Consider the following 72,089-nt stretch of genomic DNA (forward strand, 5'->3'; position numbering starts at 1 on the left):
TACTACTTCAAATTCTTGAGGTCCAGTATCTGCTAGGAATCCTGATATGTTCAATGTCACCTTACACAAGGGTTTAACTTTCAGCTGGTTAGCTGCTTGTTGAGTGATGAACGTTTTCTGGGATCCCTGGTCAAATAGACCTCTTGTAGTGATTCTAGAATTCTTACTATTTAATTGTAGTTGTGCAGTAGGTAATACGGCATTATTACGAGACTTGGTGTTAAGCACCTTAACCTCCTGTCGCACCTTACAACACTGCACAATGGTGGAAGTATCCTGTTCCACCTGGAGTTTTGGTGATTTAGGCCTATCAACTCCACACAATGCTGAATGATGTTGATCCTGGTGGCACCTGTTACATATGTGTAATGGGGTGGTGCATGTATTAGGATCGTGTTGCAACAAGCACCTGGTGCACTTGTGCAATTCCTTGAGGCGCTTTATCACCGAAGCCTTCTTCGAATCTTACTTTTGAATTCCATGGCAGCATACTTGCCACACATATAGAATTATGGCAGAAAAATATCTGCCACATATATATAATCCTTTGTAGTAGTAGAATAGTTGTCATACATATATAATCACTTGTATATACTCCATATAACTCAAAAATTATAAAAACACAAAAACATAACACTATCCTGAATCTGCACATCAGTAGTATTATAGCATTTTATGCCAATCCATGTAGAATAGAATGCTTAGACTGGAATTGTACTTTGTAGTGTACAACTCTAGCCTAACTCATTATTACTAGCCAACCTAGATAGGTAGGATTATTAGTAGACTAGGATTGTACAAGGCAGTACAACCTAGTCAACATTTATTATTGTGCAAACCCAAGTCAGGGTAGGACTTATCATTATTTTACACAAATTGTGTTTTCTATATTTTATTATATATGTTTACTGTGTACATTTTGAGTGTTATTGAAGTGCCACTACCCATCCAAAGCTGATTATGAGGAGCTAAGCAGAGGAATTCCTGTAGACACTGAAATACCACTCAAATATTAGCTGTTTCCTATTAGGTAGGTAAGCTAACCTCTACGTGAGGTAGGATTCACATAGCCTAACTGAAGAATCAGATATTAGGCTATTAATAACCGTACTGGTTCCACGTATATATGAATCAGTACCCCAGTTATTTACATTACCAAGCCATGGCACCAACTAAGCCAAAATCCACAGGCAGTGCATCAGAAGAAATGTCCAGCAATTGCTTATTATATTTTAGATCATACACGAGTCACAAAGGCCATGTGACTAGACAGTTGAATAAGTGTGATCAGCTGGTACAATCAGGTGCCACAGCCAAAGTATTAGAAAACCTCATAGAGACGGCCAAGCAAAAGTTGCAAAGAACAACTGAGGCTGCAGATAACTATCTCAGAGTTCTCATGCAACAGAATGCTGAGCCAGATCAACTAGATACCTTCCATGCCGAGATGGAGATGTTTGAGGAGGGTACCCAAGATCATCTAAATAGATTAACACAAGCTCTAGAAAAATTGCAGAGCGACTCAGTTTCTCAAAATACTCTAACCACTAGTGAAACTAATACACGAGAAACACTCCAGGAAGTTCGTCTTCCTACCATTAATCTTCTTCACTTCCATGGTAGAGATGATGAGAATTTTGAATGCTAATGGAAAACATTCGACTCCTTAGTAAACTCCAAGAAATCTATTAGCAAACCTAATAAATTCCTCTATTTGCAAAGTACCCTAGAAGATGAAGCAAAAGCAGTTGTTGAACACCTAGTCCCTAGTGATGAGGACTACGATACTGCTATTCAGTTACTAGAAGTTAATTACAGCAATAAAGAAATTGCTATTGCTAATCTTTATTATAAGTTAAGAGCGATACCTACACCAGCTTTCCCCACATAATTTATGGTCCTTCGAACCGGATAGAAGGATTCAAGTGATAATTATACTATTGTATTTTGTTTAGTATTGTTTAGTATTGTAGAATTTACTGTATTAGGTTGTGGAACATCATGTAATTTCTACAATACTAAACTACGTATTAGTAGTGTTAATGAATTATTACTCTTAATACAGGAAATACATCCTGGTGTATTAAGGATTATTAAATGAACATTAGATGTGTATGAAGCCTAATACAGGAAATACATCCTGTTGTATTAGGGATGAAATTAACTGTTGGAAATTTCCAACAAACACAGAGACCTTGAGCACCACTACAATTTTGTCCCCATTGTCTCTGAGACACTTGGTGCCTGGGGTAAAAGTGCTGTTAGGTTTTTTGAAGGAGTTGGGGTCCAAGCTAATTGAAACTACTAGAGACCCTAGAGCTGCCAGTTTTCTCTTTCAGCGCCTAAATGTGGCGATCCAGAGAGGAAATGCTCACTGCGTTCATGGATCCTGCCCGCCATCTGAGGAGCTGGAAGAGCTCTACAACTTGTGACAAGTAGCCTTGTACCCTGCATGTAACCAATGTTGTATCCCTTTTTGTGTAATGAAATTTTCAAATAAAGTTAGATATATATACATACATACCAAAAGAATAGGGGTGGTAAGAGAAAAAAATATCAAAGTGTTCAGTGAAGATCCACAAGGTCTTCTTTGAGTACTCTTTATTTTCATCTCCGAGGCTATGGGTTCCTACACTTGCACCAGAGGTGGTACGCCTTCTAGGTAAAAAAATATATATATATACATATATATACATACATATACATACATATACATACATATATATATACATACATACATATACATACATATATACATACATACATATACATATATATATATATATATATATATATATATATATATATATATATATATATATATATATATATATATATATATATATATTATTAAATATGACCGAAAAAGTAAGATTAATAATTCTAACACAAATTTTCTCGATCTTTCTTACGTTTCTTTTCACTCTTGATGGTAATTCAGAGACCAATTCTCCAAAATTCATTTTTATTTCTAGTCTGACGCGACACTTGAGCGCGTTTCGTAAAACTTATTGCATTTTCAAAGACTTTAGTTTACAAACACACAACTGAAACAACAATATCTCTTTCCAGGCGTTTAACGATACATAAGCAACAGGGCTCCATTAAGGAACATATAGCCTCTTCCCACAACCAAACCATCACCAGAGAAATCTTAGCAAACAACACAGAAATCATCGATAGATACAGCGATAGCAGGCGGCTCGACGTCTGCGAGGCACTTCACATCAAGAAGTCAACACCAGCAATCAACAGTCAATTAATGCACAACTATATTCTACCCACTTCAAGACTCCGTTCCAATATAGAAGCATCAAGAAATATAGACCAATAGGCTTTCTACAATTACTTCCATTCAATACCCATTGTTTCGTGTTCTGTCTTGTGTTGAATTTAATACCCATTCAATACCCATTGTTGAAAGTTTGTTTTCACCTCATCCACCTCACCCAAATGTAGATATAAAATCGAAGATGTGTAAGCTGTATTCAGTTTCAGTTGTGTGTTTGTAAACTAAAGTCTTTGAAAATGTAATAAGTTTTACGAAACGCGCTCAAGTGTCGCGTCAGACTAGAAATAAAAATGAATTTTGGAGAATTGGTCTTTGAATTACCATCAAGAGTGACGCGTCAGAGGCACGCAAACCCAGCATGCACAACCGCGCATTCGTCGCCAACGACAAATGCAAGAACCGAAACAACAATTCCCGCTATTGCGGTGCCAGAAACCGAGCCCCCAACGCCACTCCCTAATCCCAACACGGGAACAAACCCTCCACCCGCGGCGGAACACGACGAAATAAAACCCTATACACTGCCTTAAACGACAAGGACATGAAACCCGGACAACGGCAGACCTCCCGAAAAATGGCCACTGCCCAAGAGTAAACAGGAGGGGTGCAGAAGGCCGCCTCCTGACAAACACCAAAATTCACCAAAAAGCTAAACACCCACCCGTGAACCAACCACAAAACTCGCTCGGAAACGCGCGCTGCACCCACCACCACGTGAAACACAAACGGCCTCTCAAAAATCCTGAAAGCCTAAAAACCCCATAACCCTCCCTCCGACCCACCCACACATAATACACATAGTCAGCAACGAGTCTTCTCGTTGCTGACTATGTGTATTATGTGTGGGTGGGTCGGAGGGAGGGTTATGGGGTTTTTAGGCTTTCAGGATTTTTGAGAGGCCGTTTGTGTTTCACGTGGTGGTGGGTGCAGCGCGCGTTTCCGAGCGAGTTTTGTGGTTGGTTCACGGGTGGGTGTTTAGCTTTTTGGTGAATTTTGGTGTTTGTCAGGAGGCGGCCTTCTGCACCCCTCCTGTTTACTCTTGGGCAGTGGCCATTTTTCGGGAGGTCTGCCGTTGTCCGGGTTTCATGTCCTTGTCGTTTAAGGCAGTGTATAGGGTTTTATTTCGTCGTGTTCCGCCGCGGGTGGAGGGTTTGTTCCCGTGTTGGGATTAGGGAGTGGCGTTGGGGGCTCGGTTTCTGGCACCGCAATAGCGGGAATTGTTGTTTCGGTTCTTGCATTTGTCGTTGGCGACGAATGCGCGGTTGTGCATGCTGGGTTTGCGTGCCTCTGACGCGTGTGTGCACTGTGGCCTCCCTGAGACTCAGTTGCATGTCTTTTCTTTTTGTGAGCGGTTAAGGGGCTTGCTTGATTGGTTTCGGGACGTGTTGGTTGGGGTTTGTGGGCCGGGGTGTCGGGGTGGCATTTTGAGGTTTTTGTTTTTGTTCTTTCTGCGACGGTTGTGCCGGGTGCGCAATACGTTATGTCTTCTCGTTGCTGACTATGTGTATTATGTGTAGGTGGGTCGGAGGGAGGGTTATGGGGTTTTTATGCTTTCAGGATTTTTGAGAGGCCGTTTGTGTTTCACGTGGTGGTGGGTGCAGCGCGCGTTTCCGAGCGAGTTTTGTGGTTGGTTCACGGGTGGGTGTTTGCGTGGGGTGGTTTTTGGGTGTGGTCGTGGGTCGGGCTTTTGGTTGTGGGTTGGAGGGTGGGGCTTTTTCGTTTTTGTCTTCGGTCCCCGGCCCTCCGGTTGGCCTCCTTGGAGGGGGTTGGGATGGGTGTGTGAGTGGTTGCTCCTGTGGTTGTGTGTTCGGTTTGTTGTGTGGAGGTGTGTGGGGGTGTGGGTATGCTTCTTTGCTGGCTCCTGCGTGGGCCGTTGTTTGTGCCCTGTGTGGGTTGGTGCAGCTGTTTTGTTGCTAAATACATGTTCTTCCTAGTGTGAGTGTTTTTGTGGTGCGTGTGTCTCAGTGTTTTGCTGTTCGCCCCTGGTTCTTTCTTGGGGTTGTCAAGTTGTTGTACCTGGGCCTTGGCCGTAATTTGTTTTATGTTACTTATATGTTTTGTGTGCAGTGTGACTCTGCTTTCTGTTATTTATGTGATTGTGTGCGTCTTGTGTGAGTGCGTGTGTGTTGGTTTATTATGTGAACGTTATTTTGTGTCTTTCTATGTACATGTGTTTGTTGTGTGTCCATTTTTTTTTGTTTAACTTTGTATTCAGCCTCATGTACCAGGAGTTTCTAGGTTCTCGTGATGTTTTGTTTTCTTCTGTACCTGTGATTATTGTTCTTATTATTATGTTTTTGTTATTATGTTCTTGTCTTGTGTCTTGTGCTATACTTTGTATATTTCTTTTATAAAAGTACAAAAAATAAAAACTACCAGCAGAATACTCTTCAGGGCTCAAATTGCTAGACCTGCTCCAACACTATCCTGTGTGCTAGTAGATTTACGCAGCCAGTACTCAGTATTTTCAGCACTATTTAATTTATGTACTTTAACGTAAGGTTAACTTGCCTGATTGATTGTTTTTTGTTTTGATTCTTGATCGATGGCTTATTTTGATTAATTTTGTCAGTTTGTTAAGATGATTTTTTTCATAACTAAAGAATTAAAAATTTTCCAGTTTCCTGTATTTTATTCTACATTTATCATACAATGAAGAAGTCACCATAGCTGTTTTTTGTTAATTTGTTTTTACTTTTTGTTTGTTTATATGTTCGTGGCATTCCATCTGCCCAAATCCACTGCACTTAGTCATTTTACCGTAACATATATTTGGGGACCTGTCCTAGGAGCCTCACTCAGGTATGCTCCTAGACGCTTCATATAAAGTTGTGTAAGTGTACTTGGCTTTATTACAAGTTTGCCTGTGTCTTTTCAGAACTACTATTTTGAGTGATTTTGATGGTGCTTAATACTGTTTACATTCCAGATGTAGCATTATATGACTGTTGGATGACTTTGGATTACGTGGTGTCTTATGGCACGAGTCATACTCGTAATTGGTTGTTTAATAATCTTTGCTATATCCTGTGATTTCCACCATATTCTTCTCCCTACAGGAGAACTTCTCATTACGGCAGATCACCCACTTTGGTACCCCTGGTACTTTGGTCTGTCTCCGGGCTAATACGCCCACGTCTTTACAACCCGAACATAGGAGGACACAGGGGGCCATAGTTCCTCTAGCATTACGGACTACGTTGTACGGTTAGGACCCATACAGCAGTTCTCGTCATAAATTAACACTTTCCGCACCCCTACGCGTTGGTCAAATATATGGTATTTACACAGGTAGGGAGTTAGCATTTTTTTCCAGAGCACAATGAGTGATAACTCTGTAAGTACTATTTAGTTTTAGTAGGAAGCCTCTTACCTTTGTTCTCGTCAATTAGAGACCAGGTAAGAAATCCCTAAATTTTTTGGACTACATTCGAGACAATTATGTTTCACAATTCCAGTAGGATCCCTCTTGCCCCTGTTCTCATCATATAGAGTACCGGGTACAAGATTCCCTACGTATTCGTTTCACTTTCGATCTAAGTAATCAATTCAATTATTAAAGTTAACTGTTGTAAACTTGACTATAAAGTTTAAATAGGATAGTTTACAGTTGCCATGTCATCCGGTCAGTCTGACATCTCATATTTTGGTACATCAACTGAGGTATTTTCTTTGCACATTATTTTCTATCATTCTATTCACCATGTTTCGTCTAACAGCGTTCAGGCAGAATCCAAACGATGAAGTGGGGCACACTAATTCGTGCCACCAAGGCGGAGTTGCTAACTCTTGTAAATGCGTACCACATTACTGCCCCCCATGGAGCCACTAAAACTTATCTCCATAACCTTATACTTGACCACTTATTAGACAATGATAATATTACATCCGAATCTCATGAAGAGCGCCTTAGCAGCCATGAAATTGAAGATAGAGCTTTCCACTCTAGAACGCGAACGTCAGAAGAAAACTCTCAAGATACAGAAGGAACAACTTGCACTACAAAAAAAACAAAACAAGCTGAACTGCAACGTGAACGTGAGAAGGAACAACTAGAGTTCCAACGTGAACGTGAGAGGGAACAGCTTGAACTCCAACGTGAGCGTGAACAGGAAGCCCTTAAAGTAAGAGAAAGAGAACGTAAACATGCTGAAAAACAAGCCGCCATTGCTCTAGAAAACGGTAGAAAAGAGCTTGACTTGGAAACTACACACCACACTCAGCGCAAGGAAGCGGAAGCTAACCTCCAGGTACGTTTCGATCTTTCTTATGCAATTAAGTTGATGCCATCTTTTGTCGAGACAGAAAATTATATATTATTTACTTCATTTGAGGCTCTAGCTAACCAACTCAGCTGGCCTCAGGATCAGTGGTCTGTACTTCTCAGGTGTCATTTGACATGTAGGGGCTGCCGTGACTCTCAGTACTATGGCGTCTGAAACCGACTACAAGGTATTGAAACAGGCAGTGCTAGATGCCTACCTCCTATTTATCGAGAACTACAGACGTAAGTTTAGGAATTACCTTAAAGCGAGTGCTACTACTTACCTAGAGTTTGCAAATAACAAAAAGAGATATTTCATGAAGTGGCTGGAAGCAGCACAAGTCTCCACCTTTACAGATCTCATCAACCTCATCCTGATGGAAGAATTCCTTAGGCGTGTACCTAATTCCATACGTCCTACCTAGCAGACAAGGAAGAAACCGACCCTACTAGATGTGCACAGTTGGCTGACTCCTACAGTCTCATTCATAGAGTACCATCCGACACACCTTCCAGTAAGACGTCTTGGTTTACTCCAGCCAAAGTGAGTACCAGTAATGAAAACTCTGCGTTGTATTGTCATTATTGCAGAACCTATAGACATACAATAGAAGAGTGTACCAGTCCTCACTGTAAAGTCAGCAGTAAGACAAAGCCCAATTCACCTCCTCCTAAAATTCCAACCCGTTCTCGCAAATTCATATAGTCAATATTGACATATTAACTACGTGCATAGGTGATATACTAAACATAATAGATACCCTTAAAAAGCTTCATAGAAAACACCGACCTTACCAAACCTTGTTAGTATCTTAAGATAAGCATCTTATTGCTTCGTAATTACAATTATTACTTAACCTATACCTATAATAGGTTAAATAACAATTGTAATTACGAAGCTATAAGATGCTTATCTTAAGATACTAACAAGGTTAGGTAAGGTCGGTGTTTTCTATGAAGCTTTTTAAGGGTATCTATTATGTTTAGTATGTCACCTATGCACTTATTTAATAAGTCAATATTGACTTTACGAATTTGCGAGAACGGGTTGCAAATTCATAGAAGTCCTAAGTCTTTGGTGAATATTTTTGTTTCATCCACTGATCTTTCTCTCTTCAACAGACACCTTGTTGCGAATCTGTGTTTCATTCTAACATTCATCATGATAAATATGTATGTCCATTATTTCTTTTCCCCGTTAAGTAAATATAACATGATATCCAGTTGTGTTCCAGTATAATTATGTTTGATGTAATTGTAGCATGCTGTAGTGTGTGTGAGATTTTTATTTCTTGACAGGTTATCAAAGAATTAAGTCTTATTGATGTTACGTTAATCGCAACTACCTCGCAAGAGAGGCAGACCTTAAACAGCAAGAGCTGCCAGTGGCAGATATTTAATCTTAAAGCCTAAGATCATAGGACCGCGGGAGCAAACCGCCAGGCGAAACCACACGGGTAACACCTGTCACTTAGGTCGCTGGCTCCTCCTAGTTGACAAACTAATAAAGGTTAGCCGACGGATTCTCACCTCTTATTTATAGAAGTGTGGTGCTCTGCAATGGACTCGAGCTTTAGATACAGACTTAATATGAACATAAGCAGGCAAAGCGTTGCAGAACATGAAATGTGGCGCAGTAATATTGGAAGGTTTGAAGTAAACGACCGTTTTCTATAACAAAACAATTTATTCACAAAACAAAACTAAAACTACTACAGTGAATTTACGTTACTTTACTGTCACTCCAGTGGCACATTAAAGAACAGCTAATCAACAGCCTGATGGACCCACGGTCTCCTTATCCCGTCGTCGCTGACTGAACAATGACACTAACTGAACAAAGTGGTGCCCACTGGTGACGCAAGCTTGCAATCAATATTGTCACGGCTTCACGGTGACCAATACTATAATCACAAAAACTTGACTGGCGCTCGCTGCCCACAACAAGATACCAAGTAACAAGGCGGTTAATCCAAGAATGATAACCCCTTATAAAAAATCTTACGTTAACACTTGTCTCTCAGGACAAACAAAGTTACTCTAATTGAATTTAAACAATTACGTTAATACACACGTGTCACAACGACACTTAAATGGCATCAATAACTCGTAAGTCAATTAATTACATCAACTTGAAAGTCAAGCATTCGGTGAGTAATTCCCAATTAATTACTGAATACAACAGCCTATTAATTCAGACGAGTATTGACAAAGCCTACTGTCACTCAACTGACAGTTCACTTCCGGTCTTACGACAAGATTACCTTAACGAGGGTAGACTACTGTACCACACACAATGTTCCAATACTCCGTGTAAACAACAACATCAACACCTGGTGAATTCACTAAGTGGCGATTACTAATTATCTTTAATTAGCTACGAGTGCTTAATCACCCTGTCCGCCGACAGAGCTGATCAGTCCAACGAATTACAACAGCTTAATTACAGCGCAATTGACTCCGATCATAGCAGACCGTCAACCCCTTACGTTAATTACTCAATTAACGACAGCTCGTTAAATCGTTAACACTACGTTAGTCTTCACTTGACAATTCCTCCACTGCGTGAACCTAACTGGGACTGTTGCCTTTACACGTCCCTACGTTATCACAACAATGTTCAACGAACAAGTGACCTCGTTAAGTAAATCGTGACCCCCGGTGACGTTAACTGACTTTAATTCTAACGGAATCCTTCACAGTACACAACGCCTTCCACCAAGGTCAAACCTGTCTACGGTTTACACACGGTACAACACAGTACATCACAGTACAACACAGTACCCCCTTGCCACTCACGGCAAAACTTGTAAATGACTTCCCCCAGTAAATTATACACCAGTAATTCACACTTTACCACAACACAACAGTAAAATATATAACCAAGGGAAATCTCCCTGTTACCACTTTTCACTGCTGAAAAAGGGAATCAAATTACAGCGAATACATACACGACACATAGAAAATTAACATAGAAGTAAATAACTCACTTTACCTCTGAATGTGTCACTAGGTGTCTTCACACACGTCAAAAATCACAGTTGGGCCCAATTCTCAACTTGATGACAAACAGGGTAGACTCACACGTCTCCAATTCCCATTCACCTCACCAGGTGGTCCCAGGGACAGAGGACAGACGGACACTGGGGGCGAACCCAGCTTCAGAGTTTTATTACCCAAACGGAAACAGTGTACTTACATTAATGATGTGGGGCCCCTCTTTCACTCACACATACACGTCAATCACACTCCCACTGCTGCTGCTGGATGATGACGTAGGCGTCCTCACTTCCTACACGTGGTCAGGTGGAGCACAGGGTCCCAGACCACGGGGTTTAGCTCTACACACACACAGAGACCAGGATGGCGCAGACACACCGGCTTAGGCAAGCCAGGGTTGCGCACAACAGCAGTACCACGCCCTTCCACTTGACACGGTACCCCAGGATACGACGGTACACGGTGTTACGATGGTATACGAGATGGAGTCCTTCACTGTTCCTCAGAATTATAACATTTAAGGTTTCTCTCATAACACTGAAACCCTTTCTAGCACGTCTCACAGCAGTATCTTCAAGCACAGATACGATCGACTGCGGATGTCGTTTTTGTAGCCCGATAATTAACGCCTCACTCAGTCCAGCTCCTCTAAGATGGCGTCCCACAATTACGCGGCTAGATGACAAGTTCACACGGCTCGATACAGGCCCCTCTCCGTTTACCGGATTCTTACGCACGGCACACGGAAAGATAGCAAGATATTGGCGTGACTTTAGCAACGTTGCAGGCGGATATTTCCCGATGCGTGGCCTAGCATGGGAAATGTCCTGTCCACAGGCAGCAACGTCGTAGGTAAGAATGTCGTTTCCCGCCAATACCATGCCTGGACATGCGGTACCCCTCAGTGTCTTGGCCAATCACGGTTCAGCATTTCTGAGGCCCCAGACCCTCAACAAAACGCGCACCTGCCCCCTGACGCTACCCCCACTCACACACGAGGTGGACACGTGATAGGGGGGGGGTCTACGGCCGTTAACCCCCCATACCTCCCTCTCTACACTTGACTTGTATAAAAATTTCTCTGAAATCAACTCCCTCCTGTAATTTCTTTCACAGACCTGATACAGCGATCAGAATGACATCAATGGCTAGCAAATGTCACGGGCTGTCCAACGACACCCAACACGACTGTGGAAAAGTTATATTCAGAAAGTTGAATCACCGTGCACATCACCGGTGCACTATGCAATTTCGAACTCAATTCAGTGCACGAGAGAGCAGGGAAAATATGTCTCCTGACAATGTGGTCAACTACTATAGCGTTGACAGGCCAGACAAAACCGCCTAGGCGTACTAGTGGTTGTACTACTTCATATTCTTGAGGTCCAGTATCTGTTAGGAATCCAGCTATGTTCAATGTCACATTACACAAGGGTTTAAGTTTCAGCTTGCTAGCTGCTTGTTGAGTGATGAACGTTCTCTGTGATCCTTGGTCGAATAGACCTCTTGTAGTGATTCTAGAATTCTTGTTATTCAATTGTAGTTGTGCAGTAAGAAATGTGACATTATTATGAGACTTGGTGTTAAGCACCTTAACCTCTTGTTATACCTTACAGCACTGCACAGTGGTGAAAGTATCCTGTTCTACCTGGAGTTTAGGCAATTTGGGCTCATCAACTCACACAATGTGAATTGATCTTGATCCTGGTGGCACCTGTTACACATGACTAATGGGGTGGTGCAGGTATTAGGATCATGTTGCGTCAAGCACCTGGTGCACTTGTGCAATTTCTTGAGGCGCTTTATCCCAGTAACGCAATCAGGAAAGGCTTAACACTGATAAATGGTATGATTCTCTTGACAGAATAGACAGCACCTCCCTCCTGTAGTAGATGCAGGAATCACAGCTTTGGATGACTAAAGCTTACTAAAGAGTAGTAAACACTGGTATAACATTCCATACAATAATACGGCAACCAAATATGGGAATAAATCAAGGTAAAACTATAAACACTCGATTAACAACAATGTTCCCACACTGGCCATATCCAAATATGGTCAACCGCCCACACGGAGAAACTACATGTGAAATCTAACACAAAAGCTTCATACAATATAATGCAACTCAGGCACACTACAGCATGCTATAATATATATATATATAACATACAAAATCTTATATCATACAACTGGATGCTATATTAAAGAACAAAACAATAAAGTAATATGAGAATCAAGAGTAATGGCAGAATCTTAGTAAGATTCGTAACATCCCTCCCGTCCCCTAAGAAAAAAAATGAAATTAACTGAAGGTTGATTTCATTTTTTTGACTGCGTGAAATATAACATGTAATATAAGATGAAAATAAAACATGAAAATACTTCAACTAAAATCAAAGTACAAAGCAATGAAATCTCACACAGTAAAAAAAAAAAATACAAAATTTACATACATCTTATGAATAAAGAACACTACATATTATGGCACTGCAACAGGAAATCCCCTGGATAAGGCATCAGCAATAACATTTTGCGTCCCAGGAATATGACGAATTACAATATTGAATTCTTGCAGAATCAATGACCATCTAAGTATTCTCTGGTTTTTACACTTCATAGAGTTGATAAATGTCAATGGATTATGATCTGTATATACTACCACTTGATTTCCTGACAAATATGTCTCAAATTTCTTCACTGCCAGTATTAAACAAAGTGCTTCTTTCTCAACTACAGAGTAATTAAGTTGTGTCTTGTCAAACTTACGTGAGAAATAATAAACAGGATGTTCTAACTCATCTGGTCCTACTTGGAACAAAACAGCACCTGCTCCTACATCAGAAGCGTCTATGTGAAGAATAAAAGGTTTATCATACTGTGGACTAGCTAACACAGGTGAAGTAGAGAGAATTCTTTTCAACTTCTGAAAAGAGTTCTGACACTCCTGCGTCCACTTAAATTTTACCTGTTTCCTTAAAAGATTTGTTATGGGTGCAGCAACATTGGAAAAGTTTTTACAATACCTCCTATAATACGCACACATTCCAATAAATCTTTGCACAGACTTCTTATTTGTTAGGACGGGGTACTCCACAATTGCCTGAATCTTGTCGTGCAATGGGACTATCCTTCCTTGCCCAACCTCATGTCCTAAATACACTATAGTTCCTTTAGCCCAACTACATTTCTTCATATTGACAGTCAAGTAAGTAAGTAATTATCAAAAGAAGGCACCAAACCGGGAAGGCTATGTAGCACCATCAAATACGCAAAATAATCAGAGGGCGCTAAATATCACCAAGGATGCCAATACGAGAACAAAAACGCATAAGGCGAACGATATCAAAAGTATCCGAGTCACCAAGAATTCTATCGAGGGACAGGTGACCACGAGGGGCGGTCGGAAAGCAAGACACACGCTCGTCCTGGAAGTCAGGACATTCAAGAAGGACATGCACGACCGTAAGAGGGACAATGCAACTAGGACAATAAGGAGCAGGGCGGCGCTCCATCAAGTGACCATGGGTTAAGCGAGTATGGCCAATACGCAACCTCGCCAGAGCTGTTTCCCACCGCCGGTTACGGTGGAAGGAGGACGGCCACGAGGAAACACAACATTTAAGAGTACGTAGCTTGTTACCAGTAACAGACAACCAAGAAGCCTGCCAACGGGTAAGGACTGAGGAATGGATAACTGGGTAAAAGTCGGAATACGGAATGCCTTTACGAGAGATGGGACAAGAGCGGACAGCTTCCTTAGCGGCAGCATCCACACGCTCATTTAAAGACACACCAATATGGCTGGGAACCCAACAAAACTCAACCGACTTATATTTACTGTGAACGAGAAACAGCCAATGCTGGATCTCGACAACTACTGGATGAACCGGATTAAAGGACCCGAGAGCCATGAGGGCACTACGAGAGTCAACAACAACCACAAAGGAAGACTGACAACGAGAAAGCAGGAGACGAAGAGCATAGAGAATAGCATAAAGTTCCGCTGTAAAGATGCTAGTCTCCGGAGGCAAGCGACACATATAAGTGCGATCAGGAAAAACAACAGAGTAGCCAACACCGTCCGCTGACTTAGACCCATCGGTGAAGACAGAAACGGAGCGGGAGTGAGAAGAAAAGTGCTCGAGGAAAAGGCGTTTTAGAACCGTAGGAGGGGTAAAAGCTTTAGTGATACGGGTCAAGGAAGTACAAAACCGCGGAAGAGGGACCCTCCACGGGGGCAAAGAAGGAACAACACGAGGAGAAACATCAGAAATACGAACGGAGAGAGAATCCTGTAGGCGAGATAACCGGACAGAAAGAGGGAGGTGGTGAAGAGGAACAGGAACCGCAGGAGGGGTAAAAGTTAAAGCACGACAGAGGCGAGAGGAAGGATGTTGCAAGGACCGCGCAAGATAGCGAAGACAGTAGCGATCACGGCGGTCCTGGAGAGACAGGAAGCCAGTGTCAACATATAAGCTAAGGATGGGAGTCGAACGAAAGGCACCAGAACTGAGGCGCAACCCAGTATGGTGCAAAGCATCAAGACGGCGAAGAGTAGAAGGAGAAGCAGACGAGTAAGCAGGGCAACCATAATCGAGCTTAGACAGGACGAGAGAGGAATGTAAAGCAAGGAGAGTGCGCCTATCTGCCCCCCAAGAAGTATGGGACAAGACCCGAAGGAAGGTAAGGGCCTTAGAGCACTCAACACGGAGGTAAGAGATATAGGGAGACCAAGACAAACGAGTGTCAAGGAATAACCCCAAAAGCTTCGCGGAATCTTTGTATTCAAGGGGATGACCATAAAGTGACAAAGAGGGACGAAGAACAACCCGTTTCCGCGTAAAAGTCATGGCACAAGTCTTAGAAGTAGAGAACTTGAAGCCATGACCTGTGGCCCAAGACGACACGACATCAATTGCAAGTTGAAGCCGGCGTTGAAGGAGAGGCGAATCATCACCCTGACAACAAAGGGTAAGATCATCGACATAGAGAGCGGAGAAGACACCAGAAGGAAGAGAGGAAAGAAGACCATTGAGGGCAACAAGAAAAAGAGTAGTGCTCAGAACACTACCCTGGGCCACACCTTTGTATTGCTGAAAAGAGGGAGAGAGAGCGGTACCAAGGCGCACCCGAAAGGAACAACGAGAGAGGAAGCTGCGGAGAAAGAGAGGGAGATGACCACGAAGGCCAAAAGAATGAAGTTGAGATAGGATATGATAACGCCACTTGCGGAAACCAAATTGAGAAGGGGAGAGGAGGTGATGGTGTTCCAGGAACCACATCAGACGAACGTTAACCATACGTTCAAAGAGTTTGCAGACACAACTTGTGAGAGCAATAGGGCGAAAGTCCTTAGGGGAAGTACCCAGAGACCCCGGTTTGCGAACAGGGAGGACAACGGCATCGAGCCAGTCCTCAGGGACTGACGACGACTCCCAGATCCGATTATACAGACTCAGTAAATACTGAGACGTGCTCGGAGGGAGATGGCGAAGCATCTCATAATGAATACCATCGGAGCCCGCCGCCGTAGAACCGCAGAGGGCCAGGGCAGAACGAAGTTCAGAGAGAGAGAAGGGATCATTATAGGGAAGCTGAAGATGAGTACAGAAATCTAAAGGACGAGACTCAAGGACAGGTTTACGAAGAAGGAAAGATTGGGGAAGATGAAGACCAGAGCTAACAGAAGAAAAGTGGGAACCCAGTTCGGAAGCGACCTGCAACGGGTCCGCCACAAGAGTATCATGGAGGTGAAGGACCGGTGAAACATCGGGAACGAACTTACCCGCTATCTTGCGGATACGCTTCCAGATCTGGGCCAGAGGGGTCTCGGACGTAATTGTTGAGACATAAGATGCCCAACATTCACGTTTAGCCGTACGGATGGCCCTACGGGCCACCGCACTCGCTTTCCGAAAGAAAAGAAAAGAATCGGTCGTCTGCCTACGGCGGTGCCTCTTCCAGGCTGCACGCTTACAGCGGACAGCCCGAGCACAGTCCGCATTCCACCAGGGAACGCACTTCCGTGGACCCCGAGAGGAAGAGCGAGGAATAGAGCGGAGGGCAGCATTGAAGACAGTGTCATGAAAAAGGAGGAGAGCGCGAGAGAGAGGCAGAAGGGAGAGGTCAGGGAGAGCAGCACTGAGGGTAAATAGGGTCCAGTCTGCCTTAGCAAACTGCCACCTAGGGAAAGAGAGGGAAGGGCGAAAAGAGAAAAAGGAAACAAGGATGGGGAAATGATCACTTCCATGGAGGTCATCAAGAACCTGCCACGTGAAATCTAAGTAAAGAGAAGAAGAGCAGAGAGAAAGATCAAGACAAGAAAGGGTGCGAGTCCGAGAGTCCAAATGAGTGGGCTCACCAGAATTCAGAAGAGACAGGGAAGAAGAGAGGAGAAACGGCTCAAGGAGGCGACCCCGGGTATTCGTCAGAACGTCACCCCAAAGAGAATGACGACAATTGAAGTCACCCAGCAGGAGCACAGGCTCCGGCAAGGAGTCCAGGAGGTGTTTCAAATCAGGAAGAGAGAGCGGGACACTCGGGGGGAGATAAATGGAACAAACTGTGTACCATTTCCCCACAAAGATACGAGCAGCAGAACAATGGAGAGGCGAAGGAAAAAGTAAAGGAACAAAGGGAACATCAGCCCGAATCAAGAGAGCAGAAGAATTAGAAGTTCCAGCAATGGCTGGGGGGGGGGGAGAGAAAGGAATAGCCACGAAAACGACCAGGACGAGCACCAAGCATTGGCTCCTGGAGACAGACACAAAGGGGCGAAAACCGCGAAATCAGAAGTTGGAGTTCGAGGAAATTGGCGTAATAACCTCGAACGTTCCATTGAAGAATGGACAACGACGAGAAGAGAAAGGACAAAAACAGAGAACAAGGAAGAAACAAAGGCGAAAGAGCAACAGAGCACGTTAAAGAATATCAGGGTCGGGATCAGGGTCAGCAAAGTCAGGGTTAGGGGGCATGGGTAAACTGAGCAAAGACGGAGGGAAGGAAACGGGAGAACAGATCAGAGGTGGGCGGGCAGGGTCTGGAGGAGGAGGAGGAGGAGGAAGAGGAGGAGACAACGGAGAGGAGCCGTCAAGGACAGCAGCAGGAGGAAGGGGAGTAGAAAGAGGGGAGCGCACCCCAGCAAGAGCAGCAACCGAAAGGGAAGCAGGGGCCAAAGAAACCTCCATAGCAGGAACAGGGGGCGCAAGCACTGAAACGGGAGGGGAAGGAGCAACAGAGCCAGAAGGAGGAGCTGAGGAAGAAAGCGAAGCCTTCTTACCCGCCGGGGAAGAGGAAGGAGAGGAGCCAGGCTTACGCTTCTGACTTAAAGAGACCGGTGTCCCAGCAACTATGTACCGGGCAACGGATTCCAGTGTCTCAACAGGAGAAGCCGAACGAGAGCACACACGACGGCCGTTAGGAGAGCGATGGACATCCGCCCGCACCGACAGGCGGTGGGGAGAGCCGATAGATGGAGGAAGAGGATGGGAAGGAGGATCGGAGGGGGACGAGGAAGAAGACACAGAAGACACGACAGACCGGGTAGAAGGAAGGGGAACCCCAGACAGAGGACCAGGAGGAGGATCCTTCGGGAGAGAACCCAAAGGAACAGAGGAGGGGGCAGTGGGCGCATCAGGGTCCAAGGCCCGGAAACAGTTGTGAGTCTGAGGAAGGCGGGAAGGACGAGGAGAGGAAGAGCGCAACACGCGAGCATAAGAGATATTAGCATAAGGCGGGAGCCGGCGAACCTGGCGCCTCGCCTCAGGAAAAGATAAACGCTCCCGGTGCTTCAGGTTGAGGACGGCTGCCTCAAGCTTGTAATGGACACACGCACGGGAGAAGGTAGGATGGGCCTCACCGCAGTTGAGGCAACGAGCCTGGGGAGAAGTGCACTCCGACTTAGAGTGACCTTCGCCACCACACAAAGGACAGAGAGAGACAGTCCCGGAGCAGCGGAGGGCACCATGCCCAAACCTCCAGCACTTGTTGCAGAGCCGAGGAGAAGGAATGTACTCCTGGACAGAGCACCTGGCACCAGCAAGAATGACAGAGGGTGGAAGGGTCCTACCATCAAAGGTAATCTTCACAACCCGGAGGGGTTGACGGCGACTACCACGAGGGGGACGAGTAAACGTGTCCACCTGGAGAATAGAATGGCCCTGGGCAGCGAGGATATGTCGAATATCGTCGTGGCAGTCGCGCAGGTCCCGAACACCGGTTGCAACATGGGGCGGGAGCAAAATAGTGCCAACACTGGCATTCAACTGAGCGTTCTTCGAGACCCGAACGGGGGTCTCGCCAAGGCAGGATAAGGCAGCCAAGCGGGAAGCAGCATCCTGAGAAGGAGCAGCAACGACACGTGTACCGAGACGAGTGGGGTTGAAAGTAATGGAGGCATCCACGGAATCAATGAGATGTCGATGAAGGGAGAAATCGTCAGGAGGCGCAGAATCAAGAGGGAGGAGATCAAAATATTTGGCCCACGAAGCGGGACCAAACAAGGCTTGATAGGTAGCAGAACTGGAAGGAATCGAGCGAGGGCGGCCGTGACGAGGACGGCGGTGAGAACCCCCAGTGAGAGAGGGGTTAAAAGGCGCAGTAGTTACAACTAGAGAAGGAGCCGCGCCAGGGGACGAGGTAGTCATCACTGGGGGCTTGGGGCTCGACCCAACCACAGAGGAGGGAGGGGAGCCAGGGGAAGGAGTCAGAGAGGCCAAAGGAGGAGCAAGGTCGGGGCCCAATGCAGCGGAGGCTACAGAGCCCGGTCTTCCAATACGGACCGACTCGGGGGCTTGGTCGCCCACCCCACGAGCCTGAGAAGGTAAGCCAGAAGCAGCCGAAACAGGGGTTATCATCTTGACGAAAAGAAGAATTCACTCACGAATGTGCCCCCACACCCACCATGGAGCCACAATTAGAGGCAGGACACCCAACAAGAAGCTATCGCCGATCTTGTCGGGGCCTCCTAGGGGGTGCGTCGTGAGTATACGCCCCACAAACGCTCTTTTTAAACTTCTGAATTTTATTCTATGTGCCTCTGGGATCTGCTGGTAAGCATTCAAAATACTTTGCTGAACAAATTTAAAATCGAAAGAGTTCTCGGCAGGCAAAGATACAAATACCTCTTGAGCTTTACCCTTAAATTGCCCTTGTAATATGCTAACCCATTGATCGACAGGCCAGTTCATGCTGACTGCCAATTTCTTAAAATGCAAGAAAAATATTTCTGGATCTTCTTCATAAAACTTAGGTAATTCTACATGTTTACTGTACTTAGAAGAACTATTTGTACTCTCTGGATTATTACTAGTGTTACCCAAACCTGCCGCAATCCTCTGCTGTTCAAACCTGTCATTATTTTCAGCCATACTCTGCTGAATTTCTAATTGTTTAGTTTGTTGCTCTGCTAGTCTTAACTGAGCCTCCAACTCAAGGTGTTTTGTCTGGTTCTGCAACTCCAACCTCTGCTTGTCTGCTGCCAGCCTAGCCATTTCTAATCGAGTCTCCAACTCCAACTTTAAGATTGCCACCTTGTCACTTGACTCTTCTTCTAACTCTCCTAAACACTCTTCTTCAAGTCTCTCCTCCTCCACCAAGTGTGTGACAATCACTCTTAACACTTGAGCTTTCAACATTTTACTGGAAATAGCTAGGTTCAATTTATCAGCCAGCAATAACAAACCAGACTTCTTTAAGTCTTTAATTTTACCAAAATTTGTCTGATCTACCAGCGCAGCAACCTGATCCTCCATGGTTGGCTCAATAATCACAACTTACACTTGAAACAACACTGAAAATTATGCTTGGCCCCTGGCACAAGCAGAACACTTACCTCAAATCGTGAAGCGTTGAGAAGTTTTCACAGCAGCTCAAATTGAACAGATAATTTCACAGGCTTGATTAGGTGTCACTAGATAATCACAGAGTACCTAGAAAGGCAATTGCTATTAATTATTAGCACTGTCAATTGTACAAACATTACTGGGAATTAAGGTTTAAGCTCCCGGACAGTGGCCCTCATTTGTTACCACCCTTGAGACTAAATAAGTTCTTCTCCCCGCAGTGCAATAAAAATGATAATAAATCGGCCTTGCCAACAATTGTCTTGGGGTAAAGATACATCACTGCATAAAATGGAGAACAATATATTTATGCTAAGGGGGACAAACTTAATAACACTTAAATGTATAAAAAATAACCAGAAATATTCTTCAGCATCAACTAAACCAAAAAATCAACTAAACGTCCACATAAACATTGTGGAAATTCTAACAACAAAATGCAGCACTAATATTCAAAACATTATCAAACTAAAGAGCAGTAAACACTGGTACAACATTCCATACAATAATACGGCAACCAAATATGGGAATAAATCAAGGTAAAACTATAAACACTCGATTGACAACAATGTTCCCACACTGGCCATATCCAAATATGGTCAACCGCCCACACGGAGAAACTACATGTGAAATCTAACACAAAAGCTTCATACAATATAATGCAACTCAGGCACACTACAGCATGCTATAATATATATATATATATATATATATATATATATATATATATATATATATATATATATATATATATATATATATATATATATATATATATATATATATATATATATATATATATATAACATACAAAATCTTATATCATACAACTGGATGCTATATTAAAGAACAAGACAATAAAGTAATATGAGAATCAAGAGTAATGGCAGAATCCTAGTAAGATTCGTAACAAAGAGTACAATCATTGTGATGGGATCCCTGGATTTGAAAGTTCTCGTAATCCATCCTATCATTTTTCTGGCTGTCGCAATATTTGCTTGGGTATGTTCCTTAAACGTTAGGTCGTCAGACATTATTATTCCCAAATCCTTTACATGCTGTTATCCTACTATGGGTACATTTGATTGTGTTTTGTACTCTGTATTATGTTTAAGGTCCTTATTTTTACTGTACCTGAGTACCTGGAATTTATCACTGTTAAACATCATGTTATTTTCTGATGCCCAGTCGAAAACTTTATTAATATCAGCTTGAAGGTTTTCATATTCATCATATACATGTCTTTATATAGTATACTACTCATCAATAAATATTCACACACATAAATTTGGAAATGCAAGAAAATATTATCAATTAAATAAATTGGTTAGTAAAATGCAACATTAATCTACTAAAAACGTGAAATACTGCTTAGCTGATAAAGTAGGTATCACAGCTAGTATATCACAAATCGTATACTCATAGACATAAACTTTTTGCACAAGCTACTGGAGAAAATACGTGCTCCTGGTAGATTCTACAGTCTCGCATATGCTGGTACTCTAGCTGAAATACAAATGTTATGAAATACCACTCCAAACCCAAGAATCATTCATTTAATTATTAATTCAAAATGGATTTGGGGACCTCACTTACACTTATAATGTGACGCCAAACATCGTAACGAACAGGGATGTAACCTAATTAAATTTTAAAGGCCTCTAAAACCATTAAAAGGATACTTTTCTTCCCTGCCGAACGTGGTGTCCAAAATATAGAAGTTGCAGGATAAGTCTGGATTCTGTAGATAGCCAGAAGTTCCAAATTAAGACCGATGTTGATAAGCAAACTTCAGAACACTTATGTAATGGTGGTTGTCGTGTCTCTCCTTCCTGCTCGAAAGTGGCGCATGCGGATAACTCCCAGTTGGGGTTCCGATTATATGGAAGGAAATACGTTATGACGAATATTTGCGTCATAATATAGGTATTATGTGGCGACAATTATTTTTTCTCGCAATGCAGTCAACTAATTTAGACGATACTAAATGAATGAGAAAAGATCTGGACCTAGATTCAGGAAGCTCTGTGTATTTCTTCGTAAGTGGGTTTGCTACGAAGGTTCCTAAGTGCGCCCTAAGAAGATGCTTAGGTGCGATTCAATAAGGGCCACTTACGAAGAAATTTGTTGGTTCACCTGCGTGCAGATAGAGGTCACCACTGTGTTTCGTTTGGCAAATCAGAGAGATGCAACATTCTTCATATTGAAGATTTAGCGCTGGCTTATCGGAGCTCTACTGCCTCCTATTTACGTCGAATTTTCTTATAAAATTAGCATATTTCGAAGTAAAACAATGTTTTTTAACTTCTACACCCAGCACCGACATTGTAGTAAACAAATATGTTACATTTGTTGTTTACCTACGTAATTCTAAGAGATACTGTGTAGCTGTCCTTGTTGCTCGGAAGATGCGCTGACAATTATTGTATATGTTTACTGAATTTACCCAAGGGCCACTAACTTTCTAGTGGCCTCGAAGAGGACAGAAAGCCGGCGGCTTGTTAAAGGGCCCGCCAATTATCTTAATGATATTTTTTAGCTGGAATTTGGCATTTACGGCTTCAGCGGGTAGGCCGTTCCATGGGTTTATAGCCCTCTTCGTGGAAAAAAAAAACTGTTTTCAGTCCTACTTGAGAGAACATACTCTCAAACACTATATCTGTGATTGCCCTGTTATCAGTGACTTCATACCAAATGGTATGAGGTATTTTGAGCTCTGTAATTACTTCATACACTCAGGGATATTGGAAGATATTCTTGTGCTGCACCCAGATTTTGCCAGTGGAGGCTAATAGATCAGCATTAAGTATTTTGTTGTCTCCTAATTCCATGTATGACTGGCCATCCTGTGAGGTGAGGATGTTGGATGAGCTTGTAGCTGGTTTTTGATCTACACTGTGTGGTCCTTTATACAGAATAGGGAAGCAGCACATTGCTGTGTATATCTAAACATGTTTAAAAATACATTGTTTGAGAGGAGTCTTGTAGAAACTGGTAAGAGTAATTATAATATAATGTTTCCATGATTCAGTGCTTACCTCTTGTGAAAATTGCGAAGAGTTGTTTAGTCAGAGTTTATTTGTTTTTTGTATTGAGGCTGATATTTTCTAAATTGATTCCATGTACAGTACTGTATGTCTAGCCATCCTGTGAGATGGGAGTATTAGATAAACTTATAGCTAGTTTTTTATCTACACTGTGTAATATTCCATATGGAATAGGGTAGCAGCACATTGCTGTGTATACCTAATCTTATTAATAATAAAAAAAATCAGTAATAAAGATTTTAAATTATAGTTTGTATTAATACAAATACAGTACTGTATTTACTGTATTTACAAGTTATTAAATCATGTTGACCATGGATCATTAAGATCTCATGTTGATATGTAATAGTCATATTTCTTTTGAACTGCTAATCAATGCTAATCATTCATTAAATTGTGCATTATGTCTCAATTTTTCACTTCCTTGGATATACTGTACAGTACAAAAAGATAGGATAAAAATAAACCAGTAATATTTCTTTCATTATATTTTTCATTTAAATAACTGCATCAATATTTTTACAGCTGAAAGGATTTGTTTTACCATACAGGTGCATTATTTGTTAAAAAAAAATTTGGTTTATTGTTACACACAATGGTGCTACATAGCCTTCCCAGCTTGGTGCCTTCTTTTAATACTTACTGATTAAAAAATAAATAATAAATACATTTTATTCAGGAAAAGTACATACAGTTGATTTACAAACATAATGTTGGATTTATAGACAGAGCTAGTACATACAATACCTAAAGCCACTAATACTCATAGCATTTCGGGCAAGGTGTGGGGGAAAAAACACAGACTAAAACTTAATAGTAATCGGGATTAGGTATAAATTGTGTTGAAAGAAGGAATAAAAAATACAAAAAGGGGGGTTATCATAGCATAAATCAGCAATTGCACATGTTGGTGAACAGCGTTGTTTAAAAAATAGCAAGACATGGGTTGACATTTAGGAGGTAAGTTAGGTTACATGGAGTTAATTAGGCAGTACTTGGTTTAACTCTTAAACTGGTTAAGAGAGGTACAGCCTTTGACATGATTCGGGAGGTCATTTCACATTCTGGGTCCCTTTATTTGTAGAGCACTTCTAGTTTGGTTACACACAGCCAAATTGTGTAACAGGAAGAGGTCTTGGAGACAAATTTGTTCCATGCTAAATGTAGAGGAATCAGCTGAGTATTCCTCTAATAAAATAAGTTGCCTCAGCTTATAAGGTAAATAAAATAAGCATTTCTCAAATAAGTAGCTGCCTCACCTCACTGCCTTACTGCTACATAGCCTTCCCGGCATGGTGCCTTCTTTTGATAATTACTTGTTCCACACCCAAATTGTATAACAGGAAGAGGTCTTGGACCCCTACTTCCCTCTCTCTTTTTTAATAATCTATATAGTCAAAATTATAGCTTTAAGTATTCAATGAATAAAGTTTTTGACATTTTTACCCTTCTCCTTACCTAACATCATTTGTGCAGCATATTTTTATTTTATGTCTCACCCAGATTTAATTTCAAAATAAAACCAAACTAAATAAATTAGAAATGGGTATGTATAGCTAAGGTACACCCTTACTACTAGGTGAACAGGGGCATTTGGTGATAGTAAATGATCCCATCAGGCAGGGCTCATCACCTTCTCTCATATTTCATGTTCACCAGTGTTTATTTACTTAATAACTACGGGTATAATATGTTGCTATTATAAAACTAATTCTACTATCATCAAACACATATTTACTTCAAGTTTCAAGCAGAGAATGCATATATAACTAACACGAAGGACTCCTCTTCACTAGATTCACCAGCTATAATATTTTGGTCATGTTCCAGTATCATAAATCGATCCCAGTGTTATGTAGTAGAGAAAAAATGACTTATATCCAGTTTACGTAAAGCTACGAGTGGTCGAAACCACACTTAAATCCCGGAATGAACTTACGAAGGTTTTTCCACTTAGTGTAGCTACTTGAATACGGACGTAGCCGCAACGAAGGCGCTAAGAGGGAAAACGTTCTTAGCTAAGAGGAAAAACCTTCGTAAGTACCTTCCTGAATCCGGCCCCTGGAGCGGAGATACAGTTTTTCAGTCTATTCACTGATACACCAAATCGTGGCTGCATAAATTAATTCCAGTAAACATTATAGTCACCAGAGATGAATATATTAGTAAATGATTATCCTTAATAAAGACAATATAAGGCTAGATTCTACTCGATATGTTAATATGAAATGTTCCCGGTGGCTAGCAGACTGGTGCAACATTTCCATGATTATAGCAGAAATTATATGACGCTCCACATCCTAATGCAGTGAATTCTTTGATACTAAACTACGGATTAGTAGTGTTAGTTAATTATGACGCTTAGTACAGGAAATACATCCCATTGTACTAAGGATTAGTAAATGAATATTAAATGATTATGACGCCTAATACAGGAAATACATCCAATTGTATTAGGGATGAGAATAACTGTTGCAAATTTCCAAACATAACTCCAGCGCGGAAAATTACGGGTCGTAGTTCATTGTTAAGCACTAACGTACCTGTTCCCTTTCCCTGAAGTTACATTCTTATGTGTTAGTAGGGTAGTATTTACATAACGAATGTCCCGGATCTGTGACAAGTATACTCTGTTGTCACGGGTACATCTATGTATTGATTAATGTATTATTCAATATGTCTCTTTGAAATCAAGGAGATACCGAATTCACAGTGAGATCAGTGTCTAGGGTCGCAGTGACATGTAACTAGATGAGTTACTAGACACTAACTGATCACTGCACACTCATAAATCACCTCAACATCAAACGTGAAATTCTATGTGTTTAATGCAAAATTAAATTTAGCCTAAGATGCAGTTCTTGCTGAACAAGTATTTTAGGCAATGCAATAATAATAACTAAGTTCCTAACCTAGCTATATTCTAAATAAAGTAGAGAACTGAGTCACACACAGAGATCACACTAACGTGATGCATCAAATGAACAAATCCACAAGGGCTGAGAGGCTACGGGATACAGTAAGTTCAGTAGAACTTCGGTTTCAACCCTTTTACCCTGTCGTAGCTCAGTCGATTAAGACAGTGTCTGGGATGCTCCCGGACGCAGTTTCGAATCCTCGTCACGGCCCTTGTGGATTTGTTCATTAGAAAACTGAGTATACGGATATCAGTCTCTATAAATGTAGTCAGTGGTATGCTTTAGTGAGCACAGATTGAACTTGCACTCAGCTGATCCTAACTAATGCTTCCCTAATCTACCAAGTAGAGGGTAAGTGCGAATTATATACATTAGACTGCAGTGCTCTAACTCTCTGGAGGTAAAATTAAGCCCATATAGCAACCTAAGATTCTGAATGAGTAGTAAACCTGCACGGTTTATGCACATTGAGTTAGTTACAGAGCCATAACTCGCTGGAGATATAACTAAGCACATGATAATTTAAAGGATGAGATGAGTTTATTCCATTATGAGAAACAATTTGTTTCAATACTAAAAGTCTTCTGGTAAATGTTCACGTACAGGCTATTGCAAAGTTCAATTTTGCTTGTGCTAAGATACTTCTTCAAACTGACTCTAAGGTTGCTGGTGGGCAGAGACAAGAAGGCAGAAGGAGCTCAAACAAAACTGATACAAACCTGCAGGTGTATCACATTAAGTGGATTACTAAATCCTATTAAAGACGGTTTTACATAAATGTTGTCTTCTCAGGAAGACTTACCCTAAGATACTATAAATGATGTCTTCTCTGGAAGACTTACCCTAAGATATGATAAACGCGATAAGATACTATGAGGACTGAATGTGGTCAATTATTACTGTCGAGAATAGTTCCGGGTCTACAGTGGGGTCAATGACATTTGTCGCTGTGGCGTGAACAGGTTTAGGTTGCTGGTCACTGATTTATCCTCTGAGACTCATAGAAACTAACTCGGCTAATACTACTTGTACCAGACTCAATCTGGATTAATGTTGGTTGTCAACAGACATAGGATTCTTCAGGTTTAAGACTCTACCAGTGAGTAAGTAGCCTCCTGCTGACGTTAACAGGTTCATTCCCTGTTCTCTGGCTTTTCCAGTAATGAACTGATAATAATGGTCTGCCCCTACTAAAAGATGCACATCAGTGAGGTGATCAGACGTTATCTTGGTGTCAGCCAGTTTGATTCAATTTTTCTGCAAAAATCTGGCTGTGTTCCCTAGACCTTTGACATTAAGGTCAAATGGGATGTGGTCAACTACTATAGCGTTGACAGGCCAGACATAACCGCCTAGGCGTACTAGTGGTTGTACTACTTCATATTCTTGAGGTCCAGTATCTGTTAGGAATCCAGCTATGTTCAATGTCACATTACACAAGGGTTTAAGTTTCAGCTTGCTAGCTGCTTGTTGAGTGATGAACGTTCTCTGTGATCCCTGGTCGAATAGACCTCTTGTAGTGATTCTAGAATTCTTGTTATTCAATTGTAGTTGTGCAGTAAGAAATGTGACATTATTATGAGACTTGGTGTTAAGCACCTTAACCTCTTGTTATACCTTACAGCACTGCACAGTGGTGAAAGTATCCTGTTCTACCTGGAGTTTAGGCAATTTGGGCTCATCAACTCACACAATGTGAATTGATCTTGATCCTGGTGGCACCTGTTACACATGACTAATGGGGTGGTGCAGGTATTAGGATCATGTTGCGTCAAGCACCTGGTGCACTTGTGCAATTTCTTGAGGCGCTTTATCCCAGTAACGCAATCAGGAAAGGCTTAACACTGATAAATGGTATGATTCTCTTGACAGAATAGACAGCACCTCCCTCCTGTAGTAGATGCAGGAATCACAGCTTTAGATGACGTTTGGAATACAGGTTTAGAAGGGCTGACTGTGTGAGCATCCATGCTGTTATTCTTTCGCATCTTGAAGCACTGCACTTGAGTGGATTTTATTAGATGAAGTTTGAACCTCTATTGTTGATCCAGTGTAAGGATCTATACTCCGTATCGAGGCTCAACCTTATAATTTTCCAGATCATTCAGACGATTATAAACACCCTCCTCAAAATTCTCCATCTTGGCATGGAAGGTATCTAGCTGATCCAGCTCAGCATTCTGTCATATGAGGAGTCTGAGATAATTATCTGCAGCCTCATTGGTTCATTGCAACATTTGCTGGGCCACCTCTATGAGGTTTTCTAATACTTTGGTTGTGACACCTAACTGAGCTAATTGACCACACTTATCTAGCTGTTGAGTCACTTGATCTCTGCGACGCATGTATGTTCTATGACACAATTCATTGTTGCAGGACATTTTGGCTGATGCACAGTTTGCTGAGTTAGGCTTGGATGTAAAATAACTGGGGTACTGATTCATATGAACCAGTACGGTTATTGATAGCCTAATATCCGTACTGATTCATATGAACCAGTACGGTTATTGATAGCCTAATATCCAATTCCTTAGTTAGGCTATGTTAATCCTACCTCACATAGAGGTTAGCTTACCTACCTAACAGTAAATAGCTAATATTTGAGTAGTACTTTGGTGTCTCTACATGATTTTCCTAGGCTTAGCTCATCATAACCAGCATTGGATGGGTAGTGACACTTCAGTAGCACTCAAAATGTACACAGTAAATTATAGTAAGATATGTAACACAATTCGTGTAAAATTAATGGTAAGTCCTACCCTGATTTGGGTTTGCACATTAATAAATGTTGACTAGGTTGTACTGCCTGGTACAATTCTAGTCTACTAATAATCCTACCTAACTAGGTTGGCTAGTAATAATGAATTAGGCTAGAGTTGTACACTACTAAGTACAATTCAAGTCTAAAATCTACCTCTATGGGTTGGCATAAAATACAATAATGGTGCAAATTCAGGATAATGCTTTTTTTTTTTTTTAATTTTTGATTTATAGATCATATACAAGTGATTATATATGTGACTAGTATCCTATTACTACGAATGATTGTATATGTGTGACAAGTATCCTATTACTACGAATGATTATATATGTGGCAGGTATTCTGCTGCCGTAGATTCTATGAGAGTGGCAGATATGCTGCCTTGGATTCTATGCGAGTGGCAGATATGCTGCCATGGATTCTATGCGAGTGGCAGATATGCTGTCATAAATTCTATGCATATCTGCCACCATAAATTCTATGCGAGTGGCAGATATGCTCCCATAGATTCTATGCGAGAGGAAGAAATGTTGCCGTGGATTATATGCGAGTGGCAGATATGCTACATAAATACTATGCGAGTGGCAAATATGCTGCCGTAAATCCAATACGAATGGCAGATATATTGCCGCAGATTCTATGCTTATATCCTAGCACCAGACAACATTCCCTAATTAAAGAGTATAGTTTTGTCAGGGATGATGAATTCTATATACCTGACAATACTACTTAATTAAAGCGTATAATGATATCAGGGATGGAAAATGATTAATGAATGGATTGTAGACAGCCTAACTTCTGGCTATATTCTACTGATTATACAAGTTCATAGTTATAGTCTAGTTGACTAGACTAACTAGGTTCGAAGGACCATAAAGCATGGGGAAATCTGGTTCTAGTTTATATAAATAAAATGTACAATTCTATGAATGCAAATAATAATTATTTCTATGATAGCTCGAAGGACCAGAATTCTGTTCTAAATGAGAAAACCAGTGGCTTTTGGATCTCTATGATTAAATGCTATTAATTCTAATATTCTGTTCCTATGCAATGAATCATAAAAATCTATACATTCTAGAACGATCTTCCCATGACACATTTTGGGGGGTCTTCTATGAGGTTAGTCTACATGAGATTATGTAATAATAGTATACTACTCATCAATAAATATTCTTCTTCTTCTTGATAGTAGGTGCAGTTTGCATGAAGGGTTTGTCCTCCCGATGACTGCACCAGTACAGATGTTGGTAGAGGCGTTTATGTTGAAGATGATAAGAGTTTCAAAAGTGCTTGTTGCGTTGTGCTGTAGACAGAGGAGCGGCGACTAGAACAGAGGTGTGTGTTAGAGGGAGACTTGCCGCACTGTAGGACGGTGTGTTGTGTTTATGGCGTCAGCTGATCCTTGGTGTTGCGACGAGGCAGTTGTTTTCTGTGTTTAGCTGTTGGTGGCGCCAGGTATAAATGTGGCGCGGGTCAGATGTGACCCAATTTGTTGGTCGACTGGAGATATTTAGCCAGTGCTTTGACTATTTGGTATTTTTCTTGTAACGAGTGGTCACCGCCTCCTAATATATGCTCGATGGTAAAGGGTATTTTAAGTGAGATAAGTACTTGTTTGAAATTTACTCTGGCACTATAATGTCGGAAGCAATGTAGGAGATAGTGTTCGATTGTTTCAGGCACCTGACAGTGGATGCAGAGTTCGTTGATGTCTGTTCTGTACTTAGAGCTGTGCGCTGCTAGTTTGGTGTGTCCCAGCCTTAATCTGTTCATCGCTATATCAATTTCTCTGCTTTTATATCTGACATGTTTCCAAGTTTCCCATTTCTTTTTAATGGACCCATAGTACAAAGGTGAGCATGACGTTTTCCATTTCGTCGCAAAATCTTGGGTGATGGTATTTTTGAAGGCTCCTTTACGTGCAACATTGGGAATTGGATGACGGGTAATGTGAGGTGTGTTGTGCATTGCTTTGGCTAGTTGATCTACTAGTTCATTACGGAGAATACCACAATGCGCTGGGACCCATTGGATAGAGGTATCATAACCGTTCAATCGATGTTCATGAAGAAGTTGAAGACATGGGTAAACAAACTCCTTGCGCGTTTTTGAAGAGTACGTAATTGCTTGAATCGCACTCTTGGATTCACTGCAGATTGTATATGTCCCGATTGGTAATGTTGTGATTATTTGGAGAGCTTGATATAAGGCATATAATTCAGCTGTGATAACAGATAGTTGGTTTGGTAACCGCCATCCCTGCTTGAGATGGTATTCCGGTATCCATACAGCGCTAGTGACCGAGGGTACGTTGTTCATGATGATGCGAGATCCATCTGTATAAATCGCTGTGGTATTTGGGTAGCAATTTTTCATTGTTGAGAGAAAGACTGAGGCTATGGCTGAGTTTGGTGCAGACTTTGGAATGTTGTCTTCGAGTTGTATTGCTGTATTAGGAGTTGTATAAAGCCAGGGTGGAATAGGGGGAACAGTAAGTTGGGTTTCCGAGTTTTGGAGTAGAGAGAGGTCTATATTGAGGTTATTTGTAGCCCGTGTGAGGAAAGGTTGTGAGTGATTGGTTGGGAAGCGGGGGTTATGTGGGTTAACTGTTGGGTTAATTTTTTATCTGTATGGGTGTGTCTGGTGAGCAGTGGTACAGAGTGACAGATAGTTGGCACACATTATGTCTCGTCTGGTGGCTAGACTTGTGAGGCCCGTTTCCCCGTAAAGTCCGAGGATAGGAGTGGAACGCATTGCGCCACATATAAGTCGCATGGCATTGTTTTGGATGACCTCTAGGCTCTGTAGGTTAGTAGGCGCAGCCGACGCATATGCTTGGCAACAATAGTCTAGTTGGCTGCGAATGTAGGTTGTATAGAAACGGAGCAAGATTTTATGGTGTGCTCCCCAGGTGGTGCCAGTGAGGGCTTTCAGTATGGCGAGTAGGGGTTGTGTCGTCTGTTTAAGGTGTTGAATGTGTGCTTTCCAGGTAAGTGAGGGCGAGTCTAAGTGCATGCCAAGGTATTTATGTTCTCGTATGTGTTGGATGGGAGTGTTGTGTATTGTGAGGGTGGGTAGATGAACAAGTCTTTTTTTAGTGAAAATTTGATAATAGGTTTTGGTAGTACTAACTTGAAGGCCCCATTGTTGTGTCCAATCTATGAGGTGATCAAGTGCTGTTTGCATTGTTGAGACTGTATTAGGTAAGGCGTTGTCTGAATAATACAGTGTTAAGTCGTCGGCGTACGCTGAGAGGTTAACAGGATGGGTGTTAGGCAAATCTGCTAAGAATGCAGCAAACAGGGTTGGGCTTAGTATGGAGCCTTGTGGGACACCCGTTTGTATTGGGATGTCATCGGAAAACTCGCCTTGTATATAGACTTTAGAGGTCCTGTTCGTAAGATATAATTTTAACCATAAAAGTAATCTTCCCTGTACGCCTAAACGCGCAAGCTTTGCGAAGAGGCAAGTATGAGGAATGCTATCAAAAGCTCCTTTGAGGTCTAAGTAGAGAACAATACAAAATTTGCTGCTTCTGAGGGAGGTGCGGATTTCATGTTCAAGGCAAAGTATTTGATCGAGTGTGGAGCATTGCGGTCGAAATCCAGCTTGGAGTGACGGTATAATATTATTATATTCTAGGTACCATTGGAGGCGAGTATGTACTAGTCTTTCCATGACTTTACTGAGACATGATAGTAGGGAAATAGGTCTATATGACGCAGGTTGGGAGGGGTGTTTTCCTGGTTTAAGGAACGGAAGAATAATACTGGTCTGCCATTGTGAGGGAATATTTCCGTGAGTCTAGCATAGGTTGTAATAGTTTAGGAGAGTACTATGTGCAGTTGATGGAAGATGTTTAATGAGTTCATGTGGAATTCCATCCTCTCCAGGTGCCTTGCCAAGAGGTAGGCGGGTTAAGGCTAATTGTAGCTCGCTTAAGGTGTACATGTTGTCGACGCCGGGCATGGGTAGCAGTATGGCACGGTCAATTTCTTGTCTGAGGGGGAGTTCTTGGGCATGAAAGAAGGGTGTTGAGAGGGTAACTTTAAGACATTCAGCAAGAACATTTGCACGCCCCTGAGGTGTTTGACAGAGTGAACCGTTGATCATCAGGGGGAACGAAGGGATTGTTGGGCGACCTTTAATGTTGTTAAATGTTGCCCAGACTTTTGAATGTGGCGTAGTGGGTGTGAGGCTATCACAAAATTTTGCCCATGATGCTCGCTTTGCTGACAGTATGGTTTTTTGGCTTCTGCTGTAGCCCGCCGGAGATTAACCCAGTTTTGTAGGGAGGGTTGACGTCTTTGTTTTTGTATGGCTCGTCGGCGTAAAGCGACTGTTCGTGCACATTCCGCGTTCCTCCACGGTTTAAGTGGTTTGTTGGACCTATGTCCTGAAGTTTTCTTGAGCATTTGGGTGGCTGCAGAATTTATGGCCGAGGTGATTGTGGACAGTCGCGTGTTGGGGTCTACATCGTCTGTATCTGGGAGACAGACAGTATCAGCCCATTTTTTCTTATCTAGTTTCTCAATGTTCCACTTGGGGAGTGTTAGGGGGTGGGTTGGTGGCTGAAAGTTAGTAAATTTTATAATGAGGGGTTTGTGGTCACTTCCAATATCTGGTCCAGTTGTCGTGACGCTGAACCCCGGTTCATTCCGAACACAGCGATTATACAACACATAACACCTTGCCTCAGCAACCGTTACTACTACCTATACTCCTACACACACCAGACCCTTGAGGCGTACCACTAGGTTTGTACTGGAACACAATGAATGAACATATGGAAGGTATTTAAAGGCCGTCGGGTTTTGTCATTTAATTACAAGAATAGACTCTGACAAATAAATACATATTAACATACTCTATTAGGTCAATACAATTCCAATACCCATAGACCACTTGACCGCAATCACCACCCACACTCGTAACTTCCGCCTAAGTCCCTAATACGGAATGATTACTACAACCCTCCACACCCGGTTAGTCTTTCATTCAATACTCACATACTGCAGACTTAACTTGGTCACTAAGATCACATCAGGTTCTCGCATAGCTGTCTGCTACACTTCGTTGCTGCTGCAAACGGGGATCCAGAGGACTTGCCAGTTCAACTCCCACAATCAGACTGACTCTAGCCAACCATGGCCTCAAACATTTCACCACTTCTCTCATGGAAGGTATAATCCGATTAATCTTATCCCTAGAGCGGTAACCATGATCCTAGAAGCCTGACGAAGAATAATTCCTCTTTCCAGGAATTATTAATTTGGCTAAACAGCTTCGGTCTTAATCCATTGACCTTAGATATGTGATCCATAGTCTGTCTACTTACATGTACTTCCAATCATCATTCGTTAAGTGTTGTAGTAATGATCCTCTAGCTAATAATTCCTACTAACTTGTGGGTTACAACACCACTCCCCTCCTTAAACACGCATATGTCCTCATATGCATCATTGCAATGGTTCCATTAGTGCAAGGACCTGGAGGATGCACCCACCATATGTGTACAACTAAAAAATCATCCAATAAGTTCATCATACATACGATGAAATAAATTAAAATTTTCCCCGACATGACTCACAACACTTCTCCAACATATACATTATATTCACATCATAGCACAGGTAAAATAGTCTGTAATAATTTTTCCCATCTCCAACAATGCACATATACCTAAACTGCTGACATATAATTACATACAAACATAACCATAAAATTACATTGACCAGAATGCTGGCACTTAAACAGAAATGACACTAGTCATTAATATATACACAACACATATATCTAAGGTTCTTCATCCTTAGTATTAAGTTAATAAAAATTTAACATCTTGCCCTGTACTGTTGACATAAGGGCTTACAATGATCACAAAATGTTTCACTGGCCTCCTCCACAATTGGCAGCAACACTTCTCTTGTCTTCGTGTCCCATCGTTGCTCTGAGCTAACGTGATCCTGGCCTCCAGAGCAACGGAGATTCCTACCCCAAGGTCATGTTCCCTCGGGTCTGTGCTGACGTCTCGTTCCAGGGCACCAACCCCAGAACGATGTAGATACCTCACAGCTCTCTGGTCATCCTTCCTTGCTGTACTCGCCACAGCTGTAGCACATTACTCTAGGCACATCTGCCCAGAGTGTGTCCACCTGTATTCACACCTTCCCGACCGCTGTACCTGCAAAATATTCCCTCGGAGCCCCCTGGCTCGATCCCATTATTACATGACACCCCCCTCGGCTCCTTACTCTCTCCCAGTATATAGCCTGAGCGCAGCTGCAAAACCATTGCAGCTGGCCCTTATCCCTGCTTGATGTCAGGGGGCGAATTTCGCCTATAACGCCACGTTGGCTTCACTTCCTCCCCCTTTTTTTTCTAGAATTACTGAGTGTAGCCTCATAGCTTCCCTTCTACTCTACCCGAAGCTCTGTGAATGATCCCGGGGGACCTTCTCAAGCCTAACACTCAGTAATGGTGCCGATGAGGTAATATTCAGTATATACATACACATACAGTATATACATACACATACATTATCACAATAAATATCACATTAAAATCATTTCACAACTAATGTCACTAAAGCATCATACTGCCACTGGCTCGCCTCTAGCGAGATTCCTGTAACAACTTAATTAATGAGAAATTAGTATATGTACTTGGCTCGCCCACTGCAACCACCAACACCTGAAATTTTGAAATTCTACATTGTAATCTTATCCCTAAGACTTACCCATTCCGACTTAATTAATGAAAATTTTAATGAAAATAATGAATTTTTATTAGTCTTTTATGAGTCTTGCTAGATATATCGACATGGCCCGCCTACTGCAGCCACCAACTCCTGCAATTATCCACATTTCATCTTATCCATAAGACTTAGCCACTCCGACACACCATCACCTCTGGTCATCCCAACCACTGATGACCTCAATATAACGCCACACATCCCCACAACAACTTCCTGCGTCCTAACGCACCGACCTTGCTACGCCAATACTCACCTTACCGAGCACTACCTGGCGCCCCTGCGCCACCATATACTTCACAACACCACACTCCATACCAGGCATCCAAACGCCACTACACTACACTACACCACACCACCCAATGGTGTCCCCAACGCCCTCAACACAACACCCGGCGTCCCCAACGCCCTCAACACAACACACGGCGTCCCCAACACAACACACGGCGTCCCCAACGCCCTCAACACAACACACAGCGTCTTCAACGCCATCAACACAACACACACGGCGTCCCCCAACACCATTACCACCACAGGCATATGCCTTGCGCCAGAGCACATCAAAACACCACGAGACGTCACCACCAATAAGTAACCAGATGCCACACACACTCCCTTTTCTCTCGTAATCCGTTAATTACCTGACCAACACTCGTCAGGCATAATTTCTTGTGTAGTGGCCACCCGCCACACTCTACCACCTGCGTTAACATACTTCAACGCTAATGTCTATAATACACCCGGTGCTACAATAACCAGTTATGCTACACATGCTACACCTTGGCGCTACAATGCCAACAATGTCATGCACTATACTACATCCATAATATCAACAGTCAAAACATGCACATTACACTACAGTAAACTGGTCATTACGCTGGCGTCTAATACGCCACTACACATGCATTACACTACTCACCCCGGCGTACAAACGCCAATACACAACCATGCACTACTACCGGCGTACAAACGCCAATACACAACTATGCACTACTCCCGGCGCCACACACCCCCCCCCCAACGGGACACGCTCCCCGTGTCCCAAGGTAACACTCGCCATAATGCTACCTGCACCCACTAAAAATCTCCAGGGCCCTCTCCAGGGTACACTAGACGGCGAACCCCAGACGTCAAATTATGCGTCGCTCGCTATGCCAAGGCGTCCATAATTCACTGCGCCTATTTTCTGTATCTACACCTGACAACGCCGGAACTCGCACATTACTTTAGGTAATATTTCATTATCCTTAAAATATTCGATTTACACGTTACATGAAATTTAATTTACGTCATATTACGTAGTGAAATCACGCTTGATTTGTCCTTAGCAACGTTTTCTCACTATTACCGCCTTACCAGCGATATAAAACAAGCTGCAAGGTGCGGCTCGCTTGGCCCACCCATCGCTTGGCCTGCACATGGCCCACACTGGCCCACATTCACCCGCGCTAGTTTACCTCGCCACTCTGTATATTCCGCACTACGAACACTGTATAATCCGCACTACGAACACTGCACTCGGTTTGGATCCCGATGCTTCAGTGGTCCAGACTTGCATCTTAGTCGTCTCTCGTTGCGGGTATCTGGAAAGAAAGAAATAAACCCCACATGTGCCCCACAATGACCTAGTCCCTTTAATTAACTAACTCCCCAATGCACAAAAAGGTGTCAGACAAGAGGCACTGAACAACAGGTCAGTGTCCATAACTTGTATACCATGCAAAGTGCTGGAGAAGATCGTGAGAAAAAATCTAGTAACTCATCTGGAAGAAGGGACTTCGTGACAAATCGCCAACATGGGTTCAGGGAGGGTAAATCTTGCTTTACTGGCTTAATAGAATTCTACGATCGGGTGACAAAGATTAAGCAAGAACGAGAAGGCTTTGCGGACTTCATTTTTTTGTACTGTCGGAAAGCCTTTGACACAGTCCCCCATAAGAGGCTGGTACATAAGCTAGAGAGACAGGGAAGGGTAACTGGTAAAGTGCTCCAGTGGATAAGGGAATACCTAAGCAATAGGAAGCAAAGAATTGCAGTGAGGGGTGAGACCTCAGATTAACGTGAAGTCACCAGTGGAGTCCCACGGGGCTCTGTACTCGGTTCTATCCTGTTGCTGATATATGTAAATGATCTCCCAGAGGATATAAACTCATTCCTCTTAATGTTTGCTGACGATGCCAAAATTATGAGAAGGATTAAGACAGAGTAGGACTGCTTGAGGCTTCAAGAAGACCTAGACAAACTAAAGGAATGGTCGAACAAATGGTGTTAGAGTTTAACCCAAGCAAATGAAATGTAATGAAGATAGGTGTAGGGAGCGGGAGACCAGTTGGGGGTTGTTACCTATCATTCGTTACGGCTCGTGACCCTACAGCAGCCAAGCTTTAATTACGTCTAGGGATACGAGAAAACTGCTGTTCTTAAGAGCGGGTCACCAGTATAACCCCTTGATAAGTAATGAGCACATAAATAAAAATCTTCCTTTAGGACTGAAGAATAGATACAAAATATTATATAGATATATATTCAAGACAGTATAATATAAAAACACAGATGGTCAAGTTAACTTATACAACAAACAAAAGGTATTGTCCTTCTCCTAATATAGTATAATAAAATATGGCACAACAAGAAGTAACAGACTTATCTCCCACATGTTACTCTTCCTGGTCCCTCGAAGCTACTGAACTCTCGCTCTTTCGCTACCCAAATTCTCACCTCCCGTCTGCCTCATCCCAGGATGAGGGATGGAAACTAAGGACTTTTTAATATTTAAAACTAATTGAACAACCACTTGTTCTCAAAACACACAAGAATGCAAATTACAGATAATAGTTACTTACAAAATATATAAGTACAATGCCACCTGTTTAATTGCAGAAAATAAACAATTACCTAAACTAAATAAAAGTGACATCTGGAACTCCCAACTGAACAGGTCCAGCTTTCCCGAATTTAACAGGTAATAGACGTGTGCAAAGCAACCGCGCTCCTGTCTCCACTGACGCTGCCACACCACACGATAATTTACCAAAACACAATGTGTGTACATATACAGGCAATGATATAATAGAATAAAACAAGTTATTTTAAATTGATATACGTATTCTGCTAGGAGTACGTAACACTTCCACCTCCAAGAAAAAAAATGCAATAGATTGAAGATCATTGGCATTTTTTCAAAGTAAAAGGTATGACACTTGAGATTTATGGTATTGATTACACCAAACATGTAAAAGTAATTAGAACACATTTCTGGACAAAAATGAAAACACTCCAAATATAGTCTTACAGGAAACTCAGAAATTTCAGTCTTATGACTATGTTCTACATATGTGTCACTGGAGTATGCAAATTTATCTCTCCAAGGTACTATCTCATTTATTTCACTTTGTTTCAGATCATATTTCACACTCCTATCTACAACAGTATCATTAGTAGCATGAATAGAATTGTCAATAAAGGTAGCTGCTTTCACACAGTTATCATGGCAATTTAGCTTTTCATATGTTTCTACTATTTCTCCAAGATCAGTTTCATATTTCCATGTGATTCCTTTTCCACATGGTGAATTTTTCCAAGACAGCCTCCATTTTCCATTTCTCCCTTTTTCTGGAGCTGAACTGCTAAATTGAAGCTGACTGGATGTTGAGTAGATTTGGGACTTCTCCTGGGTATGCTCTGACACAGACATTTGCTCTTCATCACTCTTGATCCTCTGTGGAACACATACTCTCGCCCAATGGATACTAAAATTAGAGAAATTAGCATTAAACCTCACAATTATGCATAAGATTTTCCCATTTATAGAACCTTCCGAAACACAAGACACCGACTTAGCAACCCTTTGACCTTCAAACCAAGAAATACAACCCAAGATTAGTGCAAAGACTACCTGATCGAACTGACTCAGATGATCCATAAGGAACACAGAAATCAATTGCCTCATAACTCTGTCATAACGATCAGTGAAAGAAAACAGGCATATGCCTAAGCACCATATCTCAATCAGAACTCCGAAGACAAGTCACACCCCCTGATGGTGAACTTGAACACAACACACACTTTCATCAACCGTCTAGTCTTCCAAAAGACTAAATAAAACATGCCGAAAACTTTACAACCCTCACCATCACTTCCCAAGTGATTTATGTCTGATGACAACCAATCAACCAAGAGGTTTAAGGGTCTTAACATCTTGAAGATGAACAGCAGATTACCTGGGAACCACCCAAGGACAATCTGAAACCCTTCACAATGATTAACACTAGGTAGGATAACCTTATCCCCCAACTTGAAATACACACCTGGAGCCTCAAACATCTGCTCCCCAGTATGATTTAATCCTTCACCCACAATATGACTCTGAAAGTCAACACCACACTTGAGTGGAACATACACTTTCATCACTCGTGCATCAAAATTAGCTGGATCTGAATATAGAGACACTGCTCTAGCATAACTCACCACTTCCTCAGAACTGGATGCACAACCTACTTGAGTAAACTCTCTCTGCTCAACCACAAGGCTTGACAAAGATGTCCCACAGTCCATTACTTCACAAGAAAATGGCTCCTGCAGAATAAAAGTAGACTTCAACATCCTACACACACTCTGACTCAATGTACACAATGAGAAATACTTACTCCACATAGAATAAGAATCACAACTCCGCAACTTAGATCCAATTGCTACTTTACCACTCTTAATGATTTTACCAAAATTTCCTCCCATGACTTCTGGAGCTGCTTGGAGTACTGTCTGCTCACAATCAATAACACGACAGACCGGGTAGAAGGAAGGGGAACCCCAGACAGAGGACCAGGAGGAGGATCCTTCGGGAGAGAACCCAAAGGAACAGAGGAGGGGGCAGTGGGCGCATCAGGGTCCAAGGCCCGGAAACAGTTGTGAGTCTGAGGAAGGCGGGAAGGACGAGGAGAGGAAGAGCGCAACACGCGAGCATAAGAGATATTAGCATAAGGCGGGAGCCGGCGAACCTGGCGCCTCGCCTCAGGAAAAGATAAACGCTCCCGGTGCTTCAGGTTGAGGACGGCTGCCTCAAGCTTGTAATGGACACACGCACGGGAGAAGGTAGGATGGGCCTCACCGCAGTTGAGGCAACGAGCCTGGGGAGAAGTGCACTCCGACTTAGAGTGACCTTCGCCACCACACAAAGGACAGAGAGAGACAGTCCCGGAGCAGCGGAGGGCACCATGCCCAAACCTCCAGCACTTGTTGCAGAGCCGAGGAGAAGGAATGTACTCCTGGACAGAGCACCTGGCACCAGCAAGAATGACAGAGGGTGGAAGGGTCCTACCATCAAAGGTAATCTTCACAACCCGGAGGGGTTGACGGCGACTACCACGAGGGGGACGAGTAAACGTGTCCACCTGGAGAATAGAATGGCCCTGGGCAGCGAGGATATGTCGAATATCGTCGTGGCAGTCGCGCAGGTCCCGAACACCGGTTGCAACATGGGGCGGGAGCAAAATAGTGCCAACACTGGCATTCAACTGAGCGTTCTTCGAGACCCGAACGGGGGTCTCGCCAAGGCAGGATAAGGCAGCCAAGCGGGAAGCAGCATCCTGAGAAGGAGCAGCAACGACACGTGTACCGAGACGAGTGGGGTTGAAAGTAATGGAGGCATCCACGGAATCAATGAGATGTCGATGAAGGGAGAAATCGTCAGGAGGCGCAGAATCAAGAGGGAGGAGATCAAAATATTTGGCCCACGAAGCGGGACCAAACAAGGCTTGATAGGTAGCAGAACTGGAAGGAATCGAGCGAGGGCGGCCGTGACGAGGACGGCGGTGAGAACCCCCAGTGAGAGAGGGGTTAAAAGGCGCAGTAGTTACAACTAGAGAAGGAGCCGCGCCAGGGGACGAGGTAGTCATCACTGGGGGCTTGGGGCTCGACCCAACCACAGAGGAGGGAGGGGAGCCAGGGGAAGGAGTCAGAGAGGCCAAAGGAGGAGCAAGGTCGGGGCCCAATGCAGCGGAGGCTACAGAGCCCGGTCTTCCAATACGGACCGACTCGGGGGCTTGGTCGCCCACCCCACGAGCCTGAGAAGGTAAGCCAGAAGCAGCCGAAACAGGGGTTATCATCTTGACGAAAAGAAGAATTCACTCACGAATGTGCCCCCACACCCACCATGGAGCCACAATTAGAGGCAGGACACCCAACAAGAAGCTATCGCCGATCTTGTCGGGGCCTCCTAGGGGTGCGTCGTGAGTATACGCCCCACAAACGCTCTTTTTAAACTTCTGAATTTTATTCTATGTGCCTCTGGGATCTGCTGGTAAGCATTCAAAATACTTTGCTGAACAAATTTAAAATCGAAAGAGTTCTCGGCAGGCAAAGATACAAATACCTCTTGAGCTTTACCCTTAAATTGCCCTTGTAATATGCTAACCCATTGATCGACAGGCCAGTTCATGCTGACTGCCAATTTCTTAAAATGCAAGAAAAATATTTCTGGATCTTCTTCATAAAACTTAGGTAATTCTACATGTTTACTGTACTTAGAAGAACTATTTGTACTCTCTGGATTATTACTAGTGTTACCCAAACCTGCCGCAATCCTCTGCTGTTCAAACCTGTCATTATTTTCAGCCATACTCTGCTGAATTTCTAATTGTTTAGTTTGTTGCTCTGCTAGTCTTAACTGAGCCTCCAACTCAAGGTGTTTTGTCTGGTTCTGCAACTCCAACCTCTGCTTGTCTGCTGCCAGCCTAGCCATTTCTAATCGAGTCTCCAACTCCAACTTTAAGATTGCCACCTTGTCACTTGACTCTTCTTCTAACTCTCCTAAACACTCTTCTTCAAGTCTCTCCTCCTCCACCAAGTGTGTGACAATCACTCTTAACACTTGAGCTTTCAACATTTTACTGGAAATAGCTAGGTTCAATTTATCAGCCAGCAATAACAAACCAGACTTCTTTAAGTCTTTAATTTTACCAAAATTTGTCTGATCTACCAGCGCAGCAACCTGATCCTCCATGGTTGGCTCAATAATCACAACTTACACTTGAAACAACACTGAAAATTATGCTTGGCCCCTGGCACAAGCAGAACACTTACCTCAAATCGTGAAGCGTTGAGAAGTTTTCACAGCAGCTCAAATTGAACAGATAATTTCACAGGCTTGATTAGGTGTCACTAGATAATCACAGAGTACCTAGAAAGGCAATTGCTATTAATTATTAGCACTGTCAATTGTACAAACATTACTGGGAATTAAGGTTTAAGCTCCCGGACAGTGGCCCTCATTTGTTACCACCCTTGAGACTAAATAAGTTCTTCTCCCCGCAGTGCAATAAAAATGATAATAAATCGGCCTTGCCAACAATTGTCTTGGGGTAAAGATACATCACTGCATAAAATGGAGAACAATATATTTATGCTAAGGGGGACAAACTTAATAACACTTAAATGTATAAAAAATAACCAGAAATATTCTTCAGCATCAACTAAACCAAAAAATCAACTAAACGTCCACATAAACATTGTGGAAATTCTAACAACAAAATGCAGCACTAATATTCAAAACATTATCAAACTAAAGAGCAGTAAACACTGGTACAACATTCCATACAATAATACGGCAACCAAATATGGGAATAAATCAAGGTAAAACTATAAACACTCGATTGACAACAATGTTCCCACACTGGCCATATCCAAATATGGTCAACCGCCCACACGGAGAAACTACATGTGAAATCTAACACAAAAGCTTCATACAATATAATGCAACTCAGGCACACTACAGCATGCTATAATATATATATATATATATATATATATATATATATATATATATATATATATATATATATATATATATATATATATATATATATATATATATATATATATATATATATATATAACATACAAAATCTTATATCATACAACTGGATGCTATATTAAAGAACAAGACAATAAAGTAATATGAGAATCAAGAGTAATGGCAGAATCCTAGTAAGATTCGTAACAAAGAGTACAATCATTGTGATGGGATCCCTGGATTTGAAAGTTCTCGTAATCCATCCTATCATTTTTCTGGCTGTCGCAATATTTGCTTGGGTATGTTCCTTAAACGTTAGGTCGTCAGACATTATTATTCCCAAATCCTTTACATGCTGTTATCCTACTATGGGTACATTTGATTGTGTTTTGTACTCTGTATTATGTTTAAGGTCCTTATTTTTACTGTACCTGAGTACCTGGAATTTATCACTGTTAAACATCATGTTATTTTCTGATGCCCAGTCGAAAACTTTATTAATATCAGCTTGAAGGTTTTCATATTCATCATATACATGTCTTTATATAGTATACTACTCATCAATAAATATTCACACACATAAATTTGGAAATGCAAGAAAATATTATCAATTAAATAAATTGGTTAGTAAAATGCAACATTAATCTACTAAAAACGTGAAATACTGCTTAGCTGATAAAGTAGGTATCACAGCTAGTATATCACAAATCGTATACTCATAGACATAAACTTTTTGCACAAGCTACTGGAGAAAATACGTGCTCCTGGTAGATTCTACAGTCTCGCATATGCTGGTACTCTAGCTGAAATACAAATGTTATGAAATACCACTCCAAACCCAAGAATCATTCATTTAATTATTAATTCAAAATGGATTTGGGGACCTCACTTACACTTATAATGTGACGCCAAACATCGTAACGAACAGGGATGTAACCTAATTAAATTTTAAAGGCCTCTAAAACCATTAAATGGATACTTTTCTTCCCTGCCGAACGTGGTGTCCAAAATATAGAAGTTGCAGGATAAGTCTGGATTCTGTAGATAGCCAGAAGTTCCAAATTAAGACCGATGTTGATAAGCAAACTTCAGAACACTTATGTAATGGTGGTTGTCGTGTCTCTCCTTCCTGCTCGAAAGTGGCGCATGCGGATAACTCCCAGTTGGGGTTCCGATTATATGGAAGGAAATACGTTATGACGAATATTTGCGTCATAATATAGGTATTATGTGGCGACAATTATTTTTTCTCGCAATGCAGTCAACTAATTTAGACGATACTAAATGAATGAGAAAAGATCTGGACCTAGATTCAGGAAGCTCTGTGTATTTCTTCGTAAGTGGGTTTGCTACGAAGGTTCCTAAGTGCGCCCTAAGAAGATGCTTAGGTGCGATTCAATAAGGGCCACTTACGAAGAAATTTGCTGGTTCACCTGCGTGCAGATAGAGGTCACCACTGTGTTTCGTTTGGCCAATCAGAGAGATGCAACATTCTTCATATTGAAGATTTAGCGCTGGCTTATCGGAGCTCTACTGCCTCCTATTTACGTCGAATTTTCTTATAAAATTAGCATATTTCGAAGTAAAACAATGTTTTTTAACTTCTACACCCAGCACCGACATTGTAGTAAACAAATATGTTACATTTGTTGTTTACCTACGTAATTCTAAGAGATACTGTGTAGCTGTCCTTGTTGCTCGGAAGATGCGCTGACAATTATTGTATATGTTTACTGAATTTACCCAAGGGCCACTAACTTTCTAGTGGCCTCGAAGAGGACAGAAAGCCGGCGGCTTGTTAAAGGGCCCGCCAATTATCTTAATGATATTTTTTAGCTGGAATTTGGCATTTACGGCTTCAGCGGGTAGGCCGTTCCATGGGTTTATAGCCCTCTTCGTGGAAAAAAAAAACTGTTTTCAGTCCTACTTGAGAGAACATACTCTCAAACACTATATCTGTGATTGCCCTGTTATCAGTGACTTCATACCAAATGGTATGAGGTATTTTGAGCTCTGTAATTACTTCATACACTCAGGGATATTGGAAGATATTCTTGTGCTGCACCCAGATTTTGCCAGTGGAGGCTAATAGATCAGCATTAAGTATTTTGTTGTCTCCTAATTCCATGTATGACTGGCCATCCTGTGAGGTGAGGATGTTGGATGAGCTTGTAGCTGGTTTTTGATCTACACTGTGTGGTCCTTTATACAGAATAGGGAAGCAGCACATTGCTGTGTATATCTAAACATGTTTAAAAATACATTGTTTGAGAGGAGTCTTGTAGAAACTGGTAAGAGTAATTATAATATAATGTTTCCATGATTCAGTGCTTACCTCTTGTGAAAATTGCGAAGAGTTGTTTAGTCAGAGTTTATTTGTTTTTTGTATTGAGGCTGATATTTTCTAAATTGATTCCATGTACAGTACTGTATGTCTAGCCATCCTGTGAGATGGGAGTATTAGATAAACTTATAGCTAGTTTTTTATCTACACTGTGTAATATTCCATATGGAATAGGGTAGCAGCACATTGCTGTGTATACCTAATCTTCTTAATAATAAAAAAAATCAGTAATAAAGATTTTAAATTATAGTTTGTATTAATACAAATACAGTACTGTATTTACTGTATTTACAAGTTATTAAATCATGTTGACCATGGATCATTAAGATCTCATGTTGATATGTAATAGTCATATTTCTTTTGAACTGCTAATCAATGCTAATCATTCATTAAATTGTGCATTATGTCTCAATTTTTCACTTCCTTGGATATACTGTACAGTACAAAAAGATAGGATAAAAATAAACCAGTAATATTTCTTTCATTATATTTTTCATTTAAATAACTGCATCAATATTTTTACAGCTGAAAGGATTTGTTTTACCATACAGGTGCATTATTTGTTAAAAAAAAATTTGGTTTATTGTTACACACAATGGTGCTACATAGCCTTCCCAGCTTGGTGCCTTCTTTTAATACTTACTGATTAAAAAATAAATAATAAATACATTTTATTCAGGAAAAGTACATACAGTTGATTTACAAACATAATGTTGGATTTATAGACAGAGCTAGTACATACAATACCTAAAGCCACTAATACTCATAGCATTTCGGGCAAGGTGTGGGGGAAAAAACACAGACTAAAACTTAATAGTAATCGGGATTAGGTATAAATTGTGTTGAAAGAAGGAATAAAAAATACAAAAAGGGGGGTTATCATAGCATAAATCAGCAATTGCACATGTTGGTGAACAGCGTTGTTTAAAAAATAGCAAGACATGGGTTGACATTTAGGAGGTAAGTTAGGTTACATGGAGTTAATTAGGCAGTACTTGGTTTAACTCTTAAACTGGTTAAGAGAGGTACAGCCTTTGACATGATTCGGGAGGTCATTTCACATTCTGGGTCCCTTTATTTGTAGAGCACTTCTAGTTTGGTTACACACAGCCAAATTGTGTAACAGGAAGAGGTCTTGGAGACAAATTTGTTCCATGCTAAATGTAGAGGAATCAGCTGAGTATTCCTCTAATAAAATAAGTTGCCTCAGCTTATAAGGTAAATAAAATAAGCATTTCTCAAATAAGTAGCTGCCTCACCTCACTGCCTTACTGCTACATAGCCTTCCCGGCATGGTGCCTTCTTTTGATAATTACTTGTTCCACACCCAAATTGTATAACAGGAAGAGGTCTTGGACCCCTACTTCCCTCTCTCTTTTTTAATAATCTATATAGTCAAAATTATAGCTTTAAGTATTCAATGAATAAAGTTTTTGACATTTTTACCCTTCTCCTTACCTAACATCATTTGTGCAGCATATTTTTATTTTATGTCTCACCCAGATTTAATTTCAAAATAAAACCAAACTAAATAAATTAGAAATGGGTATGTATAGCTAAGGTACACCCTTACTACTAGGTGAACAGGGGCATTTGGTGATAGTAAATGATCCCATCAGGCAGGGCTCATCACCTTCTCTCATATTTCATGTTCACCAGTGTTTATTTACTTAATAACTACGGGTATAATATGTTGCTATTATAAAACTAATTCTACTATCATCAAACACATATTTACTTCAAGTTTCAAGCAGAGAATGCATATATAACTAACACGAAGGACTCCTCTTCACTAGATTCACCAGCTATAATATTTTGGTCATGTTCCAGTATCATAAATCGATCCCAGTGTTATGTAGTAGAGAAAAAATGACTTATATCCAGTTTACGTAAAGCTACGAGTGGTCGAAACCACACTTAAATCCCGGAATGAACTTACGAAGGTTTTTCCACTTAGTGTAGCTACTTGAATACGGACGTAGCCGCAACGAAGGCGCTAAGAGGGAAAACGTTCTTAGCTAAGAGGAAAAACCTTCGTAAGTACCTTCCTGAATCCGGCCCCTGGAGCGGAGATACAGTTTTTCAGTCTATTCACTGATACACCAAATCGTGGCTGCATAAATTAATTCCAGTAAACATTATAGTCACCAGAGATGAATATATTAGTAAATGATTATCCTTAATAAAGACAATATAAGGCTAGATTCTACTCGATATGTTAATATGAAATGTTCCCGGTGGCTAGCAGACTGGTGCAACATTTCCATGATTATAGCAGAAATTATATGACGCTCCACATCCTAATGCAGTGAATTCTTTGATACTAAACTACGGATTAGTAGTGTTAGTTAATTATGACGCTTAGTACAGGAAATACATCCCATTGTACTAAGGATTAGTAAATGAATATTAAATGATTATGACGCCTAATACAGGAAATACATCCAATTGTATTAGGGATGAGAATAACTGTTGCAAATTTCCAAACATAACTCCAGCGCGGAAAATTACGGGTCGTAGTTCATTGTTAAGCACTAACGTACCTGTTCCCTTTCCCTGAAGTTACATTCTTATGTGTTAGTAGGGTAGTATTTACATAACGAATGTCCCGGATCTGTGACAAGTATACTCTGTTGTCACGGGTACATCTATGTATTGATTAATGTATTATTCAATATGTCTCTTTGAAATCAAGGAGATACCGAATTCACAGTGAGATCAGTGTCTAGGGTCGCAGTGACATGTAACTAGATGAGTTACTAGACACTAACTGATCACTGCACACTCATAAATCACCTCAACATCAAACGTGAAATTCTATGTGTTTAATGCAAAATTAAATTTAGCCTAAGATGCAGTTCTTGCTGAACAAGTATTTTAGGCAATGCAATAATAATAACTAAGTTCCTAACCTAGCTATATTCTAAATAAAGTAGAGAACTGAGTCACACACAGAGATCACACTAACGTGATGCATCAAATGAACAAATCCACAAGGGCTGAGAGGCTACGGGATACAGTAAGTTCAGTAGAACTTCGGTTTCAACCCTTTTACCCTGTCGTAGCTCAGTCGATTAAGACAGTGTCTGGGATGCTCCCGGACGCAGTTTCGAATCCTCGTCACGGCCCTTGTGGATTTGTTCATTAGAAAACTGAGTATACGGATATCAGTCTCTATAAATGTAGTCAGTGGTATGCTTTAGTGAGCACAGATTGAACTTGCACTCAGCTGATCCTAACTAATGCTTCCCTAATCTACCAAGTAGAGGGTAAGTGCGAATTATATACATTAGACTGCAGTGCTCTAACTCTCTGGAGGTAAAATTAAGCCCATATAGCAACCTAAGATTCTGAATGAGTAGTAAACCTGCACGGTTTATGCACATTGAGTTAGTTACAGAGCCATAACTCGCTGGAGATATAACTAAGCACATGATAATTTAAAGGATGAGATGAGTTTATTCCATTATGAGAAACAATTTGTTTCAATACTAAAAGTCTTCTGGTAAATGTTCACGTACAGGCTATTGCAAAGTTCAATTTTGCTTGTGCTAAGATACTTCTTCAAACTGACTCTAAGGTTGCTGGTGGGCAGAGACAAGAAGGCAGAAGGAGCTCAAACAAAACTGATACAAACCTGCAGGTGTATCACATTAAGTGGATTACTAAATCCTATTAAAGACGGTTTTACATAAATGTTGTCTTCTCAGGAAGACTTACCCTAAGATACTATAAATGATGTCTTCTCTGGAAGACTTACCCTAAGATATGATAAACGCGATAAGATACTATGAGGACTGAATGTGGTCAATTATTACTGTCGAGAATAGTTCCGGGTCTACAGTGGGGTCAATGACATTTGTCGCTGTGGCGTGAACAGGTTTAGGTTGCTGGTCACTGATTTATCCTCTGAGACTCATAGAAACTAACTCGGCTAATACTACTTGTACCAGACTCAATCTGGATTAATGTTGGTTGTCAACAGACATAGGATTCTTCAGGTTTAAGACTCTACCAGTGAGTAAGTAGCCTCCTGCTGACGTTAACAGGTTCATTCCCTGTTCTCTGGCTTTTCCAGTAATGAACTGATAATAATGGTCTGCCCCTACTAAAAGATGCACATCAGTGAGGTGATCAGACGTTATCTTGGTGTCAGCCAGTTTGATTCAATTTTTCTGCAAAAATCTGGCTGTGTTCCCTAGACCTTTGACATTAAGGTCAAATGGGATGTGGTCAACTACTATAGCGTTGACAGGCCAGACATAACCGCCTAGGCGTACTAGTGGTTGTACTACTTCATATTCTTGAGGTCCAGTATCTGTTAGGAATCCAGCTATGTTCAATGTCACATTACACAAGGGTTTAAGTTTCAGCTTGCTAGCTGCTTGTTGAGTGATGAACGTTCTCTGTGATCCCTGGTCGAATAGACCTCTTGTAGTGATTCTAGAATTCTTGTTATTCAATTGTAGTTGTGCAGTAAGAAATGTGACATTATTATGAGACTTGGTGTTAAGCACCTTAACCTCTTGTTATACCTTACAGCACTGCACAGTGGTGAAAGTATCCTGTTCTACCTGGAGTTTAGGCAATTTGGGCTCATCAACTCACACAATGTGAATTGATCTTGATCCTGGTGGCACCTGTTACACATGACTAATGGGGTGGTGCAGGTATTAGGATCATGTTGCGTCAAGCACCTGGTGCACTTGTGCAATTTCTTGAGGCGCTTTATCCCAGTAACGCAATCAGGAAAGGCTTAACACTGATAAATGGTATGATTCTCTTGACAGAATAGACAGCACCTCCCTCCTGTAGTAGATGCAGGAATCACAGCTTTAGATGACGTTTGGAATACAGGTTTAGAAGGGCTGACTGTGTGAGCATCCATGCTGTTATTCTTTCGCATCTTGAAGCACTGCACTTGAGTGGATTTTATTAGATGAAGTTTGAACCTCTATTGTTGATCCAGTGTAAGGATCTATACTCCGTATCGAGGCTCAACCTTATAATTTTCCAGATCATTCAGACGATTATAAACACCCTCCTCAAAATTCTCCATCTTGGCATGGAAGGTATCTAGCTGATCCAGCTCAGCATTCTGTCATATGAGGAGTCTGAGATAATTATCTGCAGCCTCATTGGTTCATTGCAACATTTGCTGGGCCACCTCTATGAGGTTTTCTAATACTTTGGTTGTGACACCTAACTGAGCTAATTGACCACACTTATCTAGCTGTTGAGTCACTTGATCTCTGCGACGCATGTATGTTCTATGACACAATTCATTGTTGCAGGACATTTTGGCTGATGCACAGTTTGCTGAGTTAGGCTTGGATGTAAAATAACTGGGGTACTGATTCATATGAACCAGTACGGTTATTGATAGCCTAATATCCGTACTGATTCATATGAACCAGTACGGTTATTGATAGCCTAATATCCAATTCCTTAGTTAGGCTATGTTAATCCTACCTCACATAGAGGTTAGCTTACCTACCTAACAGTAAATAGCTAATATTTGAGTAGTACTTTGGTGTCTCTACATGATTTTCCTAGGCTTAGCTCATCATAACCAGCATTGGATGGGTAGTGACACTTCAGTAGCACTCAAAATGTACACAGTAAATTATAGTAAGATATGTAACACAATTCGTGTAAAATTAATGGTAAGTCCTACCCTGATTTGGGTTTGCACATTAATAAATGTTGACTAGGTTGTACTGCCTGGTACAATTCTAGTCTACTAATAATCCTACCTAACTAGGTTGGCTAGTAATAATGAATTAGGCTAGAGTTGTACACTACTAAGTACAATTCAAGTCTAAAATCTACCTCTATGGGTTGGCATAAAATACAATAATGGTGCAAATTCAGGATAATGCTTTTTTTTTTTTTTAATTTTTGATTTATAGATCATATACAAGTGATTATATATGTGACTAGTATCCTATTACTACGAATGATTGTATATGTGTGACAAGTATCCTATTACTACGAATGATTATATATGTGGCAGGTATTCTGCTGCCGTAGATTCTATGAGAGTGGCAGATATGCTGCCTTGGATTCTATGCGAGTGGCAGATATGCTGCCATGGATTCTATGCGAGTGGCAGATATGCTGTCATAAATTCTATGCATATCTGCCACCATAAATTCTATGCGAGTGGCAGATATGCTCCCATAGATTCTATGCGAGAGGAAGAAATGTTGCCGTGGATTATATGCGAGTGGCAGATATGCTACATAAATACTATGCGAGTGGCAAATATGCTGCCGTAAATCCAATACGAATGGCAGATATATTGCCGCAGATTCTATGCTTATATCCTAGCACCAGACAACATTCCCTAATTAAAGAGTATAGTTTTGTCAGGGATGATGAATTCTATATACCTGACAATACTACTTAATTAAAGCGTATAATGATATCAGGGATGGAAAATGATTAATGAATGGATTGTAGACAGCCTAACTTCTGGCTATATTCTACTGATTATACAAGTTCATAGTTATAGTCTAGTTGACTAGACTAACTAGGTTCGAAGGACCATAAAGCATGGGGAAATCTGGTTCTAGTTTATATAAATAAAATGTACAATTCTATGAATGCAAATAATAATTATTTCTATGATAGCTCGAAGGACCAGAATTCTGTTCTAAATGAGAAAACCAGTGGCTTTTGGATCTCTATGATTAAATGCTATTAATTCTAATATTCTGTTCCTATGCAATGAATCATAAAAATCTATACATTCTAGAACGATCTTCCCATGACACATTTTGGGGGGTCTTCTATGAGGTTAGTCTACATGAGATTATGTAATAATAGTATACTACTCATCAATAAATATTCTTCTTCTTCTTGATAGTAGGTGCAGTTTGCATGAAGGGTTTGTCCTCCCGATGACTGCACCAGTACAGATGTTGGTAGAGGCGTTTATGTTGAAGATGATAAGAGTTTCAAAAGTGCTTGTTGCGTTGTGCTGTAGACAGAGGAGCGGCGACTAGAACAGAGGTGTGTGTTAGAGGGAGACTTGCCGCACTGTAGGACGGTGTGTTGTGTTTATGGCGTCAGCTGATCCTTGGTGTTGCGACGAGGCAGTTGTTTTCTGTGTTTAGCTGTTGGTGGCGCCAGGTATAAATGTGGCGCGGGTCAGATGTGACCCAATTTGTTGGTCGACTGGAGATATTTAGCCAGTGCTTTGACTATTTGGTATTTTTCTTGTAACGAGTGGTCACCGCCTCCTAATATATGCTCGATGGTAAAGGGTATTTTAAGTGAGATAAGTACTTGTTTGAAATTTACTCTGGCACTATAATGTCGGAAGCAATGTAGGAGATAGTGTTCGATTGTTTCAGGCACCTGACAGTGGATGCAGAGTTCGTTGATGTCTGTTCTGTACTTAGAGCTGTGCGCTGCTAGTTTGGTGTGTCCCAGCCTTAATCTGTTCATCGCTATATCAATTTCTCTGCTTTTATATCTGACATGTTTCCAAGTTTCCCATTTCTTTTTAATGGACCCATAGTACAAAGGTGAGCATGACGTTTTCCATTTCGTCGCAAAATCTTGGGTGATGGTATTTTTGAAGGCTCCTTTACGTGCAACATTGGGAATTGGATGACGGGTAATGTGAGGTGTGTTGTGCATTGCTTTGGCTAGTTGATCTACTAGTTCATTACGGAGAATACCACAATGCGCTGGGACCCATTGGATAGAGGTATCATAACCGTTCAATCGATGTTCATGAAGAAGTTGAAGACATGGGTAAACAAACTCCTTGCGCGTTTTTGAAGAGTACGTAATTGCTTGAATCGCACTCTTGGATTCACTGCAGATTGTATATGTCCCGATTGGTAATGTTGTGATTATTTGGAGAGCTTGATATAAGGCATATAATTCAGCTGTGATAACAGATAGTTGGTTTGGTAACCGCCATCCCTGCTTGAGATGGTATTCCGGTATCCATACAGCGCTAGTGACCGAGGGTACGTTGTTCATGATGATGCGAGATCCATCTGTATAAATCGCTGTGGTATTTGGGTAGCAATTTTTCATTGTTGAGAGAAAGACTGAGGCTATGGCTGAGTTTGGTGCAGACTTTGGAATGTTGTCTTCGAGTTGTATTGCTGTATTAGGAGTTGTATAAAGCCAGGGTGGAATAGGGGGAACAGTAAGTTGGGTTTCCGAGTTTTGGAGTAGAGAGAGGTCTATATTGAGGTTATTTGTAGCCCGTGTGAGGAAAGGTTGTGAGTGATTGGTTGGGAAGCGGGGGTTATGTGGGTTAACTGTTGGGTTAATTTTTTATCTGTATGGGTGTGTCTGGTGAGCAGTGGTACAGAGTGACAGATAGTTGGCACACATTATGTCTCGTCTGGTGGCTAGACTTGTGAGGCCCGTTTCCCCGTAAAGTCCGAGGATAGGAGTGGAACGCATTGCGCCACATATAAGTCGCATGGCATTGTTTTGGATGACCTCTAGGCTCTGTAGGTTAGTAGGCGCAGCCGACGCATATGCTTGGCAACAATAGTCTAGTTGGCTGCGAATGTAGGTTGTATAGAAACGGAGCAAGATTTTATGGTGTGCTCCCCAGGTGGTGCCAGTGAGGGCTTTCAGTATGGCGAGTAGGGGTTGTGTCGTCTGTTTAAGGTGTTGAATGTGTGCTTTCCAGGTAAGTGAGGGCGAGTCTAAGTGCATGCCAAGGTATTTATGTTCTCGTATGTGTTGGATGGGAGTGTTGTGTATTGTGAGGGTGGGTAGATGAACAAGTCTTTTTTTAGTGAAAATTTGATAATAGGTTTTGGTAGTACTAACTTGAAGGCCCCATTGTTGTGTCCAATCTATGAGGTGATCAAGTGCTGTTTGCATTGTTGAGACTGTATTAGGTAAGGCGTTGTCTGAATAATACAGTGTTAAGTCGTCGGCGTACGCTGAGAGGTTAACAGGATGGGTGTTAGGCAAATCTGCTAAGAATGCAGCAAACAGGGTTGGGCTTAGTATGGAGCCTTGTGGGACACCCGTTTGTATTGGGATGTCATCGGAAAACTCGCCTTGTATATAGACTTTAGAGGTCCTGTTCGTAAGATATAATTTTAACCATAAAAGTAATCTTCCCTGTACGCCTAAACGCGCAAGCTTTGCGAAGAGGCAAGTATGAGGAATGCTATCAAAAGCTCCTTTGAGGTCTAAGTAGAGAACAATACAAAATTTGCTGCTTCTGAGGGAGGTGCGGATTTCATGTTCAAGGCAAAGTATTTGATCGAGTGTGGAGCATTGCGGTCGAAATCCAGCTTGGAGTGACGGTATAATATTATTATATTCTAGGTACCATTGGAGGCGAGTATGTACTAGTCTTTCCATGACTTTACTGAGACATGATAGTAGGGAAATAGGTCTATATGACGCAGGTTGGGAGGGGTGTTTTCCTGGTTTAAGGAACGGAAGAATAATACTGGTCTGCCATTGTGAGGGAATATTTCCGTGAGTCTAGCATAGGTTGTAATAGTTTAGGAGAGTACTATGTGCAGTTGATGGAAGATGTTTAATGAGTTCATGTGGAATTCCATCCTCTCCAGGTGCCTTGCCAAGAGGTAGGCGGGTTAAGGCTAATTGTAGCTCGCTTAAGGTGTACATGTTGTCGACGCCGGGCATGGGTAGCAGTATGGCACGGTCAATTTCTTGTCTGAGGGGGAGTTCTTGGGCATGAAAGAAGGGTGTTGAGAGGGTAACTTTAAGACATTCAGCAAGAACATTTGCACGCCCCTGAGGTGTTTGACAGAGTGAACCGTTGATCATCAGGGGGAACGAAGGGATTGTTGGGCGACCTTTAATGTTGTTAAATGTTGCCCAGACTTTTGAATGTGGCGTAGTGGGTGTGAGGCTATCACAAAATTTTGCCCATGATGCTCGCTTTGCTGACAGTATGGTTTTTTGGCTTCTGCTGTAGCCCGCCGGAGATTAACCCAGTTTTGTAGGGAGGGTTGACGTCTTTGTTTTTGTATGGCTCGTCGGCGTAAAGCGACTGTTCGTGCACATTCCGCGTTCCTCCACGGTTTAAGTGGTTTGTTGGACCTATGTCCTGAAGTTTTCTTGAGCATTTGGGTGGCTGCAGAATTTATGGCCGAGGTGATTGTGGACAGTCGCGTGTTGGGGTCTACATCGTCTGTATCTGGGAGACAGACAGTATCAGCCCATTTTTTCTTATCTAGTTTCTCAATGTTCCACTTGGGGAGTGTTAGGGGGTGGGTTGGTGGCTGAAAGTTAGTAAATTTTATAATGAGGGGTTTGTGGTCACTTCCAATATCTGGTCCAGTTGTCGTGACGCTGAACCCCGGTTCATTCCGAACACAGCGATTATACAACACATAACACCTTGCCTCAGCAACCGTTACTACTACCTATACTCCTACACACACCAGACCCTTGAGGCGTACCACTAGGTTTGTACTGGAACACAATGAATGAACATATGGAAGGTATTTAAAGGCCGTCGGGTTTTGTCATTTAATTACAAGAATAGACTCTGACAAATAAATACATATTAACATACTCTATTAGGTCAATACAATTCCAATACCCATAGACCACTTGACCGCAATCACCACCCACACTCGTAACTTCCGCCTAAGTCCCTAATACGGAATGATTACTACAACCCTCCACACCCGGTTAGTCTTTCATTCAATACTCACATACTGCAGACTTAACTTGGTCACTAAGATCACATCAGGTTCTCGCATAGCTGTCTGCTACACTTCGTTGCTGCTGCAAACGGGGATCCAGAGGACTTGCCAGTTCAACTCCCACAATCAGACTGACTCTAGCCAACCATGGCCTCAAACATTTCACCACTTCTCTCATGGAAGGTATAATCCGATTAATCTTATCCCTAGAGCGGTAACCATGATCCTAGAAGCCTGACGAAGAATAATTCCTCTTTCCAGGAATTATTAATTTGGCTAAACAGCTTCGGTCTTAATCCATTGACCTTAGATATGTGATCCATAGTCTGTCTACTTACATGTACTTCCAATCATCATTCGTTAAGTGTTGTAGTAATGATCCTCTAGCTAATAATTCCTACTAACTTGTGGGTTACAACACCACTCCCCTCCTTAAACACGCATATGTCCTCATATGCATCATTGCAATGGTTCCATTAGTGCAAGGACCTGGAGGATGCACCCACCATATGTGTACAACTAAAAAATCATCCAATAAGTTCATCATACATACGATGAAATAAATTAAAATTTTCCCCGACATGACTCACAACACTTCTCCAACATATACATTATATTCACATCATAGCACAGGTAAAATAGTCTGTAATAATTTTTCCCATCTCCAACAATGCACATATACCTAAACTGCTGACATATAATTACATACAAACATAACCATAAAATTACATTGACCAGAATGCTGGCACTTAAACAGAAATGACACTAGTCATTAATATATACACAACACATATATCTAAGGTTCTTCATCCTTAGTATTAAGTTAATAAAAATTTAACATCTTGCCCTGTACTGTTGACATAAGGGCTTACAATGATCACAAAATGTTTCACTGGCCTCCTCCACAATTGGCAGCAACACTTCTCTTGTCTTCGTGTCCCATCGTTGCTCTGAGCTAACGTGATCCTGGCCTCCAGAGCAACGGAGATTCCTACCCCAAGGTCATGTTCCCTCGGGTCTGTGCTGACGTCTCGTTCCAGGGCACCAACCCCAGAACGATGTAGATACCTCACAGCTCTCTGGTCATCCTTCCTTGCTGTACTCGCCACAGCTGTAGCACATTACTCTAGGCACATCTGCCCAGAGTGTGTCCACCTGTATTCACACCTTCCCGACCGCTGTACCTGCAAAATATTCCCTCGGAGCCCCCTGGCTCGATCCCATTATTACATGACACCCCCCTCGGCTCCTTACTCTCTCCCAGTATATAGCCTGAGCGCAGCTGCAAAACCATTGCAGCTGGCCCTTATCCCTGCTTGATGTCAGGGGGCGAATTTCGCCTATAACGCCACGTTGGCTTCACTTCCTCCCCCTTTTTTTTCTAGAATTACTGAGTGTAGCCTCATAGCTTCCCTTCTACTCTACCCGAAGCTCTGTGAATGATCCCGGGGGACCTTCTCAAGCCTAACACTCAGTAATGGTGCCGATGAGGTAATATTCAGTATATACATACACATACAGTATATACATACACATACATTATCACAATAAATATCACATTAAAATCATTTCACAACTAATGTCACTAAAGCATCATACTGCCACTGGCTCGCCTCTAGCGAGATTCCTGTAACAACTTAATTAATGAGAAATTAGTATATGTACTTGGCTCGCCCACTGCAACCACCAACACCTGAAATTTTGAAATTCTACATTGTAATCTTATCCCTAAGACTTACCCATTCCGACTTAATTAATGAAAATTTTAATGAAAATAATGAATTTTTATTAGTCTTTTATGAGTCTTGCTAGATATATCGACATGGCCCGCCTACTGCAGCCACCAACTCCTGCAATTATCCACATTTCATCTTATCCATAAGACTTAGCCACTCCGACACACCATCACCTCTGGTCATCCCAACCACTGATGACCTCAATATAACGCCACACATCCCCACAACAACTTCCTGCGTCCTAACGCACCGACCTTGCTACGCCAATACTCACCTTACCGAGCACTACCTGGCGCCCCTGCGCCACCATATACTTCACAACACCACACTCCATACCAGGCATCCAAACGCCACTACACTACACTACACCACACCACCCAATGGTGTCCCCAACGCCCTCAACACAACACCCGGCGTCCCCAACGCCCTCAACACAACACACGGCGTCCCCAACACAACACACGGCGTCCCCAACGCCCTCAACACAACACACAGCGTCTTCAACGCCATCAACACAACACACACGGCGTCCCCCAACACCATTACCACCACAGGCATATGCCTTGCGCCAGAGCACATCAAAACACCACGAGACGTCACCACCAATAAGTAACCAGATGCCACACACACTCCCTTTTCTCTCGTAATCCGTTAATTACCTGACCAACACTCGTCAGGCATAATTTCTTGTGTAGTGGCCACCCGCCACACTCTACCACCTGCGTTAACATACTTCAACGCTAATGTCTATAATACACCCGGTGCTACAATAACCAGTTATGCTACACATGCTACACCTTGGCGCTACAATGCCAACAATGTCATGCACTATACTACATCCATAATATCAACAGTCAAAACATGCACATTACACTACAGTAAACTGGTCATTACGCTGGCGTCTAATACGCCACTACACATGCATTACACTACTCACCCCGGCGTACAAACGCCAATACACAACCATGCACTACTACCGGCGTACAAACGCCAATACACAACTATGCACTACTCCCGGCGCCACACACCCCCCCCCCAACGGGACACGCTCCCCGTGTCCCAAGGTAACACTCGCCATAATGCTACCTGCACCCACTAAAAATCTCCAGGGCCCTCTCCAGGGTACACTAGACGGCGAACCCCAGACGTCAAATTATGCGTCGCTCGCTATGCCAAGGCGTCCATAATTCACTGCGCCTATTTTCTGTATCTACACCTGACAACGCCGGAACTCGCACATTACTTTAGGTAATATTTCATTATCCTTAAAATATTCGATTTACACGTTACATGAAATTTAATTTACGTCATATTACGTAGTGAAATCACGCTTGATTTGTCCTTAGCAACGTTTTCTCACTATTACCGCCTTACCAGCGATATAAAACAAGCTGCAAGGTGCGGCTCGCTTGGCCCACCCATCGCTTGGCCTGCACATGGCCCACACTGGCCCACATTCACCCGCGCTAGTTTACCTCGCCACTCTGTATATTCCGCACTACGAACACTGTATAATCCGCACTACGAACACTGCACTCGGTTTGGATCCCGATGCTTCAGTGGTCCAGACTTGCATCTTAGTCGTCTCTCGTTGCGGGTATCTGGAAAGAAAGAAATAAACCCCACATGTGCCCCACAATGACCTAGTCCCTTTAATTAACTAACTCCCCAATGCACAAAAAGGTGTCAGACAAGAGGCACTGAACAACAGGTCAGTGTCCATAACTTGTATACCATGCAAAGTGCTGGAGAAGATCGTGAGAAAAAATCTAGTAACTCATCTGGAAGAAGGGACTTCGTGACAAATCGCCAACATGGGTTCAGGGAGGGTAAATCTTGCTTTACTGGCTTAATAGAATTCTACGATCGGGTGACAAAGATTAAGCAAGAACGAGAAGGCTTTGCGGACTTCATTTTTTTGTACTGTCGGAAAGCCTTTGACACAGTCCCCCATAAGAGGCTGGTACATAAGCTAGAGAGACAGGGAAGGGTAACTGGTAAAGTGCTCCAGTGGATAAGGGAATACCTAAGCAATAGGAAGCAAAGAATTGCAGTGAGGGGTGAGACCTCAGATTAACGTGAAGTCACCAGTGGAGTCCCACGGGGCTCTGTACTCGGTTCTATCCTGTTGCTGATATATGTAAATGATCTCCCAGAGGATATAAACTCATTCCTCTTAATGTTTGCTGACGATGCCAAAATTATGAGAAGGATTAAGACAGAGTAGGACTGCTTGAGGCTTCAAGAAGACCTAGACAAACTAAAGGAATGGTCGAACAAATGGTGTTAGAGTTTAACCCAAGCAAATGAAATGTAATGAAGATAGGTGTAGGGAGCGGGAGACCAGTTGGGGGTTGTTACCTATCATTCGTTACGGCTCGTGTCCCTACAGCAGCCAAGCTTTAATTACGTCTAGGGATACGAGAAAACTGCTGTTCTTAAGAGCGGGTCACCAGTATAACCCCTTGATAAGTAATGAGCACATAAATAAAAATCTTCCTTTAGGACTGAAGAATAGATACAAAATATTATATAGATATATATTCAAGACAGTATAATATAAAAACACAGATGGTCAAGTTAACTTATACAACAAACAAAAGGTATTGTCCTTCTCCTAATATAGTATAATAAAATATGGCACAACAAGAAGTAACAGACTTATCTCCCACATGTTACTCTTCCTGGTCCCTCGAAGCTACTGAACTCTCGCTCTTTCGCTACCCAAATTCTCACCTCCCGTCTGCCTCATCCCAGGATGAGGGATGGAAACTAAGGACTTTTTAATATTTAAAACTAATTGAACAACCACTTGTTCTCAAAACACACAAGAATGCAAATTACAGATAATAGTTACTTACAAAATATATAAGTACAATGCCACCTGTTTAATTGCAGAAAATAAACAATTACCTAAACTAAATAAAAGTGACATCTGGAACTCCCAACTGAACAGGTCCAGCTTTCCCGAATTTAACAGGTAATAGACGTGTGCAAAGCAACCGCGCTCCTGTCTCCACTGACGCTGCCACACCACACGATAATTTACCAAAACACAATGTGTGTACATATACAGGCAATGATATAATAGAATAAAACAAGTTATTTTAAATTGATATACGTATTCTGCTAGGAGTACGTAACACTTCCACCTCCAAGAAAAAAAATGCAATAGATTGAAGATCAATGGCATTTTTTCAAAGTAAAAGGTATGACACTTGAGATTTATGGTATTGATTACACCAAACATGTAAAAGTAATTAGAACACATTTCTGGACAAAAATGAAAACACTCCAAATATAGTCTTACAGGAAACTCAGAAATTTCAGTCTTATGACTATGTTCTACATATGTGTCACTGGAGTATGCAAATTTATCTCTCCAAGGTACTATCTCATTTATTTCACTTTGTTTCAGATCATATTTCACACTCCTATCTACAACAGTATCATTAGTAGCATGAATAGAATTGTCAATAAAGGTAGCTGCTTTCACACAGTTATCATGGCAATTTAGCTTTTCATATGTTTCTACTATTTCTCCAAGATCAGTTTCATATTTCCATGTGATTCCTTTTCCACATGGTGAATTTTTCCAAGACAGCCTCCATTTTCCATTTCTCCCTTTTTCTGGAGCTGAACTGCTAAATTGAAGCTGACTGGATGTTGAGTAGATTTGGGACTTCTCCTGGGTATGCTCTGACACAGACATTTGCTCTTCATCACTCTTGATCCTCTGTGGAACACATACTCTCGCCCAATGGATACTAAAATTAGAGAAATTAGCATTAAACCTCACAATTATGCATAAGATTTTCCCATTTATAGAACCTTCCGAAACACAAGACACCGACTTAGCAACCCTTTGACCTTCAAACCAAGAAATACAACCCAAGATTAGTGCAAAGACTACCTGATCGAACTGACTCAGATGATCCATAAGGAACACAGAAATCAATTGCCTCATAACTCTGTCATAACGATCAGTGAAAGAAAACAGGCATATGCCTAAGCACCATATCTCAATCAGAACTCCGAAGACAAGTCACACCCCCTGATGGTGAACTTGAACACAACACACACTTTCATCAACCGTCTAGTCTTCCAAAAGACTAAATAAAACATGCCGAAAACTTTACAACCCTCACCATCACTTCCCAAGTGATTTATGTCTGATGACAACCAATCAACCAAGAGGTTTAAGGGTCTTAACATCTTGAAGATGAACAGCAGATTACCTGGGAACCACCCAAGGACAATCTGAAACCCTTCACAATGATTAACACTAGGTAGGATAACCTTATCCCCCAACTTGAAATACACACCTGGAGCCTCAAACATCTGCTCCCCAGTATGATTTAATCCTTCACCCACAATATGACTCTGAAAGTCAACACCACACTTGAGTGGAACATACACTTTCATCACTCGTGCATCAAAATTAGCTGGATCTGAATATAGAGACACTGCTCTAGCATAACTCACCACTTCCTCAGAACTGGATGCACAACCTACTTGAGTAAACTCTCTCTGCTCAACCACAAGGCTTGACAAAGATGTCCCACAGTCCATTACTTCACAAGAAAATGGCTCCTGCAGAATAAAAGTAGACTTCAACATCCTACACACACTCTGACTCAATGTACACAATGAGAAATACTTACTCCACATAGAATAAGAATCACAACTCCGCAACTTAGATCCAATTGCTACTTTACCACTCTTAATGATTTTACCAAAATTTCCTCCCATGACTTCTGGAGCTGCTTGGAGTACTGTCTGCTCACAATCAATAATATCACTACCAAGCTGGGTCACATCCTCACAGACAACTGAAGAGGGAGGCTCAATGGGTCTCCATCTACTCAACAGAAGCTGATCCTCTGGCTGCTTTCCCACACTCTCCAAAACTGGATCTACAGTGCAGACTGTCTCCTTGCTTCTCTCTGAAATCTTAGGGTCAGTTCTACTCCAAGCACTTAAATGAAGGGAATCTGAAACGAGCGGGCAAGTAACAGGTAGTTTGACCTCCTCCCCTATACTATCACCTTGACTAGGGTGAGGCGGGGCCTCTACAACAGACTTACTCTCGACAACTGATTCTAAACTTGGAGTGAGCGGGAATACTTCTGCCAACCCAACATCTTGTCCTAAACCATTCACTTGGCTGGAATACAGAGTCGTGGCTTTTAAGTTTCTCTCAACTCCTGGCACAACGTTCGTAGTGAGCGGGCAAGACAATGGTACATGGACATCCTTTCCCAATTTATTGGAATAAAGCAGAGTCATAGTATCAGGCTTACTCTCAACAACTAAATCGGCCACACAGGAATCTGGAACAACCACATCCCACTTCTCCACTGAAGGGGTACTGGTTACTGGAACAAATGCTTGAGTAACAACATCAGAACTGACAACTGGATTTATATTAGTACTGACATCAGCACAGGTAGAATGGACAAAACCATCTTCTACAACAGGTTCATTCATAGAACTAACTTCAGCACAGGCAGAATAAACATGGTCTGCAACTGGCTGTTTACACAATCGGGGATCAATCTCACCTACAACATGATTTATGGCCACATCATTACCCAATATAACATCCACACCTGGGATGGGCAACTGTGTACTAACACCCACAGTGCATAAACTTGGTGTAATGGTGGATCTGAAATTAATGTCTATTAGAGGTACAGTTTTACATCCTGCAACACTCTGAAGAACAACAAACTTTCCAGTCTCTCTCTGTTCAACATCAGAAAGAATACTGGATGAAATTATGGTTTGGGAAGCACCTGTATCACGAAGAATAACCACTGGCTTCCACTTCCCAATAATACACAAAACTTCACCTGAAGACATATATGGTGAATACTGTTTCACCCAATTGGGGTTTACAGTTACATGTTTATTAGTAAGTTTATTTTGCACACCTCTGCAATAAATGAGACCAGTTGGTCGTAACTCAGGGTGCAATATAAAACAGGAATTAATTCCATGGCCTTTTCTCTTACAATGGGAACAAGACCTTACAGTGGACACACCTGCGGAACCAACTGTAGGTTTAGAAATAACCTTATTATTATTTGACATTCCTGACAATGAAGTAGCAGGGTTTGGTTTTGTAAGAGAAGAGCTCATGGGAGTAACTGGAGCACTAGGACGGGATGGATTCTGATAAGGAGTTCGGGGAGCATTATAATTTACTCTACGACTAGACTTAGGTGAAGTGGCCGTAAACTGGGCCTTAGTCAACAACTCATGCTCATCCGCGAGCTTTGACAGCTCATAAATATCTGTTACATTCTTTTGTTCTGCCATAAAAGTAGACAACTGGTCTGGGAGACATGACAATACTTCTTCCATTATAAGAAGATTCTTTAGAGCATCAAAGTCAGTGACTGAAAGTGACTTTAACCATCTGTTGCAAAAATTCGTCTTCTGACGAGTAAAATCTGCTATTGTCTGATCGCTTATCCTCCTTAGGTTCCTAAACTTTTGCCAGTGTGCCTCTGGATTTATTTGGTATGCATTTAAGATGCTTTTCTTTACAAATTCGTAATCAAAGCTATGAGCGTCAGGTAGGGATGTGAAAACCTCCTGACTACGCCCCTTAAATTGAGACTGCATAATGGCTACCCACTGATCCCTTGGCCAGTTCATACTGATGGCAATTTTATAAAAATGTGCAAAGAAAACCTCAGGATCCTCCTCATTGAACTTGGGTAACTCTATATACTTATTCATCCTGATGGGATTATTATCACTATTTATTGAAACATTACTAGTATTTCCATGCCCAGCTGCCATACGCTGTGATTCAAGCCTGAAGTTAGTGTCAGCCATTTGTTGTTGAATCTCTAATTGTTGCTTTTTTGTGGCTTCTATTTGCAACTGTGCCTCAATTTCTAAACGCCTAGTCTCAAGCTCCCTCTGCTGAGCTTCAGCCTCTAATATTGTCTGTTCTTTTTGAGCTTCAAGCTCTCTTTGACGAGCTTCAGCCTCTAATATTCTCTGTTCTTTTTGAGTTTCAAGCTCTAATTGTTTCTGTTCCTTTTGAGCTTCAAGCTCTAATTGGCGAGCTTCTAACTCAAGACGCTTTAACGTCATCTGATCACTCGACTCCTCTCTTAACTCTTCTAGAATTTCTTCATCTAACTCTCCATTCTCAACAAAATGTGTCACAATGACTTTCAATATTTGGGCTTTAACCATTCTATTGTTGGCGGTCAAATCCAACTGATTTGCCATTTGTATTAACTCAGTCTTTTTAAGGCTCTGAATCCCTTCAAAGTCTGGGTGAGCCACCAACGCTGCAACTTTCTCCTCCATCGTTACTAACACTTGGCACTTGATTCACAACAATAATTAAAAACAATGGCACTGCACTACACTTCACTGTAAAATTGTCACCACACTGAAAATTCGCTTGGCCTCACTGCACAAACAAAATATATAGGATGACTTACCTCAAAATCGTGAAACGTTGTTACTTGACACACAGGAAGGCTTGCTTGGCACATGGAATAGTTCTTAAGAAACACACAGACACTTAACACACTGGTACCTAGGAAGGCAAGGTTAGATTAGCATAATTAAGGTTAAGTGGGAACAATATTTCCCGGCACAGGCCCCCATAACTCTTGTTACCTATCGTTCGTTACGGCTCGTGACTCTACAGCAGCCAAGCTTTAATTACGTCTAGGGATACGAGAAAACTGCTGTTCTTAAGAGCGGGTCACCAGTATAACCCCTTGATAAGTAATGAGCACATAAATAAAAATCTTCCTTTAGGACTGAAGAATAGATACAAAATATTATATAGATATATATTCAAGACAGTATAATATAAAAACACAGATGGTCAAGTTAACTTATACAACAAACAAAAGGTATTGTCCTTCTCCTAATATAGTATAATAAAATATGGCACAACAAGAAGTAACAGACTTATCTCCCACATGTTACTCTTCCTGGTCCCTCAAAGCTACTGAACTCTCGCTCTGTCGCTACCCAAATTCTCACCTCCCGTCTGCCTCATCCCAGGATGAGGGATGGAAACTAAGGACTTTTTAATATTTAAAACTAATTGAACAACCACTTGTTCTCAAAACACACAAGAATGCAAATTACAGATAATAGTTACTTACAAAATATATAAGTACAATGCCACCTGTTTAATTGCAGAAAATAAACAATTACCTAAACTAAATAAAAGTGACATCTGGAACTCCCAACTGAACAGGTCCAGCTTTCCCGAATTTAACAGGTATTAGACGTGTGCAAAGCAACCGCGCTCCTGTCTCCACTGACGCTGCCACACCACACGATAATTTACCAAAACACAATGTGTGTACATATACAGGCAATGATATAATAGAATAAAACAAGTTATTTTAAATTTATATACGTATTCTGCTAGGAGTACGTAACAGGGGGTATCATTTGGGAGATGAAATTCTTCAAGAGTCAAAGAAAGAGAAAGATCTGGGGTTTGATATCACGCCAGACCTGTCCCATGAAGCCCATATCAAGAAGATAACATCAGCAGCATGTACAAGGATGGCTAACATAAGAACAGCTTTTAGACACTTGTGCAAAGAATCATTCAGAAATTTATATACCACCTATGTTAGACCAATCCTGGAGTATGCAGCCCCCGCATGGAGTCCATATCTAGTCGAGCATAAGACTAAAATGGCAAAAAGTTCAAAGGTGTGCCACCAGACTAGTACCCGGGCTGAGAAGTATGAACTACAAAGGAGAGACTATGGGAATTAAACCTCACGTCACTGGAAGACAGAAGAGTTAGGGGGATATGATCACCACATACAAGATTCTCACAGAAATAGACAGGGTATATAAAGACAGGTCATTTAACACAAGGGACACATGCACTAGCGGACACAGGTGGAAACTAAGTGCCCAAATGAGCCACAGAGACGTTAGAATGATTTTTTTTTTTAGTGTCAGAGTGCTTGACAAATGGAATGCATCAGTCAGTGATGTGGTGGAGGCTGACTCCATACACAGTTTCAAGTGTAGATATGATAGAGTCCAACAGGAACCTATACAACAGTTGATTGAAAGTTGAGAGGCGGGACCAAAGAGCCAGAGCTCACCCCCCGGAAGCACAAATAGGTGAGTATACACACACACACACACACACACACACACACACACACACACACACACACACACACACACACACACACACACACACACACACACACACACACACACACACACACACACACACACACACACACACACACACACACACACACACACTTTTTCAGTGTCAGAGTAGTTAACGGATGAAATGCATTAGGCAGTGATGTCGTGGAGGCTGACTCCTTACACAGTTTCAAATGTAGATATGATAGAGCCCAGTAGGCTCAGGAATCTATACACCTGTTGATTGACAGTTGAGAGGCAGGACCAAAGAGCTCAACCCTCGCAAGCACAAATAGGTGAGTACAAATAGGTGCGTACACACACACATACACACAAACACACACACACACACACACAGCACATAGAATGAGAGTGAAGCTGCTGGTCATGGGGGACCTAAATCACGGAGAGATAGATTGGGAAACGAGGAATCCCCATGGCGGGGAGGAGACCTGGGGTGCGAAGCTGGTAGACGTTATTGACAGGAATTTCCTAACACAGCATGTGAAGGAAGATACTAGGGAAAGAGGAGGGGATACGCCCAGCCTGTTAGATCTCATTTTCACCCAGAATGTAGAAGACATCGAGCAGTTGGAACATGAAATACCACTAGGAGCCAGTGACCATTGTGTCCTAGTCTTTGACTACATGATGGAGCTTAAAATTGTGACCAAAGGACAAGAGGTCCGGGAAAGGAGACTTGATTACAGAAAAGTGGACTACAGAAGGATAAGGGACAACCTGGGAGAAGTGCAGTGGGAGGAAGAACTTAGAGGAATAACAGTGCAAGGTATGATGAACCTATTGAAATGCAAGGAGGTTGAAGAGAGATTTATTCCAACAATAAAGGAAAAAAGCAGGAGGGAATATAATAACCCATGGTTTAATAGACAGTGTCAGGAAGCAAAGGCGAGAAGCAGGAGGGAGTGGAGGAAGTACAGAAGACAAAGGACAGAGGAAAACAGGATTAGATGTACCTGAGCTAGGGATGATGCAAGGTATGATGAACCTATTGAAATGCAAGGAGGTTGAAGAGAGATTTATTCCAACAATAAAGGAAAAAAGCAGGAGGGAATATAATAACCCATGGTTTAATAGACAGTGTCAGGAAGCAAAGGCGAGAAGCAGGAGGGAGTGGAGGAAATACAGAAGACAAAGGACAGAGGAAAACAGGATTAGATGTACCTGAGCTAGGAATGATTACATTAACATAAGACGAGTGTCGGAAAGAAATTATGAGAATGATATTGCAGTTAAAGCGAAAAAGCAACCTAAACTACTACATAGCCATATAAGAAGGAAGATGTCGGTAAATGACCAAGTGACAAGACTGAGGAAAACAGAAGGGGCATATACAGAAAGCGACAAGGAAATCTGCGAGGTACTGAATGCAAAATTCCATGGAGTGTTCACAACCGAGCCTGAGCAGCTCCCATTGTAAGAAGCGATTACCCTAGATGTAAGACTATCAGATATAGAGGTGACAGCAGAGGAGGTAATGAAACAGCTGACAACACTGGATGCAAATAAAGCTGTTGGACCAGACAAAGTATCACCGTGGATACTTAAAGAGGCAGCGCAGGCTCTCAGCGTGCCTCTGGCAATGATCTTTAATGAGTCACTTATGTCGGGAGAATTGCCCAGTTGCTGGAAGGAGGCAAATGTCGTACCGATTTTCAAGAAAGGTGATAGGGAGGAGGCACTTAACTACAGACCCGTATCACTGATAAGCATCCCCTGCAAAATACTTGAAAGAATAATTAGGCTAAGACTTGTTGAGCACCTGGAGAGCATTGGGTTTGTAAACAAGCACCAACATGGGTTCTGGACAGGGAAATCATGCCTAACAAACCTTTTAGAATTCTATGATAAAGTAACAAGGATAAGGCAGGACAGAGAAGGCTGGGCAGACTGCATATTTCTTGACTGCCAAAAGGCCTTTGATACAGTACCGCACATGAGACTGCTATACAAACTTGAGAGGCAGGCAGGAGTAAGCGGAAAGGCCCTAGTATGGGTGAAGAACTACCTAACAGGAAGGAGCCAGAGGGTAATGGTAAGGGGCGAGAAGTCGGACTGGCGAACAGTAACAAGTGGAGTACCTCAAGGATCGGTGCTGGGACCAATCCTCTTTCTACTTTACGTAAATGATATGTTTACAGGAGTGGAATCATACATGTCAATGTTTGCGGATGACGCAAAATTAATGAGAAGAGTTGTGACAGACGAGGATTGTAGGATCCTCCAAGAGGACTTAAACAGGTTGCAGAGATGGTCAGGGAAATGGCTACTGGAGTTTAATACCAGTAAATGTAAAGTTATAGAAATGGGATCAGGTGATAGGAGACCAAAGGGACAGTACACAATGAAGGGGAACAGCTTACCTGTAACGATTCGAGAAAGAGACCTGGGAGTGGATGTGACACCTAATCTAACTCCTGAGGCACATATAAATAGGATAACGACAGCAGCGTACTCTACACTGGCGAAAATTAGAACTTCATTCAGAAACCTAAATGAGGAGGCTTTTAGGGCGCTTTACACTGCCTACATGAGACCCGTCTTAGAGTATGTCGCGCCATCATGGAGCCCCCACCTGAAGAAACACATAAAGAAACTGGAGAAGGTCCAGAGGTTTGCGACGAGGCTTGTCCCTTAATTACGAGGGATGGGATATGAAGAGTGTCTGCAGGAACTGAACCTTACGACACTAGAGAAAAGAAGGGAGAGAGGAGATATGATAGGGACATATAAAATACTCAGGGGAATTGACAAAGTGGAAATAGATGAAATGTTCACACGTAATAATAACAGAACGAGGGGACATGGGAGGAAACTGGAAACTCAGATGAGTCACAGAGATGTTAGGAAGTTTTCTTTTAGCGTGAGAGTAGTGGAAAAATGGAATGCACTTGGAGAACAGGTTGTGGAAGCAAATACTATTCATACTTTTAAAACTAGGTATGATAGGGAAATGGGACAGGAGTCATTGCTGTAAACAACCGATTGCTGGAAAGGCGGGATCCAAGAGTGAATGCTCGATCCTGCAAGCACAAATAGGTGAGTACAAATAGGTGAGTACACACACACACACACACACACACACACACACACACACACACACACACACACACACACACACACACACACACACACACACACACACACACACACACACACACATAAATAAATAAAATAAAAAAAAAACATTAGTTAGTAGTTAGTTACACTTGATTGATTGATAGTTGAGAGGCGGGCCGCAAGAGAGCAGAGCTCAACCCTCGGAAGACCAACTAGGTGAATACACACACACACACACAACTTACTTAAAACACTCCCCATAGTAGGCTATGTAGCTCCGGCCTGGAACCCCACCTGCAAAAGAGACAAACTGCAATTAGAAAAATCCCTCAGAAGCAAATATACACTACAATGTTTTTCTTTCACTGAGGGGGACTGAATTACATGGTATGGTTGCGGGTGCTCGACCTTACCACAGGGTAGACAGGATAAAAGCATACAAGATACTCACATTGTGGACATAAGAATATTAAAAATACTCACAAGGAATTGGGGGGGTGGGAAGGGCTATAAAAACGTACAAAATTCTCATATGTGGGACCTAAGAACGTACAAAATGCTCATATGTGGGACCTTAGAACATACAAAATGCTCATATGTGGGACCTTAGAACGTACAAAATGCTCATATGTGGGACCTTAGAACGTACAAAATGCTCATATGTGGGACCTTAGAACGTACAAAATGCTCATATAAGGGACCTTAGAACGTACAAAATGCTCATATGTGGGACCTAAGAACGTACAAAATGCTCATATGTGGGACCTAAGAACGTACAAAATGCTTATATGTGGGACCTAAGAACGTACAAAATGCTCATATGTGGGACCTAAGAACGAACAAAATACTCATATGTGGGACCTAAGAACGTACAAAATGCTCATATGTGGGACCTAAGAACGAACAAAATACTCATATGTGGGACCTAAGAACGTACAAAATGCTCACAGAGTGGACATGATAAGAACATACAAAATACTAATGGGAATGGACAGACAATTTGGTAATGCTCACCATAATGCACAGTGGAACTAGCGATTGTAATTGGATATTAGGAGACATAAATTAGCTGTAGAGAGATTATGAAGAACGTTTTCAGCACAAAAGTTTCAAGATAAAAGGCGTATTCAGAATTTTTACGGTAAATGTACCTTCCAATTAAACAGAAGACAAACTGGCAAATGCCTCGAGAAAAAGAAGCCATTGTATTGCTGGATTTGGTAGCTAAAAATATGAAGCCAAGGAGCTAGCTCAAGTCTGCAAGCAGATAGGTAAACACACACACACACATTCGTGACAACCCATTAACATGGGTTAAGGGAGGGTAAATCTTGCCTTACAGGTTTGATAGAATTCTACGATCAGGTGACAAAGATTAAGCAAGAGAGAGAAGGAT

At 41.8% G+C, this 72,089-nt stretch overlaps 1 protein-coding gene across 1 annotated transcript; it reads left to right on the forward strand.

Annotated features, from left to right (window-relative positions):
- Window positions 1–7,032: 7,032 nt before the first annotated feature.
- On the forward strand, window positions 7,033–28,325 carry LOC138369246 (uncharacterized). Its single transcript, XM_069332185.1, has 2 exons — window positions 7,033–7,542; window positions 28,236–28,325. Exons 1-2 carry the CDS (start codon window positions 7,033–7,035, stop codon window positions 28,323–28,325), a joined length of 600 nt encoding a protein of 199 aa, XP_069188286.1.
- The last annotated feature ends 43,764 nt before the right edge of the window (window positions 28,326–72,089 follow it).

Source organism: Procambarus clarkii, chromosome 27 (assembly GCF_040958095.1).
Source record: "Procambarus clarkii isolate CNS0578487 chromosome 27, FALCON_Pclarkii_2.0, whole genome shotgun sequence".
Classification (NCBI taxonomy): domain Eukaryota; kingdom Metazoa; phylum Arthropoda; class Malacostraca; order Decapoda; family Cambaridae; genus Procambarus; species Procambarus clarkii.

Coding starts and splice junctions, on each gene's coding strand:
- LOC138369246 (XM_069332185.1), top strand. CDS start 7,033: ATGAAGTGGGGCACACTAATTCGTGCCACCAAGGCGGAGTTGCTAACT. Junction 7,543..28,235: donor AAGCGGAAGCTAACCTCCAG/GTACGTTTCGAT, acceptor TTCTCTTGACAG/AATAGACAGCACCTCCCTCC.